The sequence below is a fragment of the Oncorhynchus mykiss genome, chromosome 27 (genome assembly GCF_057628025.1).
Source record: "Oncorhynchus mykiss isolate SJ-2025 chromosome 27, ASM5762802v1, whole genome shotgun sequence".
In the NCBI taxonomy this organism is placed as follows: Eukaryota; Metazoa; Chordata; class Actinopteri; order Salmoniformes; family Salmonidae; genus Oncorhynchus; species Oncorhynchus mykiss.
In genome coordinates, this window is record NC_143048.1 from 42,100,001 (window position 1) to 42,154,571 (window position 54,571).

The following is a 54,571-nucleotide window of genomic DNA, read 5'->3' on the forward strand; positions in this document are numbered from 1 at the left end:
TTATTTTCTCTCCTAGAGCACGGAATGAATATATTTCCTTACAGTTTTCCTGCTGTTCTCTCCACCTCCCTCTGTAGTTTTGACCACAGAGTCTTCCGTTGGATGATTACCATGGTGTTTGCGGTGGATGAGATTAACCGTAACTCAACTTTACTGCCAGGTGTGAGGCTGGGCTACAGAATCCTGGACAGCTGTGCTCACGTCCAAACCAGCCTGAGAGGGGTGCTATCCATGGTCACTGGGAGGAGGACTGAGGAGAACATAGAGGAGGGGGTGGAGAAGAGCATGCGTGGGTGCCTGGCCTCCTCCACTTGTACATTTCTTCAGTGAAAACATTGTACTGAGAAAATTCCAAATTGGCTTTTTACCAAATTGTCGTACGACAGAACACGTATTCACCCTGCACACCCTAATTGACAAACAAACAATCCAAAACAAAGGCAAAGTCTTTTCATGCTTTGTTGACTTCAAAAAAGCCTTTGACTAAGTTCGGCATGAGGGTCCGCTATACAAATTGATTGAAAGTGTTTTTGGGGGAAAAACACATGACATTAATGTAAACCATGCACACAGACAACAAGTGTGCGGTTAAAATAGTCAAAAAATAGGCAAAACACACCCACATTTCTTCCCACAAAAAATTACACACACCTTGGCCTAAACACCTAAACGCCCTTTATGGTTGTGAGGTCTGGGGTCCGCTCACCAACCAAGAATTCACAAAATGGGATGAACACCAAATTGAGACTCTGCATGCAGAATTCTGCAAAAAATATCCTCTGTGTAAAACGTAAAACACCAAATAATGCATGCAGAGCAGAATTAGGCCGACACCCACTAATTATCAAAATCCATAAAGAGCCGTTAAATTCTACAACCACCTAAAAGGAAGTGATTCTACACCTGCATTGCTTGCTGTTTGGGGTTTTAGGCTGGGTTTCTGTACAGCACTTTGAGATATCAGCTGATGTACGAAGGGCTATATAAATACATTTGATTTGATTTGATTTGATTCCCAAACCTTCCATAACAAAGCCATCACCGACAGAGAGATGTACCTGGAAAGGAGTCCCCTAAGCAAGCTGGTCCTGGGGTTACAAACTAGAAAGCTTTTTGGCTCTAAACAGAGAGTACAAAGTGACAAAATACCTGACCACCGTGACCGACCCAAATGTAAGGAAAGCTTTGACTATGTGCAGACTCAGTGAGGATAGCCTTGCTATTGAGAGAGGCAGCCTTAGGCATACCTGGCTCTCAAGAGAAGACAGGCTACGTGCACAATGACCACAAAATGAGGCGGAAACCTCCAGCCCAATGTATGTGTCACGACTTCCACCGAAGATAGTTCCTCTCCCTGTTCGGGCAGTGCTCGGCGGTCGGCATCGCCAGCCTACTAGCCATCACCGATCCCTTTTTCCTTTTCTGTTTGTTTTGTCTTTAGTTCTTTCACACCTGGTTTCATTTGCCTTAATTTCTGTGTGTATAATTTACTCTGTTGCCTGCCTAGGTTTGTGTGGGGTTATTTTAGTTGTGATGTTGCTCGGTTAGGTTGTGCCATTTCTGTTTCACGCATTTATACTGAGTGTGCATAAATATAGGAGCTTTGTTTGTTCCTCCTTTCGTGATTAACGGGTGTCTCTGTTGTCAAGGGTGTTTGATTATTCTATTGTGCCTTACCTGTATTTGGTGGACTTGCCCATTTAAAATGACGCATCTCGGACATCTCTGCTCTCCTGCACCTGACTCCTTCACCTACCTCCAAACGCAATATCGTCACAGAATCCTGCACCCGACTCCTTCAACTACCTCCTAACGCAATATCGTCACAGAATCCTGCACCTGACTCCTTCACCTACCTCCAAACGCAATATCGTCACAGAATCCTGCACCTGACTCCTTCACCTACCTCCAAACGCAATATCGTCACAGAATCCTGCGCCTGACTCCTTCACCTACCTCCAAACGCAATATCGTCACAGAATCCTGCACCTGACTCCTTCACCTATCTCCAAACTCAATATCGTCACAGAATCCTGCACCTGACTCCTTCACCTACCTCCAAACGCAATATCGTCACAGAATCCCGCTTCGATGGAGCCAGCAGGAGCTGACGAACTCCCAACATCTATGGAGGAGCGCGTTCAACACCACACGGCAGTGTTACACCGGCTGGAGACCGCCATGGATCAGGTGATAAGACGAAGGAAAGATGGGAGTATGGGTATGATGGGAGTCACAGTATGACCATATTAGAGACACATATTTCCCTCCGATTACACAAAACCACAAAGATCTCAAAAACAAATCCAATTTTGACAAACTCCCATATCTATTGGGTGAAATACCAAAGTGTCATCAGCAATATTTGTGACTTGTTGCCAGAAAAAAAGGGCAACCTGTGAAGAACACACATCATCAACCTATATTTTAGTTTCTTTGTTTTCCCTTTTGTACTTTAACCACTTACACATAACATGACACCTGAAATGTCTTTATTCTTTTGGAACTTTTGTGAGAGTAATGTTTACTGTACATTTCTTTATTGTTTATTTTCTATTTCACTTGCTTTGGCAACGTAAACATTTGTTTCCCATGCCAATAAACCCGTAAATTGAATTGTTTTGAATTGAAATTGAATTGAGATTGAAAGAGAGAAAAAAAAGAAAGAGAGAGAGATAGAAAGAGAAAGAGAGAGATGTTTTTACATTGCCACCTGTACCTCTCAGTCAGACATGCCTGCCACTTTTTCCTGTAACTTATTGTCTGTGTTCCTCCAGGTGTGTTCCTCCAGGTGCGTTCCTCCAGGTGAGTTCCACCAGGTGATTTCCTCCAGGTGCGTTCCTCCAGGTGAGTTCCTCCAGGTGCGTTCCTCCAGGTGCATTCCTTCAGGTGAGTTCCTCCAGGTGAGTTTCTCCAGGTGAGTTACTTTGCCACCTGTGCCTGTCTGACCGATAACCTTCCTGTTGTGTTGGTGCATGAGGCACGACATTCGACCTAAGGAGCGTGTCCTCAGTTTAATGCCACCTGAGACAGCTCTCAGTACTGGTCCTGAGGAGCGTGCTAGCTGCTGTAGACTGTGCCGGCCCCACGCACCAGGTCTCCAGTACGCCTCCCCAGCCCTGCACGTCCTGTGCCAGCTCTCTGCACTCGCTTTGAGGAGTGTGTTATCGTTCCGGTACAATGTGTGCCGGTTCTAAGCACCGTGTCTCCAGTGCGCCTCCACAGCCCGGTACGTCCTGTGCCAGCTCCCTGCACTTGCCGTGCGAAGGTCGTCATCTGTCCAGGACACGTTGTGCCAGCTCTACGCTCCAGACCTCCAGTGCGGCTCCACAGCCCGGGACGTCTTGTACCGGCTCCACACTCCAGGCCTCCTGTGCATCTCCCCAGCCCGGAACGTCCTGTGCCAGCTCCAAGCACCAGGCCTCCTGTGCGTCTCCCCAGTCCGGTACATCCTGTGCCAGCTTCACGAACCAGGTCTCCAGTGACGGTCGGTAGTCCAGAGCCTCCAGCGACGGTAGGCAGTCCAGAGCCTCCAGCGACGGTCGGCAGTCCGGAGACTCCTGCGAAGGGTTCCCAGTCCGGAGCCTCCTGCGAGGGTTCCCAGTCCAGAGTCCCCGGCGACAATCCATGGTCCGGTTCCTCCAGCAACGATCCATGGTCTGGAGTCTCCGGCAACGACATACAGGGGAACAGTGCGTTTAATTGCCTTGATCAGGGGCAGAACGACAGATTTCTACCTTGTCAGCTCAGGGACTCAATCCAGCAACCTTTCGGTTACTGGCCCAACACTCAAACCACTAGGCTACCTGCAGTATACCATTGCTCAGGAGAAGTGTAACACCAGCACGTATTTTACACTGATAGGAACGATGTGTGTTTGGGGTTGTGTGTGTGCGTGTGTAAATACGATTATTAATTTATTTCTAGTCATATTTAATCGTTCCTCTATGTTAAGTGTTGGTACTGCATACCTCCCTCTCTTTTCCCATCAGTTGTAACACCAACGGAGGAGGCTGAATCTCAACAATCAGTTTTCCATCAGCTCTTACACCACCTGAAGAGGCTAAATCTCACCAATCAGTTTGATGACAACGGGAAGCCCCTTCCTTTCTATGATGTTATTAACTGGCAGAAGGTGAGCAGTGGATATATAAAGTTCCAGAAGGTAGGAAGCTATGATGGCTCTGCCCTCCCTCAGCCAACAGCTGCAGATAGAAGACAGTGCTATCGTGTGGACAGGAGGGCAATCACAGGTGGGTTGTAATAGAAGTGGTGGTGTCGAATAGGGTGATGTTTTCATTTAAGCAACATTTATTATTCTGTTTTCCTTATCTGAATTAAACTTTCCGCAAATAAGACTTAAGTAGCCCTATTTTGAGATGTGAGGTATCACGATCTCTTTCAATAATGGCAGGAATGGAGGAGGTCTTTATTCCAGTGAGATTGCTAAGGCGAACACAGCCATGTTTAGTTTTGCCCAACCTAGGTCGAGGCACAGAAACAGTCTCAATGGGGATAGCTGAGCTGACTACACTGACTGTGCTAGTGACAGACTCCACTAAGCTGGCAGGCTGGCTAACAGCCTGCTGCCTGGCCTGCACCCTATTTCATTGTGGAGCTAGGGGAGTTAGAGCCCTGTCTATGCTCGTAGATAAGATGAGAGCACCCCTCCAGCTAGGATGGAGTCTGTCACTCCTCAACAGGCCAGGCTTGGTCCTGTTTGGGGGTGCGTCCCAGAATCTACAAATTCCCAATTACCTACAAATGCTATCTTTTGGGAGGGGCAGAAAACAGTTTTCAACCAGCGATTGAGTTGTGAGACTCTGCTGTAGAGCTCATCACTTCCCCTGACTGGGAGGGGGCCAGAGACAATTACTCGATGCGACACATCTTTCTAGATGATTTACACGTGTTGCGCTTGGTGACCTCTGACTGTTACATCCTAACATTGTTGGTGCCGACGTGGATAACAATATCTCTATACTCTCTACACTCGCCAGTTTTAGGCTTAGCTAGCACCATCTTCAGATTAGCCTTAACGTTGGTAACCCTGCCCCCTGGTAAACAGTGTATGATCGCTGGATGATTCGTTTTAAGTCTAATACTGCGGGTAATGGAGTCGCCAATGACTAGGGTTTTCAATTTGTCAGAGCTAATGGTGGGAGCCTTCGGCGTCTCAGACCCCGTAACGGGAGGAGTAGAGACCAGAGAATGCTCGGGCTCTGACTCCGACTCGCTGCTTCATGGGGACAACCACATTTCCCTCCAGAAGCCATGAGAAAGTTGTCTGGCAGCGGGGACCGTGCGAGGGGATTAATACTAACGTTACTATCTGTACTTAATGGTGGCACAGACGCTGTTTCATCATTTCCTACACTGAAATTACCCTTGCCTAACGATTGCGTCTGAAGCTGGGCTTGCAGCACAGCTATCCTCACCGTAAGGCGATCGTTCTCCTGTATATTATGAGTACAGCGACTGCAATTAGAAGGCATCTTGTTAATGTTACTACTTAGCTTCGGCTGTTGGAGGTCCTGACGAACCATGTCCAGATAAAACGTCCAGAGTGAAAAAGTTTAATTTAAAAAAGTTGAGTGAGGGAAAAACAAAAAATATAAATGGTAAAAAAAGTTAAAACCGTAAAGTTGTCAGGTAGCAAAGTAAGGTTGGCAATAAAACGCACAGCAACATGTCAACAAGTCTGCAAGTTGTGACTGGAAATGACAAACCTAGTACTGCCCTGAGGACATGTCTAGATGGGTTCTAACTGGCACTGGGCTACGTCAACCTGCTGGTCTCGCTCTGTCTCCTCCTAGCCTTCCTGGGACGCAAACACCTCCCTGACACCGTCGATGAGGCCAAGCTCACCCCGCTTCAACATGCTGTTCTTCTGTGCAGTGTGAGTCTCCTTTGTCCCTGCCTAAGTCAGCTCTCCTGGGAAGTACACTGTAGCTGTGGAGATGTTCACCATCTCATCCTCTAGTTTTATCCTTTAGTCCTCTAGTCTGCTGCTGTGCATCTTTGCCCCTAAATGTTACATCATCTTAGTGATACCTGAGAGGAACACTAGAAAGGGATGACGTAGTAACACCAGGCTGAGACCAGAGAGGAACACTAAGAAAGGGTTGATGTGGTAACACCAGGCCTAATAGTCCTCTTGGCACTTGCAGTCTAGTCCTCTTGGCCTGCTGGCTCTATACAGTACGTATCTTACAATCTAGTACTCTTGGCCTGCTGGCTCTAAACAGTACGTATCTTACAATCTAGTACTCTTGGCCTGCTGGCTCTAAACAGTACGTATCTTACAATCTAGTACTCTTGGCCTGCTGGCTCTAAACAGTACGTATCTTACAATCTAGTCCTCTTGGCCTGCTGGCTCTAAACAGTACGTATCTTACAATCTAGTCCTCTTGGCCTGCTGGCTCTATACAGTACGTATCTTACAATCTAGTCCTCTTGGCCTGCTGGCTCTAAACAGTACGTATCTTACAATCTAGTCCTCTTGGCCTGCTGGCTCTAAATAGTACGTATCTTACAATCTAGTCCTCTTGGCCTGCTGGCTCTATACAGTACGTATCTTACAATCTAGTCCTCTTGGCCTGCTGGCTCTAAACAGTACGTATCTTACAATCTAGTACTCTTGGCCTGTTGGCTCTATACAGTACGTATCTTACAATCTAGTCCTCTTGGCCTGCTGGCTCTAAACAGTACGTATCTTACAATCTAGTCCTCTTGGCCTGCTGGCTCTATACAGTACGTATCTTACAATCTAGTCCTCTTGGCCTGCTGGCTCTATACAGTACGTATCTTACAATCTAGTCCTCTTGGCCTGCTGGCTCTAAACAGTACGTATCTTACAATCTAGTCCTCTTGGCCTGCTGGCTCTAAACAGTACGTATCTTACAATCTAGTCCTCTTGGCCTGCTGGCTCTATACAGTACGTATCTTACAATCTAGTCCTCTTGGCCTGCTGGCTCTATACAGTACGTATCTTACAATCTAGTCCTCTTGGCCTGCTGGCTCTAAACAGTACGTATCTTACAATCTAGTCCTCTTGGCCTGCTGGCTCTAAACAGTACGTATCTTACAATCTAGTCCTCTTGGCCTGCTGGCTCTATACAGTACGTATCTTACAATCTAGTCCTCTTGGCCTGCTGGCTCTAAACAGTACGTATCTTACAATCTAGTCCTCTTGGCCTGCTGGCTCTATACAGTACGTATCTTACAATCTAGTCCTCTTGGCCTGCTGGCTCTAAACAGTACGTATCTTACAATCTAGTCCTCTTGGCCTGCTGGCTCTAAACAGTACGTATCTTACAATCTAGTCCTCTTGGCCTGCTGGCTCTATACAGTACGTATCTTACAATCTAGTCCTCTTGGCCTGCTGGCTCTAAACAGTACGTATCTTACAATCTAGTACTCTTGGCCTGCTGGCTCTAAACAGTACGTATCTTACAATCTAGTACTCTTGGCCTGCTGGCTCTAAACAGTACGTATCTTACAATCTAGTCCTCTTGGCCTGCTGGCTCTAAACAGTACGTATCTTACAATCTAGTACTCTTGGCCTGCTGGCTCTATACAGTACGTATCTTACAATCTAGTACTCTTGGCCTGCTGGCTCTAAACAGTACGTATCTTACAATCTAGTCCTCTTGGCCTGCTGGCTCTATACAGTACGTATCTTACAATCTAGTCCTCTTGGCCTGCTGGCTCTAAACAGTACGTATCTTACAATCTAGTACTCTTGGCCTGCTGGCTCTATACAGTATTTCCCCCAAAGTAAAAAAAAAAGAAAATCCATTAATAGAATGTGAATACTCTGTGCCCTAATTTTGATATTTTTGATGAGGTTTTGATATTTTTGTATCCCAAGTGCATCCATTAATTAGAGTAACAACAATAAATCCAGATTAATAAATATACATTTTATTTTTTTTTGTAACTCCTTATTTGCAATCATCACGTTTCTACTCAAAGGTTGCAGAGGTGGAAGATACACATTGTTTAACAACATTTTCAGTATAGTGCATACACGGAGTTTACTAAACACTAGGAACATATTCCTGATATTGAGTTGCTCCACCACCCATCATCCCTTCAGAGCAGCCTCAATTCGTCGGGGCATGGACTCTACAAGGTGTCGAAAGCGTTCCATAGGGATGCTGGTCCATGTTGACTCCAATGCTTCTCACAGATGTGTCAAGTTGGTTGGATGTCCTTTGGGTGGTGGATCATTCTTGATACACACGGGAAACAGTTGAGTGTGAAAAACACAGCAGCTTTGCAGTTCTTGACACAAACCTAGCACCTACTACCATACCCTGTTCAAAGGCACTTAAATATTTTCTCTTGCCCATTCACCATCTGAATGACACACATACGCTGTAGAAAAGGCCCATGGAGTTGGTGGAAGAATCCTTTAATTCACGGCCACTTACTCAGCTGGGCTAGGGGCGCCTAAATTAGGTCAGGTGGAAATGTCAGACAGGTCTCAAATCATTGAAAGTAGGAAATCGCCATTGCCCGATCTCGCTGCTTTCTCTTCCTTAACTATGTCTAATCCAGAACTTATGTGCGTCCATGAATCCATGTAAATCCACCAAATCTTTTACCACTGAATCTGTTACCTTTTCATCTGAACTATCTGTTGCCATTGGAAGAGCGGGCCATCAATTATTGTTTATAGTTATTACCGCGGAGAGCGCGGCTTGGAGCGCACGCTTCAAGCCTATTGTGTAATGTAAATGGTCAATGATCACGGCCCTACAGATCATCACAGGCCAATTATGCCATCGATATGTGGTTAATATGTAATGAAATTACATTAACATATGAAGACAAACTTGAAAGGGTGAAATATGAAACGTCATTGTTTGCTGAACTGATCAATTCTGATATCAAACTGATGGGGATTATAGATTGAATAACCGATCACTGATTGAATTATTTCTATTAGTCTTCTCATGATTATAATGAATAGTTATGAGCTTAAATGACTCAAGGATGATTTCTGTTGATTTCTTATTGAAATGAATTACCTAATTATGTTAAGAATGAATGATTGTTATGATATGATCTATGTGATTATGAATTTGATTGGATACATTTTATTCTGTTTCCTTTGTTATGAAGCACAGACTAGTAAATATACCACTTTATGGTTAAAGGAATTCCTGCCTCAGTCTCAGTCCATTCCTCTGTCACCTGACCCAGGACCACCTGTTCACATTCACTGTCAGTCATCCTACCTGTCCTGCTACCCACACAGATTCCACTAATCTTTCATACACAATCCATGTCTCAAGGCTTAAAAATCATTCTTTAACCTGTCTCCTCTCCTTCATCTACACTGATTGAAGTAGATGTATCAAGTGACATCAATACGGGATCTTAGCTTTTACCTGGATTCAGATGGTTTGTCTATGTCATGGTAAGATCAGGTGTTGTTAATGTTTTGTATACTCAGTGTAGATTGTAGCCCATATGGGATAAACTGTACATTTTAAGTAACAAAAGCACATAAGGAAAAATACATTTTGAATTACTCATTAACTACTTTTTATTCCCCATGATATGTTGTTTAGTGTTCTTCTCTGGCTTCAGGAGGATGATGTAACACTTTGGAGCAAACAGACAGAACAGCAGCCCAAAGCTGGAGGCCAGGATGGCAAAGATCTCTACAGCTACTGTGTACTTCCCAGGAGAGCTGACGTAGGCAGGGATGAAGGAGATCCACACGGCACAGAAGATCAGCATGCTGAAGGTGATGAATTTGGCCTCATTAAAGTTGCCTGGCAGTTTCCGGGCCAGAAAAGCCAGGATGAAGCACAGACAGGCCAAGAGGCCGATGTATCCCAGAACGCACCAGAAGGCCAGTTGGGAGCCCACACTGCACTCCAGAATGATCTTAGAGCGTTGGTCCTGGATATTTTTGGAGGGGTAGGGAGGTGCAGCCATGAGCCAGGCAGCACAGATCAGCACCTGAACCAGGGTGCAGGAGAATATGATTACCCTCTGCTGTTTGGGCCCCAGCCACTTCATAATGTTGTTCCCAGGCCTGGCGGCAGTGAAGGCTGCCAAGACCACCAGAGTCTTGCTCAGGATGCAGGAGATGCAGAGGGAGAAGGTGATGCTGAAGGCGGTGTGGCGCAGCATGCAGGACCAGGAGGTGGGCTCCCCGATAAACATCAGCGCACACAGAAAGCACAGAGTCAGGGAGAGAAGGATAAAGAAACTCAGCTCAGAGTTGTTGACGCGGACGATGGGCGTGGTCCTGTGATGGAGGAAGACTGCCAGGATGGACACGGTCAGACAGGCGCCCACTACAGCGATCACTGTCAGGGCTATCCCCATTGCATCATGGGAAAGGAACTCCACCACTTTGGGGATGCACATTGTTCCATCAGCGTTTGACCAGTAGTCCTCGGGACATTCTGTGCAGTCTATAGAATCTATACAGAAAAACAGAGAGAAAGAGAATATGAATTTATCATTGATGGGTATGTGATGCAGTCAGGCGACATCCTACAGGTAAGTGACATTTGGTAGCAGATGTGGAACTGGTGTACAGATCATAAGTCTTAAAACACCAACAAGAGTAAATTGTCATAACTTCAAAACCTGTTTTTTTCATACAGAGAAACGTTAATACAGGGAAATGAAAAATATTATATTTTGTATACTATTGGTGCACAGTGGCTAAGCTGAAAATGTTGACTAAATGTTCAACTTTGTGACAGAGCATTTGGCACAGAGAAGTAGATGTATGTACCCTGAAAAGATATACAGTGTATTCAGAATGTATTCAGATCTCTTGACTTTTTTCACATTTTGTTACATTACAGCCTTATTCTAAAATGGATTAAATTGTTTTTTTACACTCATTAATCTATAGACAATACCCTATAATGAGAAAGCAAAAACAGATTTGACAGTTTTGCAAGTGTATTAATTTAAAAAAAAATGCAAGAATCAGTATTCACTAAGTATTCACTATTCCCTTTACTCAGTACTTTGTTGAAGCACCTTTGGCAGGGATTACAGCTTCAAGTTTTTTGGGGTATGGCGCTACAACCTTGGCACACATTCTTCTCTGCAGATCATCACAAGCTCTGTCAGGTTGGATGGGGAGCGTAGCTGCACAGCTATTTTCAGGTCTCTCAAGAGATGTTCGATGGGGTTCAAGTTCGGGCTCTGGCTGGGCAAGTCTAGGACATTCAGTGACTTGCGCCGAAGCCACTCCTGCGTTGCTTTGGCTGTGTGCTTAGGGTCGTTGTCCTGTTGGAAGGTGAACCTTCATCCCAGTCTGAGGTCCTGAGAAGATCCTTTTAATGAGGAGTGGCTTCAGTCTGGCCACATAAAGGTCTGATTGGTGGATTGCTGGAGAGATGGTTGTCCTTCTGGACAACTCCAGAGTTCCTTTTCCACAGAGGAACTCTGGAGCTCTGTCAGAGAGACCATCGGGTTCTTGTTCACCTCCCTGACAAAGGCCCTTCTTCCCCAATTGCTCAATTTGGCCGAGCGGCCAGCTCTAGGAAGATTGTTGCTGGTTTTCGAACTTCTTCCATTTAAGAATGATGGAGACCACTGTGTTCTTGCGGACCAGAAATATTTTGGTACCCTTCCACAGATCTGTACCTCCACACGATCCTATCTCGGAGCGCTACTGGCAATTCCTTCGAACTCATGGCTAGTATTTTTCTCTGAGGTGCACTGTCAACTGTGGGACCTTATATAGACAGGTGTGTCTTTCGAAATCATTACCCGTTGGCACTATTAAGCAAAAAGTAATTTTAGGCTACAGGAATAAGATGACTGGAGGAGGACGTGCTGCTGGACAACATCAGGCCCTTTCTGTCAGCATCAACACAACACATGGACAGGATATGCATAGTTGCTAGATCGAATCCCCAAGCTGACAAGGTAAAAATCTGTCATTCGTCCCCTGATCAAGACAGTTAACTCACCGTTCCTAGGCTGTAATTGTAAATAATAAGTTATTCTTAACTGACTTGCCTATTTAAAAAAAGGTTAAATTAAAAAAAAAAAAAATTATGCAATCAACTGGATCTAGAGAGACTATATAAAATCTACAAAAAGGAAGTTGTTCTATTGATTAACATAAATCAGAGTCCTCGCCTGTCTGATTACTAATCTACAGGTAAGTCATTGTATTGATTAGGGTAAATCAGAGTCCTCACCTGTCTGATTACTAATCTACAGGTAAGTCATTATATTGATTAGGGTATATAAGTCCTCACCTGTCTGATTACGAATCTACAGGTAAGTCATTATATTGATTAGGGTAAATCAGTCCTAACCTGTCTGATTAATAATCTACAGGTAAGTCATTATATTGATTAGGGTAAATCAGTCCTAACCTGTCTAATTACTAATCTACAGGTAAATCATTATCTTGATTAGGGTAAATCAGAGTCCTCACCTGTCTGATTACTAATCTTGCCGCTGTCACATGGTACACAGTCAAAGCAGCACAGAGATTCCCCACGACGGACAGCCTTCCTGGATCCTGGAGCACAGCTGGCACTGCACACGGAGACCACCAGCTGAACACCACAGAGAGAACACTGATTAAGCTGGTTCACTGTGAACCAGTTGTATACATTTAGCATAAAATGTAGTGTCTTCATTACTATTATTCTTAGCTTGACACTATGTGACAGGGAGACATTGCAAGACCAACATGCATCTTACATTGGAATCACAGTAATTCATCAAATCCCAACCTATCCCATTCCACCTACTTACCTCCACCTCACCCTACAGAACGTCAACAGTTGGCATCTGATGTGGTTAAATACACAGTGTGAGCAGCTTGCCTTGCTCTGATGCCCCGCCCACACGATCTTCTCCTCCTGGATCACCAACTCCTTCCCAGAGGCCTTTGCTCCGTCGAACAGACCGACGTTGATGAACTCCATGTTGCCACCCGAACCCCTCTGCCAGTTGATGATGTCATAGTACGGGATGGAATCCCCTTTCAGGTCAAAGTTCACCTCCTCCCCAGAAATGTAAAAGGCAAGTTCTTGTAGATAGTGCTGCAGCTTCGAAGAAACATTGCAAAATGTTCAGATATTGAACAGGTACAGCAGATGATCTGTGGAATAATTTTTTCAAACGGTACAGAGAGTTACAATACCTATACCTGCCAGGGGTGAACATTGGTGCTGTGAGCGCAGGAGCGGTTGTGGAAGGGTCCTGCCCCAGCCTGGCAGTGGAGGAGGTTGTGCAGTGAGTGAGCGATGGCGTACACAGCCTTGTACACATTATAGGCCACTCTGGGGCTGGAGGTGTTCATGTAGGCTGAGTGCTGCTCCAGAAGAATCTCCTGCCCTGAACAGGGGGGCATCAGGGTGCTGGAGGGGGACAGAGAGGGAGAGCAGCCGTACAGAGCCTCCCACAGCTGCTGCACCAGGGGGTTAGAGGGGTACCTGCGGGGGTTCACCGTCTGCAGGTAGTCCCGGAGCCCTGGGATTTGTCCCTGCCTGATCCCAAAGCCGATGGTGCCCCCCAGGTAGGGGAAGTACTCGCTGGTGGTGAAGAGAGAGGCAGTGACCCAGGCCTCGCTGGCCACCCACTGGATCCCTGTGATGTTCTGTGCCATGTAGTCCTTCAGGAAGGGGGTCATTTCCCCCTCGGCAGAGAACACCACCACTACCCGCGCTGTGGAGCTACGCATGACCTAGAGAGAAGAGAGCGAGAGGGGAGAGATGAGAAAATAATGGAGGGTAAAGGTGGGAGAGATGGAGGCAGAAGAGGAGAGAGGAAGGAGATAGAAGGAGACAGGGTGGGGAGAGAGACAAGACAGGGAGAGATATAACCTTTAATTTTGTATAGTACTATTTTTTTTTTTTAAATATGCAAGACACATTTGCGTCAGGGACAAAACAGTCTCTCTCCCTCTCTTCATACCTCTATGATCTCCAGGGCCCTCTGCTGATTGTAGAGCAGAGGGATCATCTCCTGGTAGGCCACACACACCCCCGTCCCCTTTAGCTCCCTCAGCAGCCCCTGTAGGGCAAAGTGCCCATATTCATGGTCCCCACGTACCACCCCCACCCAGCGCCAGTCATACCGTACCAGCAGCTGAGCCATAGCCTTCACCTGGGATAGAAGAAAGGGAAGATTAAACAGAAACTATGTTGTAACAGACCAGGAAGTGAACATACTCTGCTTCACTCCATTTAAGTTGAATGCAAGGTGATCCACTTCAGAAATACTTCCTGAAGAATCCTGAGATTCATGAGATCATTGCCTAATCCTTTTTTAAATTTAATTGCAGGCCTTCACCTGGTAGTCATCGTTGGGGATTACTCTGAAGAAGGTTGGGTACTTCCTCCTGTCACCGAGGCACGCGCACGACGAGAAGTAGCTGATCTGAGGAAAGACGTTGTTCGTAAAACACTCATTCTTTCTACAACACAGACACAAGAACACTCATTTGAAGAGTTTCTTTCCAAAATGCTACGTATACATTTTCAGAAATGTTGGTAAATGAGCTTTTATTGCTGAAATGGTTAAAGAGATTGCTGTGTTTTTTCACTATCTAATCATGGTATGGGGTTGTTTAATGATACATTTATTTGTTTAGAATCTATCACTTGATGGTTTCATTTCAGAGAGACAAATAATCATGTTTTTTTGCTAAATGATACACATCTGCCTCATTTTCAGATAAATAAGTAGGACTGCTAGGTTTTACATAAGTAATATATATATATATATATATATATATATATATAATCATAATAATTAAATACAGTAATATGAGATCTGTAAGTAAAACATTTACATTTTACAATTTAGTCATATAGCAGATGCTCTTATCCAGAGTGACTTACAGTAAGTGCATTTATCTATAGCTCAGTGAGACAATCACATATCACAGTCAAATAGACAGGATATGTACATTCCATTGCAGCTAAACAATGGCTATATAGTGTTTTTCGAATTAACACATTTTCTAAAATCTTTCAATAAAAAAATCTGAGAACAGTAATATGTTGCACACACATGAATGTACCCATAAGCAATCACTTCTGATTTAACAAAAACACAAATCAGTGTATATAGCGTTTTTGGAAATGACCTCTTCATATACATATTTTAACACAGAGAACCAGAAAGGTTGTACAGAAAGTATCATGAGTGCAGTTGATCAATAAGTGAAATAATTCAAAGGAAAATACTCTTAGTGGAGCCCTACCATGGGTATTTTAAAGGGCTGCAGGATTCTGGATACGACAATAGACTGAGCAGAACCGGATTCTCCGATAACAGCCAGGAGAGGAGAGGCACCAGAACACATGTGAGTGTGAGCCTGGCCCAGTCCATTCAACATTGCCAGAGCAGCCCTCTGCCCTGTCAGAGGATAGGCACACGAGTCAAAGATCTTGTAGCCAAGCATGTGGTTGGGCAGCAGCTGCTCACTCTGGTTGATCTCCTCCACCGCCAGCCTCATGGTCTGAGCCCAGCGGAAAGCTCTCGGATCAAACCTGGATACACAGAGAAAGAGAGAGAGAGAGAATGAGAGAGAGAGAGATGAGGAGGGGGAGGATAAGGAGAGAGATGGAGAGGAGGGGAGAAAGGATAAGGAGAGAGATGGAGAGGAGGGGAGGAAGGATGAGGAGAGAGAATGAGAGACATGAGGAGGAGGAGGGGAGGGGAGGAAAAAAACAGAGGAGAAAGTGATGATAAAAGGAGTGAAATAGAACTGGAAACTACATGAAGGAAAGAGGTTACAGATCAAATAGAGTATTACTGGTTAACACTGAAAACTCACCCATTGCACCTGACGGCTGTTGGTTGGTAGGTGTAGTTGACGTCTGGCATCTCCTGGTTGTAGTGCAGGGGGAAAATACCCCCAATGACAAAGTCACCATCAGCCACGAACCCAGGATCAAAGCCACTCAGCAGAACACACTCTGTGTCTGTGGCTAGGGTGGAGGATGGGCTGAGTGTGAGGGAGGAAGATAGAGACCACAAGAACAGCAGAGACATCCTCACTCACACCTATCCCCTCTAACAGTCAGAGAGAGGGCAGGAGAGCAGTTATATATATGACCTGTCGTCTCTCTGCATCTCATCACTGACAAGACAAGCCCTGGATTGGACATCTGTTTAGAAGGCTTATGACATCATCAAATCATTACAAGTTTATACTGTACTATAAAAGGGTGTCTAGGCTGGGGATGAGGGTATGATTACAGTTTGTTTACCAAGCAACAGTGCCTTGCAAAAGTATTCATCCCCTTGGCATTTATTCTATTTTGTGGCATTACAACCTGTAATTTAAATGGATTTTTATTTGGATTTCATGTAATGGACATACACAAAATAGTCAAAATTGGTGAATTGATATTAATTTAAATTAAATTAAAAACTGAAATATGTTTTCACCCCCTTTGCTTTGAAGCCCCTAAATAAGATCTGGTGCAATCAATTATCTTTATAAGTCACATAATTACTTCAATAAAAGTCCACCTGTGTGCAATCTAATTGTCACATGATCTGTCACATGATCTCAGTATATATACACCTGTTCTGAAAGGCCCCAGAGTCTGCAACACCGCTAAGCAAGGGGCACCACCAAGCAAGTGGCACTATGAAGACCAAAGAGCTCTCCAAACAGGTCAGGGACAAAGTTGTGGAGAAGTACAGATCAGGGTTGGGTTATAAAAAAATCCCACGGAGCACCATTAAATCCATTATAAAAAATGGAAAGAATATGGCACCACAACAAACCTGCCAACAGAGGGCCGCCCACCAAAACCTACCGACCAGGCAAGGAGGGCTTTAATCAGAGACAACAAAGAGACCGAAGATAACCCTGAAGGAGCTGCAATGCTCTTCAGCGTAGATTGGAGTATCTGTCCATAGGACCACTTTTTAAGCCATACACACCACAGAGCTGGGCTTTACGGAAGACAGGCGGGGCTTTACGGAAGACCGGCGGGGCTTTACGGAAGAATGGCCAGGAAAAAGCCATTTCTTAAAACTTCTTCAGGATTGGTGGGTCTCCTGTGGGACGGTTGAGCTAACGTAGGCTTATGCGATTAGCATGAGGTTGTAAGTAACAAGAACATTTTCCAGTACAAAGACATATCTGATATTGGCAGAAAGCTTAAATTCTTGTTAATCTAACTGCACTGTCCAATTGACTGTAGCTATTACAGTGAAATAATACCATGCTATTGTTTGAGGAGAGCGCACAATTTTGAACATGAAAAGTAATTAATAAACAAATTGGGCACATTTGGGCAGTCTTAATATAACATTTTGAACATGAAAAGTAATTAATAAACAAATTGGGCACATTTGGGCAGTCTTAATACAACATTTTGAACATGAAAAGTAATTAATAAACAAATTAGGCACATTTGGGCAGTCTTAATACAACATTTTGAACATGAAAAGTAATTAATAAACAAATTAGGCACATTTGGGCAGTCTTAATACAACATTTTGAACATGAAAAGTAATTAATAAACAAATTAGGCACATTTGGGCAGTCTTAATACAACAATTTGAACATGAAAAGTAATTAATAAACAAATTAGGCACATTTGGGCAGTCATAATACAACATTTTGAACATGAAAAATAATTAATAAACAAATTAGGCACATTTTGGCAGTCTTAATACAACATTTTGAACATGAAAAGTAATTAATAAACAAATTAGGCACATTTGGGCAGTCTTAATACAACATTTTGAACATGAAAAGTAATTAATAAACAAATTAGGCACATTTGGGCAGTCTTAATACAACATTTTGAACATGAAAAGTAATTAATAAACAAATTAGGCACATTTGGGCAGTCTTAATACAACATTTTGAACATGAAAAGTAATTAATAAACAAATTAGGCACATTTGGGCAGTCTTAATACAACATTTTGAACATGAAAAGTAATTAATAAACAAATTAGGCACATTTGGGCAGTCTTAATACAACATTTTGAACATGAAAAGTAATTAATAAACAAATTAGGCACATTTGGGCAGTCTTAATACAACATTTTGAACATGAAAAGTAATTAATAAACAAATTAGGCACATTTGGGCAGTCTTAATACAACATTTTGAACATGAAAAGTAATTAATAAACAAATTAGGCACATTTGGGCAGTCTTAATACAACATTTTGAACATGAAAAGTAATTAATAAACAAATTAGGCACATTTGGGCAGTCTTAATACAACATTTTGAACATGAAAAGTAATTAATAAACAAATTAGGCACATTTGGGCAGTCTTAATACAACATTTTGAACATGAAAAGTAATTAATAAACAAATTAGGCACATTTGGGCAGTCTTAATACAACATTTTGAACATGAAAAGTAATTAATAAACAAATTAGGCACATTTGGGCAGTCTTAATACAACATTTTGAACATGAAAAGTAATTAATAAACAAATTAGGCACATTTGGGCAGTCTTAATACAACATTTTGAACGGTTCATTGGATCATTCTAAAACTTTGCACATACACTGTTTCCATCTAGTGGCCAAATTCTGAATTGCACCTGGGCAGGAATAAAATATTATTATTATTATTATTATATATTATACCAAATATATACAAACGAACAATTGTTTTTTTCTTTGTATTATCTTTTACCAGATATATTGTGTTATATTCTCCCACATTTCTTTCACATTTCCAAAAACTTCAAAGTGTTTCCTTTCAAATGGTACCAAGAATATGCATATCCTTGCTTCAGGGCCGGAACTACAGGCAATTAGATTTGGGAGTGTCATTTTAGGTGAAGGGTCCGATCATTAATTAAAGAGAAAAATAAGTAAACACCTTTGGTGTCCGCCAAAAGGCATGTGGGAGACTCCGCAAACATACGGAAGAAGGTACTCTGGTCAGATGAGACTAAAATTGAGCTTTTTGGCCATCAAGGAAGTCGCTATGTCTTGCGAAAACCCAGCCCCTCCCATCACCGCGACAACACCTCCCCACAGTGAAGCATGGTGGTGGCATCATCATGCTGTGGGGATGTTTGTCATCGGTAGGGACTGGGAAACTGGTCAGAATTGAAGGAATGGTGGATGGCGCTAAATACAGCAAAAATCCTGTTTCAGTCTTCCAGAGATTTGAGACTGGGACGGAGGTTCACCTTCCAGCAGGACAATAACCCTAAGCATACTGGTAAAGCAACACTTGTGTGGTTTAAGGGGACACATTTAAATGTCTTGGAATGGCCTAGTCAAAGCCCAGACCTCAATCCAATTGAGAATCTGTGGTATGACTTAAAGATTGCTGTACACCAGTGGAACCCATCCAACTTGAAGGGGCTGGTTCAGTTTGCCTTGAAGAATGGGCAAAAATCTTGACTTTGGTGGGGGGGGGGGGGAGTGAATAGTTATGCATGCTCAAGTGTTGTGTTTTTTTGTAATATTTCTTGTTTGTTTCACAATAAAAAAATATTTTGCATCTTCAAAGGGGTAAGGCATGTTGTGTAAATCAAATTAAACAAACCCCGCCACAATCCATTTTAATTCCAGGTTGTAAGGCAACAAAACAGGAAAAATGCCAAGGGGGATGAATGCTTACACAAGCCACTGTACCACATAGCATTAGCATTATAGTGTGTAAAACCTCTGGTAGCACAATTAAAATGCTGTAGCGTTTAATTCTTTATGTTTTTGACAGTTTTCAGGATGAAATCCCTTGAGATGCACCATTTTGTTTTCAAAGGACAAAAAATGGACAAAAAGCAATGCTTAGTAACCAGAATAATATGAAAAAAGGAAGATAACACAACACATAACAAGATAATGAAACAATAATTGTATTAGAGGAATTCTAAATTCCTATATGTTTTGTAGCCAAAATCAAATTCACACTCTATTTCATAATTTGTAGGATTATCATTTGCATGAAATAGCGAGAGATCAGTCTTAAAATTAAGTTCAGCATTTATTCTTAATGAGTACAGGTCCAAAATACAAAGAACATTACATTTTGAAGAGAAGATAAAAATGACGTCATCAGTTCTCATATTTTTTTCGATCCCACACAATAGCGCAGTGTCTTCAGGTCTGGAGATTGTCTCCTACTCCCCTCATAAAGCAAATATTCCAATCTGTCTAAAAGATATACTCTTCTCCACTAATGGAACATCAAAGAACATTCTTATCTGTCTAAAGAGATATACCCTCCTTCTCCCTTAAACCCACAAGGTACAGACAATTCATTCGTTTTACCTACATTTTCAGTCCTAGTTTAACTAAAAACCCATACATTTCATACCACAACATAATAGTATTAAAATTGATGGTTCTAATTTAAATGTATACATAATTAATCATTTCAACTATAATTTCCTCCAACAAATTGTTAAAACAAAAATGTAGCATAACTATAGCATAACTAAACCTCTCTCTAGATCAGGGGTAGGGAAACTTTTTGGCAAGAGGGTCACATCGGGATTTTGAAATTCAACGGAGTGACGTGTGTCTTTGGGGACCAATTGTTTGTTTAAATCTATTTGCAGAGGCCTCCTGAGTGGCGCTGCAGTCAAAGGTACTACTTCGCAGTGCTTGAGGCATCACTACAGACCTGGGTTCGATCCCAGGCTGTGTCACAGCTGGCCATGACTGGGAGACCTATGAGGCGGCGCACACCTGGCCCAGCGTCGCCCGGGTTAGGAGAGGGTTTGGCAGGCCAATATTTTCTTGGCCAATCGCGCTCTAGCAATGTGCACAGTGTTTCCTCTGACACACGTATGGCTGGCTTCCGGGTTAAGTGGGTTAAGTGGGCAATGTGTCAAGAAGCTGTGCGGCTTGGCTGGGTTGTGTTTGAGGACGCACGGCTTAAGACCTTCGCCTCTCCTGAGTCCGTACGGGAGTTGCAGCGATGGGACAAGAATATAACTAACAATTGGATTCCATGAAATTGGGGAGAAAAAAGTGTACAAAAAAGTTTTTTATGTTTCACAGGCCGGATTGAAGGAGCTATATCTTTGATCAGGAAAATGGTACAGTAATTCAACTAATAAAGTACAATTTCTAGCTTGCCACATGTCCCAAAGACACTATAAACATCTATTTCATTTCTGGGTTTACAGTAGGTCAAAAGTAAACTGAGAACTATGACAAAATAAATGTGTCTTCATTAATCTATGCATTTTATTTCTTCCCCATGAGATGTTGTTTAGTGTTCTTCTCTGGCTTCAGGAGGATGATGTAACACGTTGGAGCAAACAGACAGAACAGCAGCCCAAAGCTGGAGGCCAGGATGGCAAAGATCTCTACAGCTACTGTGTACTTCCCAGGAGAGCTTACGTAGGCAGGGATGAAGGAGATCCACACGGCACAGAAGATCAGCATGCTGAAGGTGATGAACTTGGCCTCATTAAAGTTGCCTGGCAGTTTCCGGGCCAGAAAAGCCAGGATCAAGCACAGACAGGCCAAGAGGCCGATGTATCCCAGAACGCACCAGAAGGCCAGTTGGGAGCCCACACTGCACTCCAGAATGATCTTAGAGCGTTGGTCCTGGATATTTTTGGAGGGGTAGGGAGGGGCAGCCATGAGCCAGGCAGCACAGATCAGCACCTGAACCAGGGTGCAGGAGAATATGATGGCCCTCTGCTGTTTGGGCCCCAGCCACTTCATAATGTTGTTCCCAGGCCTGGCGGCAGTGAAGGCTGCCAGGACCACCAGAGTCTTGCCCAGGATGCAGGAGATGCAGAGGGAGAAGGTGATGCTGAAGGCGGTGTGGCGCAGCATGCAGGACCAGGAGGTGGGCTCCCCGATGAACATCAGCGCACACAGGAAGCACAGAGTCAGGGAGAGAAGGATAAAGAAACTCAGTTCAGAGTTGTTGACGCGGACGATGGGAGTGGTCCTGTGATGGAGGAAGACTGCCAGCATGGACACGGTCAGACAGGCGCCCACTACAGCGATCACCGTCAGGGCTATCCCCATTGCATCATGGGAAAGGAACTCCACCACTTTGGGGATGCACATTGTTCCATCAGCGTTTGACCAGTAGTCCTCGGGACATTCTGTGCAGTCTATAGAATCTATACAGAAAAACAGAGAGAAAGAGAATATGAATTTATCATTGATGGGTATGTGATGCAGTCAGGCGATATCCTACAGGTAAGTGACATTTGGTAGCAGATGTGGAACTGGTGTACAGATCATAAGTCTTAAAACACCAACAAGAGTAAATTGTCATAACTTCAAAACCTGTTTTTTTCATACAGAGAAACGTTAATACAGGGAAATGAAAAATATTATATTTTGTATACTATTGGTGCACAGTGGCTAAGCTGAAAATGTTGACTAAATGTTCAACTTTGTGACAGAGCATTTGGCACAGAGAAGTAGATGTATGTACCCTGAAAAGATATACAGTGTATTCAGAATGTATTCAGATCTCTTGACTTTTTTCACATTTTGTTACATTACAGCCTTATTCTAAAATTGATTAAATGTATTTTTCCACTCATTAATCTATAGACAATACCCTATAATGAGAAAGCAAAAACAGATTTGACAGTTTTGCAAGTGTATTCATTTTTAAAAAAATGCAAGAATCAGTATTCACTAAGTATTCACTATTCCCTTTACTCAGTACTTTGTTGAAGCACCTTTGGCAGGGATTACAGCTTCAAGTTTTTTGGGGTATGGCGCTACAACCTTGGCACACCTGTTTTTGGGGAGTTTCTCCAATTCTTCTCTGCAGATCATCACAAGCTCTGTCAGGTTGGATGGGGAGCGTAGCTGCACAGCTATTTTCAGGTCTCTCAAGAGATGTTCGATGGCGTTCAAGTCCGGGCTCTGGCTAGGCCACTCAAGGACATTCAGAGACTTGCGCCAAAGCCACTACCTGACTTGGCTGTGTGCTTAGGGTCGTTGTCCTGTTGGAAGGTGAACCTTCATCCCAGTCTGAGGTCCTGAGAAGATCCTTTTAATGAGGAGTGGCTTCAGTCTGGCCACATAAAGGTCTGATTGGTGGATTGCTGGAGAGATGGTTGTCCTTCTGGAAGGTTCTCCAATCTCCACAGAGGAACTCTGGAGCTCTGTCAGAGAGACCATCGGGTTCTTGTTCACCACCCTGACCAAGGCCCTTCTTCCCCAATTGCTCAGTTTGGCCGAGCGGCCAGCTCTAGGAAGATTGTTGCTGGTTTCGAACTTCTTCCATTTAAGAATGATGGAGACCACTGTGTTCTTGCAGACCAGAAATGTTTTGGTACCCTTCGACAGATCTGTACCTCGACACGATCCTATCTCGGAGCTCTACGGGCAATTCCTTCGAACTCATGGCTAGTATTTTGCTCTGAAGTGCACTGTCAACTGTGGGACCTTATATAGACAGGTGTGTGCCTTTCGAAATCATGTCCAATCAATTGAATTTACCACAGGGGGACTCCAAGTTGTATAAACATCTCAAGGATGATGAATGACATGATGCACCTGAGCTAAATTTCGAGTCTCATAGCACAGGGTCTGAATACTTATGTAAATAAGGTATTTCTGTTTTAATTTGTCATTATGTGGTATTGTGTGTACATTGATGTGGAAACATTTTATATTTAATCCATTTTAGTACAAGGCTGTAACATAACAAAATGTGAAACAAGGGAAGGGACCTGAATACTTTCCAAATGCATTGCAGATATGGAGCCACTCTAGATTTGGCCCTTGGGCGAGGGGGGTGTGGCAGCCACTAGAACTAAAGAATAACTCAAATGTAACTTCTTATTTAGCTTCCAGTCAATATCTCTATACAAAGTCCAGAGTCGATATTTAATATGCAATTGGAACTGAGTTGATAGGCCCATAGCATTTAAAATGTTAGAGCGAAAAGTCAAATTTTAGAGCCATTATCGGCCATTTTAGGTCGTACCGGTATCAGGTTAGCTCAACCGCCATTTTCTCAGCCTCTGAGTACTACATTGATTGAATAACAAATCAAGTTCATAACAAGTGGATGAAATGTATCACATTTATCAACACACACTAGTGGCCATGGATGAAATTGATCCAAAAATCCGATAAAAACAAACATCTGTTGTTTTTTTTTATTTGACGATTAACGTGTGGCGATTAACGTGTGGAATGTTTTACATATATGCTTATTTTGGAGAATTTAAACAATGTTCTTGTGTTTCTAAGGGATAATAAAATAAAAAGTGTTACTGCTTGACAGACAGTGTCTCTTTGAAATCATTACCAATTTGGGGTAAATTGGGCCATTACCCGTTGGCACTATTAAACAAAAAATTACTTTTAGGCTTCAGGAATAAGATGACTGGAGGAGGACGTGCTGCTGGACAACATCAGGCCTTTTCTGTCAGCATCAACACAACACACGGACAGGATGTGCATAGTTGCTAGATCGAATCCCCAAGCTGACAAGGTAAAAATCTGTCATTCGTCCCCTGATCAAGACAGTTAACTCACCGTTCCTAGGCTGTAATTGTAAATAAGAATTTATTCTTAACTGACTTGCCTAGTTAAAAAAAGGTTAAATGAAATGTAAAAAAATTATGCAATCAACTGGATCTAGAGAGACTTTATAAAATCTACCAAAAGGAAGTTGTTCTATTGATTAACATAAATCAGAGTCCTCACCTGTCTGATTACTAATCTACAGGTAAGTCATTGTATTGATTAGGGTAAATCAGAGTTCTCACCTGTCTGATTACTAATCTACAGGTAAATCATTATATTGATTAGGGTAAATCAGAGTTCTCACCTGTCTGATTACTAATCTACAGGTAAGTAATTATATTGATTAGGGTATATAAGTCCTCACCTGTCTGGTTACTAATCTTCAGGTAAGTCATTATATTGATTAGGCTAAATCAGTCCTAACCTGTCTGATTACTAATCTACAGGTAAGTCATTATATTGATTAGGCTAAATCAGTCCTAACCTGTCTGATTAATAATCTACAGGTAAGTCATTATATTGATTAGGCTAAATCAGTCCTAACCTGTCTGATTACTAATCTACAGGTAAGTCATTATATTGATTAGGCTAAATCAGTCCTAACCTGTCTGATTACTAATCTACAGGTAAATCATTATATTGATTAGGGTAAATCAGAGTCCTCACCTGTCTGATTACTAATCTTGCCGCTGTCACATGGTACACAGTCAAAGCAGCACAGAGATTCCCCACGACGGACAGCCTTCCTGGATCCTGGAGCACAGCTGGCACTGCACACGGAGACCACCAGCTGAACACCACAGAGAGAACACTGATTAAGCTGGTTCACTGTGAACCAGTAGTATACATTTAGCATAAAATGTATTGTCTTCATTACTATTATTTTTAACTTGACACTATGTGACAGGGAGACATTGCAATACCAACATGCATCTTACATTGGAATCACAGTAATTCATCAAATCCCAAACTATCCCATTCCACCTACTTACCTCCACCTCACCCTACAGAACGTCAACAGTTGGCATCTGATGTGGTTAAATACACAATGTGAGCAACTTGCCTTGCTCTGATGCCCCGCCCACACGATCTTCTCCTCCTGGATCACCAACTCCTTCCCAGAGTCCTTTGCTCCATCGAACAGACCGACGTTGATGAACTCAATGTTCCCACCCGAGCCCCTCTGCCAGTTGATGATGTCATAATACGGGATGGAATCCCCTTTCAGGTCAAAGTTCACCTCCTCCCCAGAAATGTAAAAGGAAAGTTCTTGTAGATAGTGCTGCAGCTTTGAAGAAACATTTCAAAATCAGGAAAAAAAATATATGTGATATTTTTTGCAGAGTGGTATGAAGCCCTATAGCTGTCAATTAACATATGGATGTGCTAGAGAAGACAGATATTGAACAGGTACAGCAGATGATCTGTGGAATAATTTTTTCAAACGGTACAGAGAGTTACAATACCTATACCTGCCAGGGGTGAACATTGGTGCTGTGAGCGCAGGAGCGGTTGTGGAAGGGTCCTGCCCCAGCCTGGCAGTGGAGGAGGTTGTGCAGTGAGTGAGCGATGGCGTACACAGCCTTGTACACATTATAGGCCACTCTGGGGCTGGAAGTGTTCATGTAGGCTGAGTGCTGCTCCAGAAGAGTCTCCTGCCCTGAACAGGGGGGCATAAGGGGGCTGGAGGGGGACAGAGAGGGAGAGCAGCCGTACAGAGCCTCCCACAGCTGCTGCACCAGGGGGTTAGAGGGGTACCTGCGGGGGTTCACCGTCTGCAGGTAGTCCCAGAGCCCTGGGATTTGTCCCTGCCTGATCCCAAAGCCGATGGTACCCCCCAGGTAGGGGAAGTACTCGCTGGTGGTGAAGAGAGAGGCAGTGACCCAGGCCTCGCTGGCAACCCACTGGATCCCTGTGATGTTCTGTGCCATGTAGTCCTTCAGGAAGGGGGTCATTTCCCCCTCGGCAGAGAACACCACCACTACCCGCGCTGTGGAGCTACGAATGACCTAGAGAGAAGAGAGCGAGAGGGGAGAGATGAGAAAATAATGGAGGGTAAAGGTGGGAGAGATGGAGGCAGAAGAGGAGAGAGGAAGGAGAGAGAAGGAGACAGGATTGAGAGAGAGAGAAGACAGGGAGAGATATAACCTTTAATTTTGTATAGTACTAGTTTTTTTTTTTTAATATGCAAGACACATTTGCGTCAGGGACAAAACAGTCTCTCTCCCTCTCTTCATACCTCTATGATCTCCAGGGCCCTCTGCTGATTGTAGAGCAGAGGGATCATCTCCTGGTAGGCCACACACACCCCCGTCCCCTTCAGCTCCCTCAGCAGCCCTTGTAGGGCAAAGTGCCCATATTCATGGTCCCCATGCACCACCCCCACCCAGCGCCAGTCATACCGTACCAGCAGCTGAGCCATAGCCTTCACCTGGGATAAAAGAAAGGGAAGATTAGACAGAAACTATGTTGTAACAGACCAGGAAGTGAACATACTCTGCTTCACTCCATTTAAGTTGAATGCAAGGTGATCCACTTCAGAAATACTTCCTGAAGAATCCTGAGATTCATGAGATCATTGCCTAATATTTTTTTGTTTAATTGCAGGCCTTCACCTGGTAGTCATCGTTGGGGATTACTCTGAAGAAGGTGGGGTACTTCCTCCTGTCACCGAGGCACGCGCACGACGAGAAGTAGCTGATCTGAGGAAAGACGTTGTTCGTAAAACACTCTTTCTACAACACAGACACAAGAACACTCATTTGAAGAGTTTCTTTCCAAAATGCTACGTATACATTTTCAGAAATGTTGGTAAATGAGCTTTTATTGCTAATGAGCTTTTATTGCTGAAATGGTTAAAGAGATTGCAGTGTTTTTTCACTATCTAATCATGGTATGGGGTTGTTTAATGATACATTTATTTGATTAAAATCTATCACTTGATGGTTTCATTTTAGAGAGACGAATAATCATGTTTTTTTGCTAAATTATATACATCTGCCTCATTTTCAGAGAAATAAGTAGGACTGCTAGGTTTTACATAAGTAATATATATATATATATATATATATATATATATATATAATCATAATAATTAAATACAGTAATATGAGATCTGTAAGTAAAACATTTACATTTTACAATTTAGTCATATAGCAGATGCTCTTATCCAGAGTGACTTACAGTAAGTGCATTTATCTATAGCTCAGTGAGACAATCACATATCAGTCAAATAGACAGGATATGTACATTCCATTGCAGCTAAACAATGGCTATATAGTGTTTTCGAATAAACACATTTTCTAAAATCTTTCAATAAAAAAATCTGAGAACAGTAATATGTTGCACACACATGAATGTACCCATAAGCAATCACTTCTGATTTAACAAAAACACAAATCAGTGTATATAGCGTTTTTGGAAATGACCTCTTCATATACATATTTAAACACAACGAACCAGAAAGGTTGTACAGAAAGTATCATGAGTGCAGTTGATCAATAAGTGAAATAATTCAAAGGAAAATACTCTTAGTGGAGCCCTACCATGGGTATTTTAAAGGGCTGCAGGATTCTGGATACGACAATAGACTCAGCAGAACCGGATTCTCCGATAACAGCCAGGAGAGGAGAGGCACCAGAACACATGTGAGTGTGAGCCTGGCCCAGTCCATTCAACATTGCCAGAACAGCCCTCTGCCCTGTCAGAGGATAGGCACACGAGTCAAAGATCTTGTAGCCAAGCATGTGGTTGGGCAGCAGCTGCTCACTCTGGTTGATCTCCTCCACCGCCAGCCTCATGGTCTGAGCAAAGCGGAAAGACCTCGGATCAAACCTGAATACACAGAGAAAGAGAGAGAGAGAGAATGAGAGAGAGAGAGATGAGGAGGGGGAGGAAGAATGAGGAGAGAAAGATGAGGAGGAGAGGAAGGATAAGGAGAGAGATGGAGAGGAGGGGAGAAAGGATGAGGAGAGAGAGTGAGAGACATGAGGAGGAGGAGGAGGGGAGCGGAGGAAAAAAACAGAAGAGAAAGTGATGATAAAATGAGTGAAATAGAACTGGAAACTACATGAAGGAAAGAGGTTACAGATCAAATAGAGTATTACTGGTTAACACTGAAAACTCACCCATTGCACCTGACGGCTGTTGGTTGGTAGGTGTAGTTGACGTCTGGCATCTCCTGGTTGTAGTGCAGGGGGAAAATACCCCCAATGACAAAGTCACCATCAGCCACGAACCCAGGATCAAAGCCACTCAGCAGAACACACTCTGTGTCTGTGGCTAGGGTGGAGGATGGGCTGAGTGTGAGGGAGGAAGATAGAGACCACAAGAACAGCAGAGACATCCTCACTCACACCTATCCCCTCTAACAGTCAGAGAGAGGGCAGGAGAGCAGTTATATATATGACCTGTCATCTCTCTGCATCTCATCACTGACAAGACAAGCCCTGGATTGGACATCTGTTTAGAAGGCATATGACATCATCAAATCATTACAAGTTTATACTGTACTATAAAAGGGTGTCTAGGCTGGGGATGAGGGTATGATTACAGTTTGTTTACCAAGCAACAGTGCCTTGCAAAAGTATTCATCCCCTTGGCATTTATTCTATTTTGTGGCATTACAACCTGTAATTTAAATGGATTTTTATTTGGATTTCATGTAATGGACATACACAAAATAGTCAAAATTGGTGAATTGATATTAATTTAAATTAAATTAAAAACTGAAATATGTTTTCACCCCCTTTGCTTTGAAGCCCCTAAATAAGATCTGGTGCAATCAATTATCTTTATAAGTCACATAATTACTTCAATAAAAGTCCACCTGTGTGCAATCTAAGTGTCACATGATCTGTCACATGATCTCAGTATATATACACCTGTTCTGAAAGGCCCCAGAGTCTGCAACACCGCTAAGCAAGGGGCACCACCAAGCAAGTGGCACTATGAAGACCAAAGAGCTCTCCAAACAGGTCAGGGACAAAGTTGTGGAGAAGTACAGATCAGGTTTGGGTTATAAAAAAATATCAGAAACTTTGAACATCCCACGGAGCACCATTAACTCCATTACAAAAAATGGAAAGAATATGGCACCACAACAAACCTGCCAACAGAGGGCCGCCCACCAAAACCTACCGACCAGGCAAGGAGGGCATTAATCAGAGACAACAAAGAGACCGAAGATAACCCTGAAGGAGCTGCAATGCCCTTCAGCGGAGATTGGAGTATCTGTCCATAGGACCACTTTAAGCCGTACACTCCACAGAGCTGGGCTTTACGGAAGACAGGCGGGGCTTTACGGAAGACAGGCGGGGCTTTACGGAAGACAGACGGGGCTTTACGGAAGAATGGCCAGGAAAAAGCCATTTCTTAAAACTTCTTCAGGATTGGTGGGTCTCCTGTGGGACCGTTGACCTAACGTAGGCTTATGCGATTAGCATGAGGTTGTAAGTAACAAGAACATTCCCCAGTACAAAGACATATCTGATATCGGCAGAAAGCTTACATTCTTGTTAATCTAACTGCACTGTCCAATTTACTGTAGCTATTACAGTGAAATAATATCATGCTATTGTTTGAGGAGAGTGCACAATTTTGAACATGAAAAGTAATTAATAAACAAATTGGGCACATTTGGGCAGTCTTAATACAACATACACCGTTGCAAACTAGTGGCCAAAATGTGAATTGCACCTGGGCTGGAATAAAAAATGACGGACTTTCTCTTGCATTTCAAAGATGATTGTACCAAATATATACAAACGAACGATAGTTTTCTTCTTTTCTATTATCTTTTACCAGACATATTGTGTTATATTCTCCCACATTTCTTTCACATTTCCAAAAACTTCAAATTGTTTCCTTTCAAATGGTACAAAGAATATGCATATCCTTGCTTCAGGGCCTGAACAACAGGCAATTAGATTTGAGTATGTCATTTTAGGTGAAAATTGAAAAAAAGGGTCCGATCATTAAATAAAGAGAAAAATAAGGAAACACCTTTGGTGTCCGCCAAAAGGCATGTGGGAGACTCCGCAAACATATGGAAGAAGGTACTCTGGTCAGATGAGACTAAAATTGAGCTTTTTGGCCATCAAGGAAGTCGCTATGTCTTGCGCAAACCCAGCCCCTCCCATCACCGTGACAACACCATCCCCACAGTGAAGCATGGTGGTGGCATCATCATGCTGTGGGGATGTTTGTCATCGGTAGGGACTGGGAAACTGGTCAGAATTGAAGGAATGGTGGATGGCGCTAAATACAGCAAAATTCCTGTTTCAGTCTTCCAGAGATTTGAGACTGGGACAGAGGTTCACCTTCCAGCAGGACAATAACCCTAAGCATACTGCTAAAGCAGGGGGAAACATTTAAATGTCTTGGAATGGCCTAGTCAAAGCCCAGACCTCAATCCAATTGAGAATCTGTGGTATGACTTAAAGATTGCTGTACACCAGTGGAACCCATCCAACTTGAAGGGGCTGGTTCAGTTTGCCTTGAAGAATGGGCAAAAATCTTGACTTTGGGGGGGGGGGGGGGAGTGAATAGTTATGCATGCTCAAGTGTTGTGTTTTTTTGTAATATTTCTTGTTTGTTTCACAATAAAAAAAATATTTTGCATCTTCAAAGGGGTAAGGCATGTTGTGTAAATCAAATTAAACAAACCCCGCCACAATCCATTTTAATTCCAGGTTGTAAGGCAACAAAACAGGAAAAATGCCAAGGGGGATGAATGCTTACACAAGCCACTGTACCACATAGCATTAGCATTATAGTGTGTAAAACCTCTGGTAGCACAATTAAAATGCTGTAGCGTTTAATTCTTTATTTTTTTGACAGTTTTCAGGATGAAATCTCTTGAGATGCACCATTTTGTTTTCAAAGGACAAAAAATGGACAAAAAGCAATGCTTAGTAACCAGAATAATATGAAAAAAGGAAGATAACACAGTAAAATTGCTAAGTTAAAACAATAAAAAAAGAATATATCTTTAAAACTACTGTCTAATAATAATGAAACAATAATTGTTAAAACAAATACCTAGCATAACTATAGCATAACTAAACCTCTCTCTAGATCAGGGGTAGGCAAACTTTTTGGCAAGAGGGTCACATCGGGATTTTGAAATTCAACGGAGTGACGTGTGTCTTTGGGGACCAATTGTTTGTTTAAATCTATTTGCAGAGGCCTCCTGAGTGGCACTGCAGTCAAAGGCACTACTTTCCAGTGCTTGAGGCATAACTACAGACCCGGGTTCGATCCCAGGCTGTGTCACAGCTGGCCATGACTGGGAGACCTATGAGGCGGCTGACAGCTGGCCCAACGTCGCCCAGGTTAGGAGAGGGTTTGGCAGGCCAATATTTCCTTGGCCAATCACGCTCTAGCAACTCCTGTGGCAGGCCGTTCGCATACATGGTTGCCAGGTGTACAGTGTTTCCTCTGACACATTGGTATGGCTGGCTTCCGGGTTAAGTGGGCAATGTGTCAAGAAGCAGTGCGGCTTGGCTGGGTTGTGTTTCTGAGGATGCACGGCTTAAGACCTTCGCCTCTCCTGAGTCCGTACGGGAGTTGCAGCGATGGGACAAGAATATAACTAACAATTGGATTCCACGAAATTGGGGAGAAAAAAAAGTGTACAAAAAAGTTTTTTATGTTTCACAGGCCGGATTGAAGTGCCCCGCGGGTCGTACTCCCCCGCCCCCCCCCCCCCCCCCCCCCCCGCTCTAAATACAGTAAACATAAAATTACCTAACTTGGGGGAGCAACAGTGCCTTGCGAAAGTATTCGGCCCCCTTGAACTTTGCGACCCTTTGCCACATTTCAGGCTTCAAACATAAAGATATAAAACTGTATTTTTTTGTGAAGAATCAACAACAAGTGGGACACAATCATGAAGTAGAACGACATTTATTGGATATTTCAAACTTTTTTAACAAATCAAAAACTGAAAAATTGGGCGTGCTAAATTATTCAGCCCCTTTACTTTCAGTGCAGCAAACTCTCTCCAGAAGTTCAGTGAGGATCTCTGAATGATCCAATGTTGACCTAAATGACTAATGATGATAAATACAATCCACCTGTGTGTAATCAAGTCTCCATATAAATGCACCTGCACTGTGATAGTCTCAGAGGTCTGTTAAAAGCGCAGAGAGCATCATGAAGAACAAGGAACACACCAGGCAGGTCCGAGATACTGTTGTGAAGAAGTTTAAAGCCGGATTTGGATACAAAAAGATTTCCCAAGCTTTAAACATCCCAAGGAGCACTGTGCAAGCGATAATATTGAAATGGAAGGAGTATCAGACCACTGCAAATCTACCAAGACCTGGCCGTCCCTCTAAACTTTCAGCTCATACAAGGAGAAGACTGATCAGAGATGCAGCCAAGAGGCCCATGATCACTCTGGATGAACTGCAGAGATCTACAGCTGAGGTGGGAGACTCTGTCCATAGGACAACAATCAGTTGTATATTGCACAAATCTGGCCTTTATGGAAGAGTGGCAAGAAGAAAGCCATTTCTTAAAGATATCCATAAAAAGTGTTGTTTAAAGTTTGCCACAAGCCACCTGGGAGACACACCAAACATGTGGAAGAAGGTGCTCTGGTCAGGTGAAACCAAAATGGAAATTTTTGGCAACAATGCAAGACGTTATGTTTGGCGTAAAAGCAACACAGCTCATCACCCTGAACACACCATCCCCACTGTCAAACATGGTGGTGGCAGCATCATGGTTTGGGCCTGCTTTTCTTCAGCAGGGACAGGGAAGATGGTTAAAATTGATGGGAAGATGGATGGAGCCAAATACAGGACCATTCTGGAAGAAAACCTGATGGAGTCTGCAAAAGACCTGAGACTGGGACAGAGATTTGTCTTCCAACAAGACAATGATCCAAAACATAAAGCAAAATCTACAATGGAATGGTTCAAAAATAAACATATCCAGGTGTTAGAATGGCCAAGTCAAACTCCAGACCTGAATCCAATAGAGAATCTGTGGAAAGAACTGAAAACTGCTGTTCACAAATGCTCTCCATCCAACCTCACTGAGCTCAAGCTGTTTTGCAAGGAGGAATGGGAAAAAATTTCAGTCTCTCGATGTGCAAAACTGATAGAGACATACCCCAAGCGACTTAAAGCTGTAATCGCAGCAAAAGGTGGCGCTACAAAGTATTAACTTAAGGGGGCTGAATAATTTTGCACGCCCAATTTTTCAGTTTTTGATTTGTTAAAAAAGTTTGAAATATCCAATAAATGTCGTTCCACTTCATGATTGTGTCCCACTTGCTGTTGATTCTTCACAAAAAAATAGTTTTATATCTTTATGATTGAAGCCTGAAATGTGGCAAAAGGTCGCAAAGTTCAAGGGGGCCGAATACTTTCGCAAGGCACTGTATATCTTTGATCAGGAAAATGGTACAGTAATTCAACGAAAAAAGTATAATTTCTAGCTTGCCACATGTCCCAAAGACACTATAAACATCTATTTCATTTCTGGGTTTACAGTAGGTCAAAAGTAAACTGAGAACTATGACAAAATAAATGTGTCTTCATTAATCTATGCATTTTATTTCTTCCCCATGGTATGTTGTTTAGTGTTCTTCTCTGGCTTCAGGAGGATGATGTAACATTTTGGAGCAAACAGACAGAACAGCAGCCCAAAGCTGGAGGCCAGGATGGCAAAGATCTCTACAGCTACTGTGTACTTCCCAGGAGAGCTTACGTAGGCAGGGATGAAGGAGATCCACACGGCACAGAAGATCAGCATGCTGAAGGTGATGAACTTGGCCTCATTAAAGTTGCCTGGCAGTTTCCGGGCCAGAAAAGCCAGGATGAAGCACAGACAGGCCAAGAGGCCGATGTATCCCAGAACGCACCAGAAGGCCAGTTGGGAGCCCACACTGCACTCTAGAATGATCTTAGAGCGATGGTCCTGGATATTTTTGGAGGGGTAGGGAGGGGCAGCCATGAGCCAGGCAGCACAGATCAGCACCTGAACCAGGGTGCAGGAGAATATGATGACCCTCTGCTGTTTGGGCCCCAGCCACTTCATAATGTTGTTCCCAGGCCTGGCGGCAGTGAAGGCTGCCAAGACCACCAGAGTCTTGCCCAGGATGCAGGAGATGCAGAGGGAGAAGGTGATGCTGAAGGCGGTGTGGCGCAGCATGCAGGACCAGGAGGTGGGCTCCCCGATGAACATCAGCGCACACAGGAAGCACAGAGTCAGGGAGAGAAGGATAAAGAAACTCAGCTCAGAGTTGTTGACGCGGACGATGGGAGTGGTCCTGTGATGGAGGAAGACTGCCAGGATGGACACGGTCAGACAGGCGCCCACTACAGCGATCACCGTCAGGGCTATCCCCATTGCATCATGGGAAAGGAACTCCACCACTTTGGGGATGCACATTGTTCCATCAGTGTTTGACCAGTAGTCCTCGGGACATTCATGGCAGTCTATAGAATCTACACAGAAAAACAAAGATAAAGAGCTTAGGAATTTTGGGTATGTGATGCAGTCATGTGATATTCTACAGGTAAGTGACATTTGTCATAATTTCAAACTCTGTTATTTTTTATACTTCTGAAATGTCTTTGTATACTAGATCTGCATAGTGGCTCAGCTGAAAATGTGAACTCAAAAGATAAACTTTGTGATCAAATGTGGCACAGAGAGGTAGATGAATGTATCCTCAACTACAGTGCCTTGCGAAAGTATTCGGCCCCCTTGAACTTTGCGACCTTTTGCCACATTTCAGGCTTCAAACATAAAGATATAAAACTGTATTTTTTTGTGAAGAATCAACAACAAGCGGGACACAATCATGAAGTGGAACGACATTTATTGGATATTTCAAACTTTTTTAACAAATCAAAAACTGAAAAATTGGGCGTTCAAAATTATTCAGCCCCTTTTCTTTCAGTGCGGCAAACTCTCTCCAGAAGTTCAGTGAGGATCTCTGAATGATCCAATGTTAACCTAAATGACTAATGATGATAAATACAATCCACCTGTGTGTAATCAAGTCTCCATATAAATGCACCTGCACTGTGATAGTCTCAGAGGTCCGTTAAAAGCACAGAGAGCATCATGAAGAACAAGGAACACACCAGGCAGGTCCGAGATACTGTTGTGAAGAAGTTTAAAGCCGGATTTGGATACAAAAAGATTTCCCAAGCTTTAAACATCCCAAGGAGCACTGTGCAAGCGATAATATTGAAATGGAAGGAGTATCAGACCACTGCAAATCTACCAAGACCTGGCCGTCCCTCTAAACTTTCAGCTCATACAAGGAGAAGACTGATCAGAGATGCAGCCAAGAGGCCCATGATCACTGTGGATGAACTGCAGAGATCTACAGCTGAGGTGGGAGACTCTGTCCATAGGACAACAATCAGTTGTATATTGCACAAATCTGGCCTTTATGGAAGAGTGGCAAGAAGAAAGCCATTTCTTAAAGATATCCATAAAAAGTGTTGTTTAAAGTTTGCCACAAGCCACCTGGGAGACACACCAAACATGTGGAAGAAGGTGCTCTGGTCAGATGAAACCAAAATTGAACTTTTTGGCAACAATGTAAAACGTTATGTTTGGCGTAAAAGCAACACAGCTGAACACACCATCCCCACTGTCAAACTTGGTGGTGGCAGCATCATGGTTTGGGCCTGCTTTTCTTCAGCAGGGACAGGGAATATGGTTAAAATTGATGGGAAGATGGATGGAGCCAAATACAGGACCATTCTGGAAGAAAACCTGATGGAGTCTGCAAAAGACCTGAGACTGGGACAGAGATTTGTCTTCCAACAAGACAATGATCCAAAACATAAAGCAAAATCTACAATGGAATGGTTCAAAAATAAACATATCCAGGTGTTAGAATGGCCAAGTCAAAGTCCAGACCTGAATCCAATCGAGAATCCGTGGAAAGAACTGAAAACTGCTGTTCACAAATGCTCTCCATCCAACCTCACTGAGCTCGAGCTGTTTTGCAAGGAGGAATGGGAAAAAATTTCAGTCTCTCGATGTGCAAAACTGATAGAGACATACCCCAAGCGACTTACAGCTGTAATCGCAGCAAAAGGTGGCGCTACAAAGTAGTAACTTAAGGGGGCTGAATAATTTTGCACGCCCAATTTTTCAGTTTTTGATTTGTTAAAAAAGTTTGAAATATCCAATAAATGTTGTTCCACTTCATGATTGTGTCCCACTTGTTGCTGATTCTTCACAAAAAAATACAGTTTTATATCTTTATGTTTGAAGCCTGAAATGTGGCAAAAGGTCGCAAAGTTCAAGGGGGCCGAATACTTTCGCAAGGCACTGTATATAGATATGGAGCCACCCCAGATCTGGCCCCCAGGGGGGCACTATAAATATAGGTTTAGTTTCCAGTCAGTGTATCTATACCAGTCCAGAGTCCCATTTTTCAGATGCAATTGGATCTGAGTTGATAGCCCATAGCGTTCCAAAGTTCGAGCTAAAAGTCTTATGCCACCGGTCCTTTATCGCCTATATTGCCCATATCGGTGTCCATCTTTATCGCCTATATCGTCCATATCGGTGGCCATCTTAAGTCGCACCAGTATGACAGATTAGCTCAATTGCCAATTTCTCAGCCTCTGAATATTACAGAACACTTTGAATGAATAACAAACAAATCTTCATAACAAGTGGATGAAATGTATCACTGCATGTATGTAAATGTTTGTAAATTGTAACGTCTTTTGTCTGTAATGTATTTGTTGTTATATGTCCAACCCCGAGTAAGGCTAATTGTCGCACATGGCGTCGGCTAATGGGGATCATATCAAATCAAATCAAATCAAAAAAACATGAAAAATACAACAAAAATGTTTTTTTTTTAAATGTAAAAAAGATATGCTTATTTTGGGGAATTTAAACCATTTTATTGTGTTACTAAATGGTTAATAAAATAAAATGTGTTACTAAATGGTTAATAAAATAAAATGTGTTACTGCTTGACAGACAGTGTTTCTTTGCAATCATTACCAATTTGAGGTAAATTGGGCCATTACCCGTTGGCACTATTAAACAAAAAATACCTTTTAGGCTTCAGGAAAAAGACGACTGGTGGAGGACGTGCTGCTGGACAACATCCGGCCCTTTCTGCCAGCATCAACACAACACACGGACAGGATGTGCATAGTTGCTAGATCGAATCCCCAAGCTGACAAGGTACAAATCTGTCATTCGGCCCCTGATCAAGACAGTTAACCCACCGTTCCTAGTTCCTAAAATAAAACGCGTTACTGCTTGACAGACAGTGTCTCTTTGCAATCATTACCAATTTGAGGTAAATTGGGCCATTACCCGTTGGTACTATTAAACAAAAAATACATTTTAGGGTTAAAGGAGGCTACAGGAATAAGACGACTGGATGAGGACGTGCTGCTGGCCCTTTCTAACACAACACATGGACAGGATGTACATAGTGCACTCAACTGCATCTAGAGAGACTATATCAAATCTACCAAAAGGAAATTGTTCTATTGATTAACATAAATCAGAGTCCTCGCCTGTCTGATTACTAATCTACAGGTAAGTCATTATATTGATTAGGGTATATAAATCCTCACCTGTCTGATTACTAATCTACAGGTAAGTCATTATATTGATTAGGGTATATAAATCCTCACCTGTCTGATTACTAATCTACAGGTAAGTCATTATATTGATTAGGGTATATAAGTCCTAACCTGTCTGATTAATAATCTACAGGTAAGTCATTATATTGATTAGGGTATATAAGTCCTCACCTGTCTGATTACTAATCTACAGGTAAATCATTATATTGATTAGGGTATATAAGTCCTCACCTGTCTGATTACTAATCTACAGGTAAATCATTATATTGATTAGGGTATATAAGTCCTCACCTGTCTGATTACTAATCTACAGGTAAGTCATTATATTGATTAGGGTATATAAGTCCTCACCTGTCTGATTAATAATCTACAGGTAAGTCATTATATTGATTAGGGTATATAAGTCCTCACCTGTCTGATTACTAATCTACAGGTAAGTCATTATATTGATTAGGGTAAATCAGAGTCCTCACCTGTCTGATTACTAATCTACAGGTAAGTCATTATATTGATTAGGGTATATAAGTCCTCACCTGTCTGATTACTAATCTACAGGTAAGTCATTATATTGATTAGGGTAAATCAGAGTCCTCACCTGTCTGATTAATAATCTACAGGTAAGTCACTATATTGATTAGGGTAAATCAGAGTCCTCACCTGTCTGATTACTAATCTACAGTTAAGTCACTATATTGATTAGGGTAAATCAGAGTCCTCACCTGTCTGATTACTAATCTACAGGTAAGTCATTATATTGATTAGGGTAAATCAGAGTCCTCACCTGTCTGATTACTAATCTACAGGTAAGTCATTGTATTGATTAGGGTATATAAGTCCTCACCTGTCTGATTAATAATCTACAGGTAAGTCATTATATTGATTAGGGTAAATCAGAGTCCTCACCTGTCTGATTACTAATCTACAGGTAAATCATTATATTGATTAGGGTAAATCAGAGTTCTCACCTGTCTGATTACTAATCTACAGGTAAGTCATTATATTGATTAGGGTAAATCAGAGTCCTCACCTGTCTGATTACTAATCTACAGGTAAGTCATTATATTGATTAGGGTAAATCAGAGTTCTCACCTGTCTGATTACTAATCTTCAGGTAAGTCATTATATTGATTAGGGTAAATCAGAGTTCTCACCTGTCTGATTACTAATCTACAGGTAAGTCGTTATATTGATTAGGGTAAATCAGAGTTCTCACCTGTCTGATTAATAATCTACAGGTAAATCATTATATTGATTAGGGTATATAAGTCCTCGCCTGTCTGATTACTAATCTACAGGTAAGTCATTATATTGATTAGGGTAAATCAGAGTTCTCACCTGTCTGATTACTAATCTACAGGTAAGTCATTATATTGATTAGGGTAAATCAGAGTCCTCACCTGTCTGATTACTAATCTACAGGTAAGTCATTATATTGATTAGGGTAAATCAGAGTTCTCACCTGTCTGATTACTAATCTTCAGGTAAGTCATTATATTGATTAGGGTAAATCAGAGTTCTCACCTGTCTGATTACTAATCTACAGGTAAGTCGTTATATTGATTAGGGTAAATCAGAGTTCTCACCTGTCTGATTAATAATCTACAGGTAAATCATTATATTGATTAGGGTATATAAGTCCTCGCCTGTCTGATTACTAATCTACAGGTAAGTCATTATATTGATTAGGGTAAATCAGAGTCCTCACCTGTCTGATTACTAATCTACAGGTAAGTCATTATATTGATTAGGGTAAATCAGAGTTCTCACCTGTCTGATTACTAATCTACAGGTAAGTCATTATATTGATTAGGGTATATAAGTCCTCACCTGTCTGATTAATAATCTACAGTTAAGTCATTATATTGATTAGGGTAAATCAGAGTTCTCACCTGTCTGATTACTAATCTACAGGTAAGTCATTATATTGATTAGGGTAAATCAGAGTCCTCACCTGTCTGATTACTAATCTACAGTTAAGTCACTATATTGATTAGGGTAAATCAGAGTCCTCACCTGTCTGATTACTAATCTTGCCGCTGTCACATGGTACACAGTCAAAGCAGCACAGAGGTTCCCCACGACGGACAGCCTTCCTGGATCCTGGAGCACAGCTGGCACTGCACACGGAGACCACCAGCTGAACAAATCAAAGATCAATACCTTCAGACTATTTAATGCTACCTGAATACTCATATTATTCCAGCCACTAGAGGTCACTCAATATGAGATAATTGGAGAAATCACACTGACAGTTCTAGTAGGATGGTTAGAGAATAAGAAAGAGACATCAAGCATTGGAATGCATCAACTGGGTTACCTGCAATACAAGCTTTGGAGAAACAGAAATATTTCAGGACAAATAATCCTGTTTAAAAATAACTATAATAATATGTTTACATTCACCATGAAGAGGAACTTACATCCAGGACTCTCTACACAACGTCAACAGTTGGCATCTGATGTGGGTAAATACACAGTGTGAGCAGCTTGCCTTGCTCTGAAGCCTCGCCCACACTATCTTCTCTTCCTGGATTGCCAGCTCCTTCCCAGCGTCCTTTGAGCCATCATACAGCCCTACTGTGACAAAGCGGGGACCCCCGTTTGGCCCCCTCTGCCAGTTGATGAGGTCATAGGACGGGATGGCGTCCCCTTTCTGGTCAAAGTTCATATTTTCTCCAGATACGTTGAAGGACACGTCCTGGAGATATTGCTGGAGCTATGATAAGAGGAAAATAATTGTCTAATTCTTTAACTACATCTATTTACATTTGTTGATGCACTAAAATCTTTTCAACATTCATCTGTTTAGTTATTTACATAATGATATATTTCCCCCCCACTTTAGTAAGTAATTGACACATACCTGCCAGGGGTGAACGTTGGTGCTGTGAGCACAGGAGCGGTTGTGGAAGGGTCCTGCCCCAGCCTGGCAGTGGAGGAGGTTGTGCAGTGAGTGAGCGATGGCGTACACAGCCTTGTACACATTATAGGCCACTCTGGGGCTGGAGGTGTTCATGTAGGCTGAGTGCTGCTCCAGAAGAGTCTCCTGCCCTGAGCAGGGGGGCATCAGGGTGCTGGAGGGGGACAGAGAGGGAGAGCAGCCGTACAGAGCCTCCCATAACTGCTGCACCAGGGGGTTAGAGGGGTACCTGTGGGGGTTCACCGTCTGCAGGTAGTCCCTGAGCCCTGGGACTTTCCCTGAGCGGATGGCGAAGCCAATAGTCCCATCCAGGAATGGATAAGTCTCTGCCAGCACATTGGCAGTGACCCAGGCCTCACTGGCCACCCACTGGGTACCAGTGATGTTCTGCTTGACAAACTCTTTGAGGAAAGGGTATAGCTCTCCCTCCCCAGAGAAGACTATCACCACCCGCGCTGTGGAGAGCCTCATCACCTCCAGGATCTGCAGGACCCTCTCTCTGCTGTAGTCTTTAGGGATCATCTCATCATAGGCCAGACAGACATCTGTGTTCTGGATCTCCCTCTTCAGGCCCTGCAGGGCGAAGTGGCCGTAGTCGTGGTCCTCGCGGATCACACCGATCCACTTCCAGCCGAAACGCTGAAGCAGACTGGCGATGGCCTTCACCTGGTAGTCGTCATTTGGAACCACTCTGAAGAACGTTGGGTATTCTTTCCTGTCACTCAGGCACGAGCAGGTGGAGAAATAGCTGATCTGAAAGAACATAGAACACCTATTTTAAGCCAACGTTAATTTCAAGGTGTGCATGTAATACCATTATTACAAAACATAAAATACATTCATATATATACAAATCACGTGTTATTTATGAGAGCGCTAATCGTATTTACAATAGTCATAAACAAAAGACACCATACTTAATTCAATTGTTAACAAACTATGTAATTCTAGCCACAAGTTGTTGATAAGCGCTTTTAAATGTGTTTTCATAGGTCACAGACAAACCTCCCTTTTGAATAGTAGATTATCTATTTACACTAAAATAATTCAACATCTTTGAATTTGAATACTGATCCACAGAATCTGAATTGTATTCTAATTCCCCCTAGTTCAACAGTGGATCTTAACTTAGAAACAAGAAATGCCTTTTCATCTGCACCAGTGGTGTAGTGCCACTTTCTGAGGTATCGGAGCCTACCTCTAAAACAATAATGTCATCATTTCTCAATCAAAGTCTGTACTGACTGACACAGCTTTTTAGAATTCGCATAAAAGGCATCCTCCAAATGTCTGGCCACACCCACACATATTGTCTCAATAAATAGTTCTGTTTTTAATTCCGTCAAACACCAAATTGAAATAGGCCATCTGTCAATCGTGAATGATAATTATTCTCGTTTTACCGGTGAACCATCCAATCATTTGATCTTAACCAGTGTCGTGGGAATATGCATTCAGATCTTATTGAGTGATGTAGGGCCTAACTATGGTTTCGTGAGCGAATGGTGGTGACAGACAGCATAGGCTCACTGTACCTGGACTATATTTCAAACGCTGTGGCACAATGTTGAGTTTAGGCCGGATGAGAAAAGAAATGTGACCACTTATCAACCTAAAATCTCATAAGAAATGAAGTGGTGTTTTTGATCTAACAGTCACTTTACTCTATTCAGTTCTGTAGAGTACTAATAGAAAATTATGTGAATTCACAGATATTGAATCAGCTTGGATTTAACTGTAGTAAACAGGCCCCACTGTGAGAAGTGGCGGAGTAAGGTTCCGGGGAGCTCTGGCAGCACTACAACCCTGATCTGAACCCTGCAAAAAAAACACATCATCACTCACCATGGGGATTCTGAAGGGCTGCAGAGTTCTGGACAAAACAATGGACTGTGAGGAGCCAGACTCCCCTACCATGGCAATTAACGGGCTGGCACCAGAACACATAGGGCTCTGTTCTTCATCATGTCCGTTCAGCACCGCCAAGACTGCTCTCAGAGCCGTGACTGGTGTGGCACACGAGTCAAAGATCTTGTAGCCCAGCGTGTGGTTGGGCAGCAGCTGCTCACTCTGGTTGATTTCCTCCACTGCCAGCCTCATGGTCTGAGCCCAGCGGAAAGCCCTCGGGTCAAACCTGAGAGAGAGAGAGAGGGAGAGAGAGAGAGAGAGAGAGAGAGAGAGAGAGAGAGAATGAGAATGTGTTCCACTTCCACTGATGGTCTGGTCTGAACAACACAACTAGACCGAGAAATTTGAGCTCAATGAATGTGGCAACAATCCCACCACAGGACACGGTGTTAAGGAGGAAAACACAGAAAAGGAGAGGAGTCGAGGTCAAAGGTCCTCAATGGGACCTGGCAATCAGAACCTATTCTCCTCAAACTCTTGTTTACAGTAGGACTTGAGCCACACATCCGGGCCCCCAGTCTCTCTCTCTCCCTCTCTCTATGTGAGCTAAGAGAGAATGAGAGAGAGAGAGAGAGAGAGAGAGAGAGAGAGAGAGAGAGAGAGAGAGAGAGAGAAAACTGTAGGACTTGAGCCATACATCCAGGCCCCCAGTAACTCAGCTCACCCTTGACACAGTGCTGTCAGGGGCTGGTGGGTGTAGTCCGTGCCAGGCAGCTCCACCCGGTAGTGAAGGGGAAAGATCCCCCCCATCAGGAAGTCACCCTGGGCTGAGAACCCAGGTAGCTCAAAGGCCCCCTGCGGGGAGCAGGCTGGCTGGGTAGAGGTGGCTTCTGTCAGAGGGGAAATAGAGACAGGGTAGTATAGGGACCACCACAGAAAAAGAGACATCCTCAGACTGGTCCGATAGATGCAGAGAGATCCTCCTGCTTATAGACAAGTTGATATCCTCCCACAGAGACTGTTCATGTTGTTCTGTTTTATACTGCTTGGTCTCGTCATCATTTCATCTGATTTAATTTGGTATCTCCGTGGATTTCACGTGATCCTCACCCCTCCCTCCCAAACACTCACAGTGGCTTGGAGAGACAGACTGGGCCTTTATGGCAGACAATATGTATGATAGGTAATAAGAACCCCACGCAATATAATACACTTCACACTGTGTTTTAAGTGATTGTAATTTGTTTCATGATATTTTATTAGGAGGCCTATACAAATATATTGAAGCACTTTCCTGCAGTCAAATGACCAAATCTCCCTCTAGTGGCCTCATGGGTGGAATGTTACTAATATTTCTCATCATTTCATAATTAAACAACATTATACATTTTGAAATAATCATGTGGTGTTTCTATGTCAATTGATTTTGTTATACTGCAGTCTTCTGTGATGTATATAACGTGTAATATTGGGACGTAAACTCAAAATGTGATACATTTCAACTCTATACTGTATCTGACATGGTACAGGTGTCAGAACCATGTGTGTGAGGTGTAGACTTTTGTTTCAAAGTAGGTTTGTTTATGACTACCAATAAACATCTGTGACCCTGATTTAGCCCACTACAGTAAAAGATCAATATATTACTACCCTCCCCCGATATACATTGTGGTGACGTCACACACAGACAATACGACGCAGCTTTGTTCTAATGCAATGCAAACACTGCCACCTACTGTTGAGCGAGAAATCTGCTACGAAAATGTCTGACATCCACTTTGATTATTGGGTGAACGATCCCATTAAAGCTAGACTCATTTGTTGCTTGCTAGATTCATTTTTTTGTCTTAAATAAATTGTATATACCCATTGATTTGATGAAGAATATAATTTATAAAAGCTTATTTTAACTGTCATACAACATCAGAACCCAAAATGTAAACTCATTCTAGTCCAATGTTTGTAAACAGTGTAAATGTAAACAAACACTGCATGGTTACACAACATGGTTAAAACTATAATCTTAATTTAATTGTAACATCATGGATGGTCAGTCCTTGCGTTCATCTCTCTGTCTATTAATTTGAGAGTGGTTACATTTTTCCAGACACATCCTTTTTTTTTTTTACCAAAACAGAGGCGGGGTAAGTGCTTTGCTATTGTTCCAACTATGATCTACTCATTAGAGAATGCACAGCACTAAAAAAAGGGAAAAGTAGGACCTTGTCTGCAGTGATGTCACGACAACCTGGCCCTATATAGGGACCAAACCTCGTACCCACAGCCACACAAGTGAGAATTGGGGGTTAGAAAAGGACTGGAAGCCCTAACTGATCTCACATCGTACATCCACTCTCTGCCTGCCATGGCGCACCTCTCTGCCAGACTCCTGCTGCTGGGGCTTCTCCTGTGGGCCAGCTGGGTTTGCTCTGCCGCACCCCAGGACGGGTGCACTTTCCTGGGGGAAGAAGAGACAAGCAGCTTCTATCAAGAGGGAGACGTGGTTCTTGGGGGCTTGTTCCCACTCCACTATAGTCCTGTGTCCTCTGTGACATCATTTCAACGGGAACCGCAACAGACTACATATGAGTAGTAAGTGATCCGAAACGAAGAATGTTGTCTGTCTGTCTTGTTTGTCTCTTTCTCTCACGTGCATTGCTTCTAAGCCACTTGCTATCCTCTTCCCTGTAGTTTCAGTGCCAGGGCCCTGCGTTGGATGGAGACCATGATGTTCGCAGTGAAAGAGATCAACCAACGAAAGGACCTGCTCCCACACCTGACGCTGGGGTTCCATATCCGCGACAGCTGTGACCATGTGCCTGTGTCCCTGAGAGGCTCCCTGCTGCTGGTCAACGGGCATCCAGAATGGGGGGCAGACTACAGGGGAGCAGGTCAGGGTCCAGGTTCGGACTGCGCCGCTGTACGCAGGGCTGTATCCCCTGTTATCATAGGAGATGCCGCCTCTGGGGTGTCTATGGCTGTGCTCAGAACTCTGGGCTCCTTTCAAATACCCCTGGTGAGACTAGTGTTACGTACATTGCACTTTTATCATTGTGTAACAATCTTCTTAAAGTTGATAAATTGCTTTTGATGGAGACAGATCCTTGGTAAAAGTATGGCTCATGACAATAGCCGAAATGGAATTACCCTAAAATATAGATGTCTTGAAGCTATTACAATTACGTGTCTGATTGTTATGTAAATACTGTTACTTTGGCAGGAGCCATACTATTTCATGACTTAAAAGCTACTTTCAAAATTCTATACATTTTATTATGGAATTGCATTCCTCGACTGCTAAATGAAAATTAAGGGCTATATGCAATGCTCGAGTACAACTTACAGAGTGCACATTTACCCTGTTGTTCTCTCTGCTTTGGACTGGCTTGTAGATCATAATATACAGGTAAGGGATCTTAATTTGATCACTCTTTTGTTGCTGAGAATTTTCCTGCACTGCAAGAAATGCAGATGAGTTTGGTGATTTACATAAAAGCACTGGAAAACCACGCTAAGATACGTTACATTAACAGTGTGGCACTTTCATGCAGGCTAATTTGGGCCAACTAATAGCCTGACCACCAATCAAGCTGCACAATGAACTAAATGTTCATATTCTGTTGCTGCAGGATTATTTTGCGGTGACATTACTGGACAAATGAAGATCCTTCATCTGTAATGTATTTTTACTTTGGCAGGGGACAATTCATATCTTCAAATGTTTTTTTTTTTTTTAAATCGTGAAATTGAGTTCACATATATTGTATATATTAAAAGCTATATGTAATGCTTTAGTACATTTTACAGAGTGCACTTTTAACCTGCTGTTCCCTCTTCTTTCAGGTGAGCTACTTTGCGTCCTGCAGCTGCCTGAGTGACCAGAAGCAGTTCCCTACGTTCATGCGCACCATGCCCAGTGATGCCTTTCAGATAAGAGCCCTGGCTCGCCTGGTACGCTACTTCCACTGGACCTGGGTGGGCGTCATCGGGGTGGAGTCTGACTATGCACGTTTTGCCATCCAGTTGTTTCTACAGGAGTCCGTTCACTTTGGGATGTGTGCTGCCTACGTCCACTTCTACCCAGTGGTCCTTACCCAGCATGCTGTGGGACAGCTAGTGGACACTATCCAGGTTAGCAAAGAAATAAACGTATGATGCCTTCAAAGCCCTTGATTATACATGTTGTTATTCTTGTAATTGTTACCCAGGGGTCGTCCTCCCGAGTGCTCCTGAATTTCTCCGGCGAGTCGGAGCTTCGGAGTATCCTCAGGGAGTGTCTCCATCGGAATGTCACAGGGCTGCAACTGATCGCAAGCGAGGCCTGGGCCACCTCCAAGTCCCTGTGGAGAGAGTTTGGAGGTCTCCTGACAGGAACGCTGGGATTTGGAATACGGAAGGCTGATGTTATTCCCGGGCTCAAAGACTTCCTGACCAGACTAGGACCATCCCATGGACGTCAGTCGGCTTTCCTGGCAGAGTTCTGGGAAGAGACATTCAACTGTAGAGTGAATGATTCCTTAAACACACACACTCACTCTGTCAGTTACCTGGACAGAGAGCCCTGTAGTGGAAGAGAGGTTCTGGGGGATGTGTACACACCCTTTGCCGATGTGAGCCAGCTCAGAGTATCCTATAATGTGTATAAGGCTGTGTATCTCATCGCCCATGCCCTGCAGGATATGACCAACTGTGTGGCTGGGCAGGGGCCTTTTATCAATGGCACCTGTGGGGACCCAAAGCATGTTAAACCATGGCAGGTGAGTCTATGGCTGAAGATACTCTGCTCATTATTGCTGAATAGATGTCATTGCCTGTTTCTCGTTTGCAAGCATGCATACACACACACACACCAGTAGGGGGAGTAGAGTGTATAGTTTCTCGTGTCACCCTCTCCACTCCTCTTTCCCCAGCTACTACATTACATGAAGCAGGTGAAGTTTTCCACACTCGGGGAGGAGGTCAGCTTTGACCACAACGGTGACCCCATCGCTTCCTATGACCTCATGAACTGGCAGAGGGGGCAGGATGGCTCCCTGCGATTAGTTAAAGTGGGGTTCTATGACGCCTCATTGGCCGATGGCCGAGACCTGGTCATAAATGAGTCAGTGATTCAGTGGCCTGTGGGAAAGCAGGTGCGCCCTATATCACAGTCTAGGTGCTTGGTTCTACGTTTTCTTCTCAGTCTGTTCTTTGTTGTCTTCTTAACGTCATTGAAGAATATCAAGTTTGCATTTTATAAACTACATTTGGCTAGTTTGAAAAGCGTTCTGAAACACTTTCCCTTTACACCGCTTAATACACGCGAGATGTATCAGTATATCTGAGTGGTGCCCCTCTGCCCCCCAGGCAGCTCGATCAGTGTGCAGTGAGAGCTGTCCCCCAGGCACCCGTGTAGCCAGGAAGAAGGGGGAGCCTGTCTGCTGCTTCGACTGCATCTCCTGTGCTGAGGGGGAGGTCAGCAATCAAACTGGTGTGTTGTCCCTTATTTCCAAGCCTTTCTCACCAGTCACTGGTCAGAACTAAAAAAAACAGTGTTGCTATTGCAATCTCTGTTTTCTTTTTCCTCTCTGTCAGATTCTTTAAACTGCATACGCTGCTCTGACGTCACGTGGCCAAACGAGGCCAGAGACCACTGTGTTCCAAAGACCATAGAGTTCCTGTCCTATCAGGAGTCCATGGGCGTCGTCCTGTGTGTGGTATCCATTCTTGGGGCCTGTGCCTCACTCTCTGTCTTGGCGGTGTTTGTTGCCAACCGACACACTCCCATCGTCCGCGGCAACAACATGGAGCTGAGCTTCCTTCTCCTCCTCTTCCTCTCCATCTGCTTCCTGATTGGACTGTTGTTCATCGGTGAGCCCTCAGATTGGCTGTGCCGGATCCGGTACCCAGCGTTCGGGGTGAGCTTTGCCCTCTGCATCTCCTGCCTCCTTGCCAAGACCATGGTAGTCCTCATGGCCTTCAGGGCCACCCTGCCAGGAAGTGATGTCATGAGGTGGTTTGGCCCTGCCCAGCAGAGAGCCAGTGTTGTGTTGTGCACTGCCGTCCAGGTACTATTCTGATCTTGTTGCTTTTCTTTTCATTGACCTCTACCTCTAAGGCTGCGTTAACACAGTCAGCCAGCCTTGTGACCAATTAGATCTGATCTTTTGCCAATAACTGGGCAAAAGCCTAGATTTGGGCTGCCTGACTAAATGCAGCCTAAGTGAAAGACATTAAAATGAATCAGACAATTGAATCACTTGATCAATATTAACACCAATATGGTTCCCTCTGGCCGACAGGGACTGATCTGTCTCATCTGGCTGCTGACCAGACCTCCCTACACCAACCTCAACACCGGCCACATCAGCTCTGTCATCATCATCGACTGTGCCATGGGGTCAGAAGTTGCCTTCTGGTGCGTTCTGGGATACATCGGCCTCTTGGCCTGCATGTGCTTCATCCTGGCCTTTCTGGCCCGGAAACTGCCGGACAACTTCAACGAGGCCAAGTTCATCACCTTCAGCATGCTGATCTTCTTTGCTGTGTGGATAACCTTTATCCCTGTGTATGTGAGCACAGCAGGAAAGTACACAGTGGCCGTCCATGTCTTTGCCATTCTAGCCTCAGCCTTTGGCCTCCTGGTCTGTATATTTGCCCCTAAGTGCTACATTGTAGTGCTCAGACCAGAGAAAAACAGCAGGAAACACATGATGCTCAAAGGATAATAGATTACCATGTGATGATTCCTGATCAGTATGTGGAATCAATATATTTTATTAATAAAAAGTCGTACCAGTTTATAACACATTCACCACAGAGTTAATGTGCAATATTGACCATGTTTAATATGTTAAATATTTTTCAAAGGTTAGGAAGAAGTTGCATAACGTTATATGATATTGAATAAAATGTAGAAATGTGCTCTTTATTCTGAAATAAAATATTTTATGTTGGATTATTAATTAGCATATTATTAATTAACAAGTATATACTGGAATAAAACAAGTAGTACATAGAAGGCTGATTATTAGTCATTAATGGTCATGTGATAAAACACCTTCCATAGAAATATGATAAAACACCTTCCATAGATTTGTGATAAAACACCTTCCATAGATTTGTGGTAAAACACCTTCCATAGATTTGTGGTAAAACACCTTCCATAGATTTGTGATAAAACACCTTCCATAGATTTGTGATAAAACACCTTCCATAGATTTGTGGTAAAACACCTTCCATAGATTTGTGGTAAAACACCTTCCATAGATTTGTGATAAAACACCTTCCACAGATTTGTGATAAAACACCTTCCATAGATTTGTGATAAAACACCTTCCATAGATTTGTGGTAAAACACCTTCCATAGATTTGTGATAAAACACCTTCCACAGATTTGTGATAAAACACCTTCCACAGATTTGTGATAAAACACCTTCCATAGATTTGTGATAAAACACCTTCCATAGATTTGTGGTAAAACACCTTCCATAGATTTGTGATAAAACACCTTCCACAGATTTGTGATAAAACACCTTCCATAGATTTGTGATAAAACACCTTCCACAGATTTGTGATAAAACACCTTCCATAGATTTGTGGTAAAACACCTTCCATAGATTTGTGATAAAACACCTTCCACAGATTTGTGGTAAAACACCTTCCATAGATTTGTGATAAAACACCTTCCATAGATTTGTGGTAAAACACCTTCCATAGATTTGTGATAAAACACCTTCCATAGATTTGTGGTAAAACACCTTCCATAGATTTGTGATAAAACACCTTCCATAGATTTGTTGGTAAAACACCTTCCATAGATTTGTGATAAAACACCTTCCATAGATTTGTGGTAAAACACCTTCCATAGATTTGTGATAAAACACCTTCCACAGAAATATGATAAAACACCTTCCATAGAAATGTGATAAAACACCTTCCATAGAAATGTGATAAAACACCTTCCGCAGATTTGCTTAGCAGTAGCAGGAGGAAGTAGCATATTACAGAAATGTGATTACTTAGCACTCAGTGATCTGAGAAGACATTTCTTTACACTGCTAGCTACATAAAAGCAATGCTAATAATAAAAAACAAAGATAATCAGGGCATACATACTTGGTACTTTAATAACCATAGCTGAGTGCATCACTGGCATTTGTTAAAATGTTTCCATCTGACATTTATTTGTGTTTTTTTTATATTAGGCTTAATCGGCTTTTGGGAGGAAAGAAGCAGGCTTGCTCTTGATAATTGCTGAATGTTAAACAGGCCTAAAGTAGCATAGAGAATGCATGTCGGGGAATGTTGAGGAGAGAAAGTGCATTGGAGTGATCACTTTTGGCAGGTTATGACATTGTTGCACTGTTGCAAATAGTTCCACAGGACGTACAGAGAGAGCACAGTGAAAAAAAAGACCGAAAGGAATTGACAACCATTAGAAAAATGGAAATCACTTGCAAACCACTTGAGCAACAAGGCAGTGAAATACGTGCTGTAAAATATGTTCAGGCAAAATGGTGTTCGATTGCTGCGTTTAAACATGATTCACTATATTATTTTTCATTGGGCCACATGTACATTGAAGTATCATTTGCAGTTGTCACTATGACAATGAGCACACCCTGAAAGCAATGAATGGTCACACGGATGCAGTGCGTTAGAAACCTTATGAAAGGTCAGTCTTGTGTTGGCACCTTATTAAATAGGCAGGGTTCAGTAGGATGCGTTGATCAGTTGCTTGACAGGTGTAGGATTGTGGAAAACAGGAGCAGGAAAACAGGCTCGAGCAGGGAAAACAAACGTTGGTAGGATTTACAAACGAAACGAACTGGCAACAGACAAACAGAGAACACGGGTATAAATACACAGGGGATAATGGGGAAGATGGTCGACTCCTGAAGGGGGGTGGAGACAATCAGAAAGACAGGTGAAATATATCAGGGTGTGGCAAGTTACCACAATGTGGACACACAATGCACTTAGACTCAAAAGCTCTACATACTTTCTACTATTAAACAACTAAGATGTTTTTTTTATGAAGAAAAAAAAACGTGGAGAAATCACTATAACCTGTCCTTTTCATTTGGCTCTCATTGTATTGAATAGGAAATAGTACAGTAATCACAACATTACCAGTGAGCAAGTACCTGGTTTGGTATAAATCCAGTAACCTTTAGACAGGCATATTTAGTATGAAAGTCTCTGCGTTCCTTCCGCAACAGCATGTCAGATGCCGTTGTCAATACACACATGGCCCCATGGACATTGGATTGGTCCTTCAGTAAAGGGGAGCACAGTCTCTCCTGAGCAGCCAGGCTCCAGTCACAGACAAAGGTACTCCGTGCTCCATCTGAGGCCCTCAAACTGCAATAGCATCGAATAGTCCCCGCGATATGCAACTGTTCATGGGAGTCAGGAACCAATACACGCAGTCAGTCAGGAAAGCTAAGGCCAGCTTCTTCAGGCAGAAATTTGCATCTTGTAGCTCCAACTCCAAAAAGTTCTGGGACACTGTGAAGTCCATGGAGAACAAGAGCACCTCCTCCCAGCTGCCCACTGCACTGAGGCTAGGTAACACAGTCACCACCGATAAATCTATGATTATCGAAAACTTCAACAAGCATTTCTCAACGGCTGGCCATGCCTTCCGCTAGGCTACTCCAACCTCGGCCAACAGCTCCGCCCCCCCCGCAGCTACTCGCCCAAGCCTCTCCAGGTTCTCCTTTACCCAAATCCAGATAGCAGATGTTCTGAAAGAGCTGCAAAACCTGGACCCGTACAAATCAGCTGGGCTTGACAATCTGGACCCTCTATTTCTGAAACTATCCGCCGCCATTGTCGCAACTCCTATTACCAGCCTGTTAAACCTCTCTTTCATATCGTCTGAGATCCCCAAGGATTGGAAAGCTGCCGCAGTCATCCCCCTCTTCAAAGGGGGAGACACCCTGGACCCAAACTGTTACAGACCTATATCCATCCTGCCCTGCCTATCTAAGGTCTTCGAAAGCCAAGTCAACAAACAGGTCACTGACCATCTCGAATCCCACCGTACCTTCTCCGCTGTGCAATCTGGTTTCCGAGCCGGTCACGGGTGCACCTCAGCCACGCTCAAGGTACTAAACGATATCATAACCGCCATCGATAAAAGACAGTACTGTGCAGCCGTCTTCATCGACCTTGCCAAGGCTTTCGACTCTGTCAATCACCATATTTTTATCGGCAGACTCAGTAGCCTCGGTTTCTCTGATGACTGCCTTGCCTGGTTCACCAACTACTTTACAGACAGAGTTCAGTGTGTCAAATCGGAGTGCATGTCGTCCGGTCCTCTGGCAGTCTCTATGGGGGTGCCACAGGGTTCAATTCTCGGGCCGACACTTTTCTCTGTATATATCAATGATGTTGCTCTTGCTGCGGGCGATTCCCTGATCCACCTATACGCAGACGACACCATTCTATATACTTCCGGCCCGTCCATGGACACTGTGCTATCTAACCTCCAAACGAGCTTCAATGCCATACAACACTCCTTCCGTGGCCTCCAACTGCTCTTAAACACTAGTAAAACCAAATGCATGCTTTTCAACCGTTCGCTGCCTGCACCCGCACGCCTGACTAGCATCACCACCCTGGATGGTTCCGACCTTGAATATGTGGACATCTATAAGTACCTAGGTGTCTGGCTAGACTGTAAACTCTCCTTCCAGACTCATATCAAACATCTCCAATCGAAAATCAAATCTAGAGTCGGCTTTCTATTCCGCAACAAAGCCTCCTTCACTCATGCCGCCAAACTTACCCTAGTAAAACTGACTATCCTACCGATCCTCGACTTCGGCGATGTCATCTACAAAATTGCTTCCAACACTCTACTCAGCAAACTGGATGCAGTTTATCACAGTGCCATCCGTTTTGTCACTAAAGCACCTTATACCACCCACCACTGCGACCTGTATGCTCTAGTCGGCTGGCCCTCGCTACATATTCGTCGCCAGACCCACTGGCTCCAGGTCATCTACAAGTCCATGCTAGGTAAAGCTCCGCCTTATCTCAGTTCACTAGTCACGATGGCAACACCCACCCGTAACACGCGCTCCAGCAGGTGTATCTCACTGATCATCCCTAAAGCCAACACCTCATTTGGCCGCCTTTCGTTCCAGTTCTCTGCTGCCTGTGACTGGAACGAATTGCAAAAATCGCTGAAGTTGGAGACTTTTATCTCCCTCACCAACTTCAAACATCTGCTATCTGAGCAGCTAATCGATCGCTGCAGCTGTACATAGTCTATTGGTAAATAGCCCACCCATTTTTACCTACCTCATCCCCATACTGTTTTTATTTATTTTATTTTCTGCTCTTTTGCACACCAATATCTCTACCTGTACATGACCATCTGATCATTTATCACTCCAGTGTTAATCTGCAAAATTGCAATTATTCGCCTACCTCCTCATGCCTTTTGCACACAATGTATATAGACTCTCATTTTTTCTACTGTATTATTGACTTGTTAATTGTTTACTCTATGTGCAACTCTGTGTTGTCTGTTCACACTGCTATGCTTTATCTTGGCCAGGTCGCAGTTGCAAATGAGAACCTGTTCTTAACTAGCCTACCTGGTTATATAAAGGTGAAATAAAAAAATAAAAAAATAAAAAATAAAATAAAAATAAAACTCAGTAGGAACTCAGCCAGGCCTGGGAGACCAAATCACCTCATGTAAGAGACTGACTCTCAGCTGTACCTTCCAGTCTGTATGTCCCACAGACAATATCCACCCTG

The 54,571-nt window shown here is 43.1% G+C and overlaps 4 protein-coding genes across 8 annotated transcripts; 1 reads left to right on the top strand and 3 right to left on the bottom strand.

Moving 5' to 3' along the window:
* Positions 1 to 9,534: 9,534 nt before the first annotated feature.
* LOC110508046 (extracellular calcium-sensing receptor-like) lies at positions 9,535 to 14,079 on the bottom strand. The gene is made up of 4 exons (XM_090223932.1): positions 13,166 to 14,079; positions 12,840 to 13,064; positions 12,443 to 12,566; positions 9,535 to 10,451 (listed from the first exon to the last, which is right to left on the bottom strand). Exons 1-4 carry the CDS (start codon positions 13,697 to 13,699, stop codon positions 9,553 to 9,555), a joined length of 1,782 nt encoding a protein of 593 aa, XP_090080058.1. The 5' UTR covers positions 13,700 to 14,079; the 3' UTR covers positions 9,535 to 9,552.
* A 5,863-nt stretch (positions 14,080 to 19,942) lies between these two features.
* Positions 19,943 to 31,857, bottom strand: LOC110508045 (extracellular calcium-sensing receptor-like). Its single transcript, XM_090223898.1, has 9 exons — positions 31,664 to 31,857; positions 28,570 to 28,740; positions 27,988 to 28,276; positions 27,058 to 27,177; positions 26,682 to 26,873; positions 25,915 to 26,451; positions 25,506 to 25,730; positions 25,109 to 25,232; positions 19,943 to 22,062 (listed from the first exon to the last, which is right to left on the bottom strand). Exons 1-9 carry the CDS (start codon positions 31,855 to 31,857, stop codon positions 21,167 to 21,169), a joined length of 2,748 nt encoding a protein of 915 aa, XP_090080024.1. The 3' UTR covers positions 19,943 to 21,166.
* A 2,152-nt stretch (positions 31,858 to 34,009) lies between these two features.
* LOC110507227 (extracellular calcium-sensing receptor-like) lies at positions 34,010 to 43,090 on the bottom strand. Of its 5 annotated transcripts, none has more exons than XM_090223930.1 (5): positions 42,809 to 43,090; positions 40,922 to 41,716; positions 40,535 to 40,759; positions 40,057 to 40,180; positions 34,010 to 34,905 (listed from the first exon to the last, which is right to left on the bottom strand). In XM_090223930.1, the coding sequence occupies exons 1-5, from the start codon at positions 43,061 to 43,063 to the stop codon at positions 34,010 to 34,012; spliced, it is 2,295 nt and encodes a 764-aa protein (XP_090080056.1). In that variant the 5' UTR covers positions 43,064 to 43,090. The 5 variants fall into 5 exon arrangements, with proteins under 5 accessions (XP_090080056.1, XP_090080055.1, XP_090080053.1 ...); XM_090223929.1 differs by having other exon boundaries at positions 40,057 to 40,191; positions 40,552 to 40,759; positions 40,907 to 41,716; XM_090223927.1 differs by having other exon boundaries at positions 40,907 to 41,716.
* Positions 43,091 to 45,176: 2,086 nt separating this feature from the next.
* On the top strand, positions 45,177 to 49,548 carry LOC110508044 (extracellular calcium-sensing receptor-like). The gene is made up of 8 exons (XM_021588491.3): positions 45,177 to 45,400; positions 45,503 to 45,827; positions 46,655 to 46,942; positions 47,020 to 47,568; positions 47,722 to 47,943; positions 48,158 to 48,281; positions 48,386 to 48,858; positions 49,093 to 49,548. Exons 1-8 carry the CDS (start codon positions 45,177 to 45,179, stop codon positions 49,516 to 49,518), a joined length of 2,631 nt encoding a protein of 876 aa, XP_021444166.3. The 3' UTR covers positions 49,519 to 49,548.
* The last annotated feature ends 5,023 nt before the right edge of the window (positions 49,549 to 54,571 follow it).

Excerpts from the sequence above, each read along its gene's own strand:
- LOC110508046 (XM_090223932.1), bottom strand. The coding sequence starts at position 13,699 with ATGCGTAGCTCCACAGCGCGGGTAGTGGTGGTGTTCTCTGCCGAGGGG. Across the intron at positions 13,065-13,165 it reads CCAATGTTCACCCCTGGCAG|CTGCAGCACTATCTACAAGA; the intron begins GTATAGGTATTG and ends GTTTCTTCGAAG. Across the intron at positions 10,452-12,442 it reads CAAGATTAGTAATCAGACAG|ATTCTATAGACTGCACAGAA; the intron begins GTGAGGACTCTG and ends TTTTCTGTATAG.
- LOC110508045 (XM_090223898.1), bottom strand. The coding sequence starts at position 31,857 with ATGTATGCGAACGGCCTGCCACAGGAGTTGCTAGAGCGTGATTGGCCA. Across the intron at positions 26,452-26,681 it reads GGGCCCTGGAGATCATAGAG|GTCATTCGTAGCTCCACAGC; the intron begins GTATGAAGAGAG and ends TCTTCTCTCTAG. Across the intron at positions 25,731-25,914 it reads CCAATGTTCACCCCTGGCAG|CTGCAGCACTATCTACAAGA; the intron begins GTATAGGTATTG and ends GTTTCTTCAAAG.
- LOC110507227 (XM_090223927.1), bottom strand. The coding sequence starts at position 43,063 with ATGAGGCTGGCAGTGGAGGAAATCAACCAGAGTGAGCAGCTGCTGCCC. Across the intron at positions 40,760-40,906 it reads CCAACGTTCACCCCTGGCAG|CTCCAGCAATATCTCCAGGA; the intron begins GTATGTGTCAAT and ends CTCTTATCATAG. Across the intron at positions 34,906-40,056 it reads CAAGATTAGTAATCAGACAG|ATTCTATAGACTGCCATGAA; the intron begins GTGAGGACTCTG and ends TTTTCTGTGTAG.
- LOC110508044 (XM_021588491.3), top strand. The coding sequence starts at position 45,177 with ATGGCGCACCTCTCTGCCAGACTCCTGCTGCTGGGGCTTCTCCTGTGG. Across the intron at positions 45,401-45,502 it reads CCGCAACAGACTACATATGA|TTTCAGTGCCAGGGCCCTGC; the intron begins GTAGTAAGTGAT and ends TCTTCCCTGTAG. Across the intron at positions 47,944-48,157 it reads AGTGGCCTGTGGGAAAGCAG|GCAGCTCGATCAGTGTGCAG; the intron begins GTGCGCCCTATA and ends TCTGCCCCCCAG.